The 72089-nt window shown below is 36.8% G+C and overlaps 5 long non-coding RNA genes across 5 annotated transcripts; all 5 read right to left on the bottom strand.

Moving 5' to 3' along the window:
- Positions 1-2926: 2926 nt before the first annotated feature.
- Positions 2927-4176, bottom strand: LOC146745482 (uncharacterized). The gene is made up of 2 exons (XR_014929486.1): positions 4030-4176; positions 2927-3168 (listed from the first exon to the last, which is right to left on the bottom strand). It is a non-coding gene; the product is annotated as an uncharacterized LOC146745482 (long non-coding RNA).
- A 21833-nt stretch (positions 4177-26009) lies between these two features.
- Positions 26010-27142, bottom strand: LOC146745481 (uncharacterized). Its single transcript, XR_014929485.1, has 2 exons — positions 27073-27142; positions 26010-26251 (listed from the first exon to the last, which is right to left on the bottom strand). It is a non-coding gene; the product is annotated as an uncharacterized LOC146745481 (long non-coding RNA).
- Positions 27143-37399: 10257 nt separating this feature from the next.
- On the bottom strand, positions 37400-44586 carry LOC146745480 (uncharacterized). Its single transcript, XR_014929484.1, has 2 exons — positions 44502-44586; positions 37400-37630 (listed from the first exon to the last, which is right to left on the bottom strand). It is a non-coding gene; the product is annotated as an uncharacterized LOC146745480 (long non-coding RNA).
- Positions 44587-57457: 12871 nt separating this feature from the next.
- On the bottom strand, positions 57458-58724 carry LOC102804616 (uncharacterized). Its single transcript, XR_014929483.1, has 2 exons — positions 58578-58724; positions 57458-57699 (listed from the first exon to the last, which is right to left on the bottom strand). It is a non-coding gene; the product is annotated as an uncharacterized LOC102804616 (long non-coding RNA).
- Positions 58725-61187: 2463 nt separating this feature from the next.
- Positions 61188-68708, bottom strand: LOC144341731 (uncharacterized). The gene is made up of 3 exons (XR_013418624.2): positions 68638-68708; positions 63351-63415; positions 61188-61432 (listed from the first exon to the last, which is right to left on the bottom strand). It is a non-coding gene; the product is annotated as an uncharacterized LOC144341731 (long non-coding RNA).
- Between the last annotated feature and the right edge of the window lie 3381 nt (positions 68709-72089).

The following is a 72089-nucleotide window of genomic DNA, read 5'->3' as shown; positions in this document are numbered from 1 at the left end:
CTGACAAAGATTCATAATATTAAAACATACTGATGTACATTATTACGTGTGTTGTTGTCATTGTGAGTGAAACTTGAATCAAGATTAAAGAACTATAGAAACTCGTTGTTTTTTATACAGATCATATTTATTCGAATTGTTAGAGGAAGTAGTACACGCATTTCACTTTTCAATGTAACTTCCGCCGTTTACCTTCTCTGCTTATTTTTTCTTGTCAAGTTGGATATCAAACAGCAATTTAGATGAGAATACCAACCAACAAACCAACCATAGTTAAAGCAGTTATTTCCGACGATCCCTGAAACATGGTTCCAAAGTCACTATGACGTGATTTCCGTCACGTGCAGGTCACGAGTCTTGAGTGTACGTACAGTTAACGATCTTTCTATACTGGGAAAGTTGAAATAATCGCGACATTAATATCCCCGGAGTAATGTATTATTCAAAATACGGTCACAAGGTGTAACCTTGTAAGTGTGAGTATGCAAATAATAATTCTCCCTATCTCAGCTGTCATATCCTAGCTTGCTGTCATATTGGGTCTTATCCTTAACTGACCATAGTGAATGCATTTTTATACAGACCTTGTGTAACTGTCCGAACGGTGTAAACAAAACTAACCAAACTTAACAAAGTAGTCAGAACGACTGGATTTAATATGAATTGTATTTGTCAGTTATGATATCACGAAACGTGAAACATTACATAATAAAAAATATCATAACGGAAACAGATGTCAACTTACTTCAAAATAGCATCACAAATTCAGTTGTGTTTTCTGTAGTATGCTGGGAGTACTGACCTAATGTAATAATATAGTCTGTTTATATCTACATATTCATGAGATATGTGTATTTTAGAGTAATTTGGCCGTGCCACTACACATTAGTAATAAGCACATATAAATCATATATAATAGTTGGTAAATAAAATTTGGAAAATAAGAGTTTTGAAACGTAATAACGATTGTTTCCCAAAAATGTAATGAGAAAAAACAATGTTTGAATCAGCATGAGCAGCAATTTACCTATATCGAAATTGGGAATCTTAACAGTGACCCATCTTAATGACCTCCACCATATGTGTTCACAGTGTATGTAATTGTTGTCGTCCGAAATTTACTAACCATAGTAAATCCTATTATGCACACATTGATTCTAGCTTTTTATAGGTCCGCCACATGATTAATGATTTATGTTTTGATTAAGTAACGTAAAATAACCCTAATGAAATAAATAATATTTAGATAAGCCACCAATATTGACAGGTAATGCGTTATTGATGTTCAAGACATGACATTCCATCCGAATCATTTATAAGTAATCCACTATTAATGTGTAAGCATCAGATGAGAAAAAATAGTGAAATGTTTTCAAGTTGGTGAATTCACTACAGGAAATATGGCAATTGGTAATTTTATCCTCATGCATACTCTAATTCACTATTCTACTATTTCAGTGAGTTTGCAATTCTTTTTCAACACTTCTTACATCTACTGCGTAATTACTTGTTTATCGGTGAAGCCGGATTGGATAACCTCGGTGAAAGGCTTTCCAGTCTCACTGCATAATTATTTCAGTTACCATAAATGTTGGATAACTGGTGGCCTGTCCGATACCGTATTTTTAACCCATTGTTTGCAAAATGGAATTATTTGTTTACAGAATGACGACGCACACATTCTACCGTTTGCTGAATTTACTGACATTCTATCCAAGAAATGTCATCAATATTCAAAATACTATCCATCCAACTATTACAATGCAGCTGGGTCTGAGTGAGTTACTCCTTGGAGAACGAGTGCATCAAATCTGCATTGGTAACATTACACATTGCATGTATCATAACATCACTAACAGAGACTGTAATATTGCGTAAAAGTGAATTACCAATTCTTGTTTTATTTTACCGATCACGAACAGTGCTCTAGATGAATTCACCCATACTCTCAAGGATTTCACCATGCCTTTTGACGTTGAAATCACAAGACCAGCAAAAAAAATAAGTGTGAGCCCCAATATTATAAACTGCGAGGGTCACATTGGAGACTACCGAGAGGGAATTAAAAAGGGGCAAGTGCAAGCCATAATATTGTGCAGGGTACTATATGCAACACAATGTGGGACAAAAGATGTTGAGAGGAACTGTGGGGGTAACTATGAAAACCGATGTGAATATCAATGACATGGTAAGGATTTAAATGCATGGCACTGTGGAGTACATTATAAGGGTTGCTGTATTTTACATATTGAAGGTTTGACAGTTTGAGTTACAATAATGTAGGTTCACACTGACAGCATCTGTGGGACAAAACTATGGGGACTACGTTCTGTTCCTCTGAGAGGGGAATGTTGAGGTCACTGTGGGAGAGCAGTCGATATGTGAAGCAAAGCGGAAGACAATTATGGTCACAATGAGTGATAAAATGAGGTTCAAGTGCGGGGGCCACAATGAAAAATATGGTGGTCAATATGGTGTTCAGATAAATAAACAAACATAAGGATCAACCTTAGTGCCTTAACATGAGTCAGTACGAGTAACTTTGTGGGTCAGTATGTGGTACATATTTATGGTCACAGTGAGAAATCAATTAATTTGGATTCAAGGTTTAAGTAACATCCGTCGAGTCACCAAGAGCTCAAATTGGAAACTGTGATTAATGGGTCATCTACTCATTTCTATTTCTATGATTTTTTAAATGACTGGCTAATGAACAAACGGTGATCTAAATTCAATGATACGTTAGTACTCGCCACTCGCGACTTCAGTATAGTCTCACTATAATTTTTTGATTAACAAATAGTCACAATTGATAACAATTATCATGTGAAGTAGTTTGTGTATATTACAAAATTCTAGGGGCTGTGGCTTTTGACATTGATCCCAATCAAATTCATGTTTAAAAAATTAACAAACATATTACAGATTTGTTTTACAGATTATTAATATTGATTTATTTTATCCACTGATTTCGCTATTTCCCACCACAGCACCTCTTTTCTGTGCCAGTGTCACCGTTGTTCTCCTCTTCTTGTTCCATATTGAATTGAGTTTCAGATAGGAACTCAGATGGGGACATGGCCCGGACTTCACCACAAATAGCCATATTTAAGGCAACAAGACACATCAACAGCAGTATCACAGTTTTTGCCATGACTAGAACCAGTTCTTAAAGAGAAAACAAACACAGAATAAGTTAAAATATAATACAAATTATTTAAAGGTACGTAATTGGACATGTCAAGATGAGGTGACATATTTATTATGAACACATCTATCATATCAATCACGAATAACAAAAGACGAGTCGGGACCATTTGCGAATAGTACATCCTGCAAAGTAGAATATAAAATACAATGTTTCTGTAATTGTTTTTTTTTTAATCAGGTGAATTTATGATTGTTATGGTTAGAATATTGTAAACTATTACGAGGCCTGATATATGATGTTTCAGGCCAAACATTACATGAATCAGGTGCATTGTGGGTAAATTTCAAAAGTATCATGTCACAAACAGATGAATGATAATGCCAATTTCTGTGTATATCAATCATCACCTTAAGGGACTTAAGTTCATTCCCTTGACACATTAGTTTATCACACTATGTTCATCCATAGACCTTAGAAAGAGAGGTCTATGGTTCATCTAAACAATGTTCAGTGAAGTTGATCCAATAGTTCAACATGTCAAAATTGGTTTATTATTGTAATACAATTTTTTACAAAGTGTTGTATGTATATACTTTCAAACAGTTTGTCTACCAGTGATGGGTCACATGCAACACAGTCATGCTACTGGTAGCCTTGTGGTGTATGAAACTGCTTTAAATCACACACTGTGTTGGTAACATGTTTGACTTTTCCTCTTCTGTACTTCTGTAAACCAAACCAACCAAGATTAACAAAGTAGTCAAAACGACTGACTTTAATATGAACTGTGTTTGTCAGTTATGATACCATGAAATGTAGAGAAAAGATAATAAACAGCACAATAACAAATATCATGACTGAAACAGATGTCTACTTACTTCAAAATAGCTTGACAAATTCCGTTGTGTTTTCTGTAGTATGATAACCTCACTGGGCGTACTGACTAAAATGTAACAATATAAGCCTGTCTATATCTATATATTCATGAGATACGTGTTCAGCAATTTTTGCCGTGTCACTGCCCATTATTAATTAGTATATACAAATCATATTTGATAGTTAGTAACTAAAATATAGAATAATAATCTGTATTACATTTGGCAAACATTGTTTCTCAAAAATTACTAGAAAACAATTTTATATTTCATAGCTGTTTTCTAAATTATAGACCAAATAGCTTTGTGAATTTGCCATTCTAATATTGCATTGAATTATGGGTAATATAATTTTCAAATGGTTTTGTACCAGCATTATTCAATGTGGAGACAAATAAAACAGTACCTAAAATTACTAGCTTGCGATCTACATAAAAATAAACAGTATAAGTGAAATTATACTTTTTTATTCAGTTTATAATCTGGAATAGATTGTCCCGGTTATGACTCGCACAGAGAGTCACATTATGCATTAATGTGAGGAACACGGTGCCTCATTGACAGTAGCCATCATAGTGAATCTTACTGCATCATTGAGACAGATGCTGTGATCTCAATAATGTACCCCACTAAGGCATCCGTCATTGCTGTCAGTGGGCACTCATGTAGGTGAAAACTCCCTTCATTTCAAATGACCAGACATATGTTTAAAAAAATTGCTCCCGATTTACGACAAGAATGAGTTCATTTGGTGAGCAAATCTCGCTGTAAAACACCAACCACCGGGGCAATGTTAGTGCGTCGCAATTAAACACATGTCGATGACATTATGTACCTATTTCAAAAGTCAATATGAGAGACGCTATGTGGCACAAACTTTGGTTCAGTCTATCAGTAATTTCGGAGCCACCTTGTGATACATTCATAGGGTTACGGAGATGACGACAGAGCTACTGTGATATATGTGTCACAGTGATAGCCACAATAGCAAACATCTTGTGGGTCACTATGTATATCAATGTGAGAGATGTGTTCAGTTTCACAGTGACTATAACATCTTAGTATATGCTTTTAAAAATACCATAGACAGGTGATCAAACAAACTTGTAAACTGGTAAAGTCATAAAAAGTGGGTGTAGCAAACAAACACAAACCACTTCAAAGCATTATGGTATTCTGTATTTCCGTAACTAGCTGAACGGTGTAAACCGCGCCAACCAATCAGAACGATGGGCTTTAATATTGTATTAATCACTTGTTATTAGCATATCATTAATGAAACAATGTTATAACTGAATTACTTACTTCAAAGTAGCCAGACTATTTCAGTTGTGTTTCTGTAGTATGTGTTATGGGTTCTATATCAAGACAAATCTATTGCTCTGCATAAAAATTCTCCATGATTTTTATAAGACAGCCCGACAGGTCATGTGACGTGATAAACAAAATTACAGTATAGAACTAACACATTGTGAATATATGGGAAGTGGTTTCCCTAACATCATGCTAACTGCTCTGGGTGTATTGACTTTAATGAAATATAGCCTGTTTACATTTAGATATCCATGAGATATTTGTATTTTAGTTTTGACGTGTCACTAACTGTTTGTGATAATAACCAAAATCTAATCAGTTACTAAAATATGAAAATAAGCTTTATAACATTTCGCAATCATAGTTTCACAAAAGGCACAGTTATGAAACCCACACATGCCCTCAGTGCCACTCATTGTGTACCTCGCTGATTTCTTCAAACAAAGGGTCACATTGTGCAATAATGTGAAGAAAGCTGTCTCATTGACAGTAGCCATCATAGTAAACCTCACTGTAACATTGAAACAGATGCTGTGATCATATTACATATCACTTAATAGGGCATAATAAGTAATTCACAACGTGTTTTTTTTAATAAGACATATTTACTGCAACTGATCTTAATAATTGCATTGACTACGTTACAACTCAAATGACTACATAAACGTAGATTACAGCAACGCTTTTGATTCTGTCAGCCACACAAATCACATATCACAGTTTTACGGTATATGCGGTCAACTTAAATTATGGTTCAACTCCTACTCGTCATCGGCGGTCATCAGTTCTCGTGGAAAGCTGTTACCTTTGTGTTTCTCAAGAATCATTATTATTATCCTGTATATCAATGTTATGTTAGATGTTTTTTAAACATCTTTTTACACTGACGATTCAATATTATTAAGCCCCCTTGCGTAAATGGCTTCCATATATGACAATCTGATTTAAGTCACCTCAACATCACCCTCAAGCCTATTTTAGTGAATAATATTGTTTCCTTTATATAACTAGATTTTACATTTTAATATGCAAGACTCCCTAAGAATATATTTTTTTTATAGTTTACAGGTTTCAAACAATATTTGTGACTGTAAAAAAATACTACATCTATTGCCTATGTAGTTCGCCTGGCTTATCAATATTGTAGGATGTCAATTCGACATAATAATACATAATTTCCACTTTGAGTTTTCGGTATATTTCTTACTTTTCCTTTCAAATCATGATAATTTATAGATGGTGTTTGCAATGTAAATAACTCCTATAATGTAAAACAAATTGTGAAAATTACAAAAAATATATCATTAGTTGTATATTTTATTACTTATATTATGTATTCGTATCGCTCACATGTCGCTATTTTCCACAAAAGGGAGGTGACTGTTCCAGTTATTCTCCTCTGTTTGTTGTGCATTGTAAAGTTGAATGTCAGATGGCAACTCGTGTGACATCATGGCCCGAACTTCGCTCAAACTAACCATGGCAACCAGACAAGCGAACAACAATATTCGAGATTTTACCATGTCTACAGTGAAATAGAATATGCTAAAATCAAGAGAGATATGCAAAAGTGCTGGATCGGTGAAATATGTATGGAATAATGTAAATGTAATGTAGTTTACTAGTTAGACGCCCTGGTTTCTACAGGTAAGTAGATATTAGTAGTATAATACTTATTAGAATAATATACGTAATAAATATGCACACAAAGTGGACACTGTGCCATTATATGTATATTTTATTGTTCCCTCTTTTTGTAACGTATTGAGTAAATAAAGAAAAAGGTAACGTGTAAGTAATAACGTAAGTTATCAATAGCAGTGTACCCACGAGTTGGAAAATGTGTGCGCGGTTGTATTCTTGTATGACTATAAACTAGACGGGGAATGACACAACGCATTCGAATTTCGGACACACATGTAGTACACTCTTACGTGAACATTATTTATCGTGTTCGTAGCGAATGATCGAACACCACATTACCAAATATTATTTTAGTGGAAAAATGTTCATGAAATATAGAAATAAACTGAATGTTTTATCACATACATGAAACGTCATTTGATCGAGCCTATTCTTCAAGTTATGACATCCTAACGTCGACCGTTTGTTATCGCTGGTAAGATTATTTCGTGCGTTATTTAACTGTATCTACTAACTACTAATTAGGTACAGACTGGAACTACGCATCTGGTGACAGTGATATATCATGAAGAGTAACCACACAGATCGATTATTAAGGTTTCTGGATTCAGTTTTAAAATAGGTGATGAGGGATCGGCGGACTCATTGTGAACCTTTTAAAAGGTCGAATAGCATCTGCAGTTCCTGTGTGTTCCAGATTTGTTAATGACTGCTTTATTGTTCAGTACTCTCGTATTCTACCATAATCCTGTATCTTATGTAGAGTGATTTATTTCACTTCGATTATGTGATGAATGTCAACACAGTCTGCAAAATTAACTGTTCTCTCAGAACAAATTTGACTGTCGATAAGAAGTTTCTTTAATCAAGCATTTTTAGAAGGAATGTGTTCTTTCAAAATGAACGTGCTCAATAGTGAAACTTGCACCTTAAAGTGGCCCATAAGGCTAGTTTTATGTATTTTTTAGGTGCTACTCCACCAGCAGAGATAAGCAGATGATATGTGAGTGAATGCAACGACTGGTCAGTGATCACACAAAGATTTTTCAGGTGCGCCGTGTACATTCTGTTCGTGGTTCCTGAACTGATCATCCGTCCATTGTCCATCCACGCAAAAGTTACATAACCTACAGACTCAGCAACCACGCTGTTTTTTTTTTAGAAAATTCGCAAAAAGTTGAACTTTCGAAATTCTAATACTGCGGGTAATGATATCATTTTTAATTTAAACAGATTTAAAAGGTCAAACAATTTGTCAACTCGCATTTGAAGGCAAAGTTGTACTATTCTCTCTGCCCATGCCAAAACAATCTCTCCTGCCTTCTCATAATTCCTACGTATATTTTGTTTTTCAAATTAAACTGGTTTTCTTAAGAACTAGGAAACCGGGAATAATGAAAGAGCGCATTCGTATTAAATGATCATTGTTGAGAACAAGAAATTTACTAAACAGAACGGAAACCGTCCGATTTCGAAGGTTCAGCAAATTGTTAGTACCATAGAAACTAGCCAAAAAGAAGTATCACATTTATAAAGCAAACTGTGTATATACGTTTAACAGTTCGTTTACACTTGCCGAGTCTGATGGAACACAACTGGATATCGGCAGTCCAGCGGCGTGTAATTGTATATCCACTTCATAGCGCATATTGTTTCGGTAGCGCGTGTGCTCTTCCTTATTCTATAACTGGTTGAATGTTATTTTATTGCCAGTTATTAGCTGCATATCACCAAACGTAGGGCAAATGTATTTGAGCATAACATAATAAAAAATATAACTGAAACAGATGTCTACTTACTTCACAATATCTTCACAAATTCAGTTGTGTTTTCTGTAGTATGATAACCACACTGGGTGTACTGACTGAAATGTAATAATATAGCCTGTTTATATCTACATATTCATGAGATGTGTATTTTCGTGACATAGCCGTTTTGCCGTGTCACTAACCATTTATAATAATTAGTAAAATATGAAAATACCCTTTATTCCATTTGGCAAATATTGTTTCTCAAAAAACACTGAGGAATAATTTCGTATAGTGTAATGTTTTCTAATTTATAAACAAAATAGCAGGGTATTTTTTCCATTTTATTAACTGCATTGAATTGAATGTTATTTTATTGCCAGTTATTAGCTGCATATCACCAAACGTAGGGCAAATGTATTTGAGCATAACATAATAAAAAATATAACTGAAACAGATGTCTACTTACTTCAAATAGGACAAATATAAATCAGTTCCTAAAAATACTATATTATGATGAACATGTTTGCAAAACACACACAGTACGACTGAAATTACATCTTCGTATACTGTTCAGGCGCTATGACCTCCACAATATTCAGACCCTCATCACGGTGACCTTCACCATGTAACAGTGTCTTACTATGATTCACACTATGAACCTCGATGTATGCCTCTCTGTAACCACAATAGGTGAATGAGAGGTAATAGATATGGCTCTCAGTGAGAATCATTTCTTGTCGATGAAAGCCAATACACTGTGTTCACAGTACCCATTGTGGCTGACACTGTGGTTCTTAACATGCTTATAACAGTGGTCATCTCGGTAACACTTAGGATTGTCTGTAACTCTTGCTCACATTATGACGTTTATTGTGTCCCTAAGTGAACGTCACAGGGGTATCCACTCTGAACTATTAACCACAATAAATGTCTGCATCTGGTCTTCATAGTGTATATCACTATCATTCACATTGTGGCTCTACCTGCAGACCACACAATTCCCCCATCGTGACACTCACAGTAACCAAGCTCCCAGTACACAAAGTTACTCTCACAATGTCTCTCATTCTTTTTGTTTCACAATGTGACAGTCAATGAGTTTCTCGCAGTGAACCTCAAATTGTATCACATTGAGGCACATATAGTCCAGTCATTCTAGCTAAAAAGGGGGGCCAACCCGTCGCAAATTGTAACAGAAATAATTTCTTCACAGTGCTTTTTGGAAAGGTATCTAGATGGATATACTAAAAGTCTAGGAAAATCTAGGCTTCCGAAATATACCTAATTTGCATATATTCAAAATGGCCGTTTTGCACATATTTACAACATGGAAATATAACTATTTGGAAATATCTTTAATTCTAGATAAGGTATTTTAATAATTCACGATGCTATGGCACTGTTTTGAGTCGGAGAAGGTATGAGAGTGCCAAATGTGTTGATTGGGTAGATGAAAATTAGCATAAATCCAATATGGCCGCGATAATATAATTATTTAATGTAACTTCCGGGTTCTCTTCTATGTGGCATAAGTAATAAGTTTAAGATGCTAGAATACAATTTTAAAGAGAATCGTACAGTACAGAAAAGATGTAAATTAATGGTTTCCTGGGTAGACGGACGCTTCATCTGCATAAATCCAACATGGTTGTCACATCTAAAAGAAAAACTAGAGGAATGAAACATCTTGATTGGATCTACAAATCTACTATACTATATACATAACATACCATTTAAACGTAAATTTTCAACTCTATAAACTATATTTTTGATTTAACAAACTGTATTAAATAGTTATAATTCTGTCCAAAAGTTTATTGTTTGATTAATGTAATTGCTAATCATCATCATTGAACTACATTTGTGCATCCAGATCCTCGACATTGACCACAAACTACAGAACATTCAAGGTTGTGCTTTCTGCAGGTACGTCTGAGACTGCGACAGTCTGTAGAGCAGTTGCATCTCACTATTCAGGTGCTGCCTCCTTGTCAGTTATTACAGGAATAACGATCGGTTGTGAACCGCGTCCTGAGATTTGCTTCATGGCGAGAAACCCGATTCGTGTCTTTTTCACGACTTGATTGTCCATAAAGGCGACACACCCGTACAAAAAGTTCAGCCCGACGCCTACCTGAAGCGAGGGTGAGTAGGAAGACTGTTTTTCACGTGAAAAGTTTGAGTGTTGCTGATCGGAGAGGCTCAAAGGGCAGTCTGCTTAGAGCGACCAACACAACCGATAAGTTCCAATTGGTTGCTTCCCTCGTTCAGGGTCTAGGCATCTGATTAAACAGTAAAAAGTCTCTGATTGGTAGGACAACCGGCTAGCCTCGTCCCCAGAGAATCCCAATGGTGGGTGACAAGGCTGGCTGGACAAGTCCATTTCGTTCAAAGGATGGACGAAAAGTCGGTTGTCTGGCCAACAAAGGGATGGCATGGATATCCCTTCCACTACACCAATCAGTGTACGCACATCATTTCGAGGCGTAGTTTGTGTTGGTGGGATTCCTGTTCGCCCTGGTCAGGACGTTGGCAGCCCACTCAGAAAAAATCCAACTGAGTGAGTCAACTGAGAGCCTCGATGCGTGTAAGTGGTACACTGCTGGGCTCAAAGACAGTGCGCCGTCCGGTTGTGACAGCAGATCCAGAAGTTCGGAAGCACCCCTGGTGTTTACAATGGTAGTGGAAACCAGACCTTGCTTGGCCCGTTGGGCGCCCCCGTCAAAGTACAGATGCGCTCCTGTCAAAGTTTCTCCAGTAACCGGTGAATAGTGGGAAGAGAGGAAAGGCATACACATCCATATTCGACCATCCATGTGGGTCCATGGGGCTTGAATAAGTGTCCCTGGCCCAGGCTCCTGGAGTCGGCAGGAGTGTCGTGTATGTCGAGAGCTTGTCATTCCGGGGTGTGGTGAATAGGTCTAACTTTGAACTGTCCCACCACCAAAACAGTCTGGAGGTTACCCATTGGGGTATCCGCCACTCCGCGTTCTGGAGACGGAGCCCCCACGAGAGGGCGTCCGCTTGACTGTTTCTTGCCTCTGGAAGGTGGTGTGCGGCTATCTCCACATTGTATTCCATGTACCAAATGAGAATTCGCTCTGCTAGGACTGACAACGATGGGAATCTGGTCCCCCCTCTTTGTAGCTATAGGAGACAACCACTGTGTTGTCCGTGAGAAGCAAGACTCTGTGGTCTCAAACTAAGCGCACTTCTTTCAGTTCGGACCAGTTGATATGGCAGTCCTGAATCTAACGCAGGGGCCATATTTTCCATTGGGCTTGTTCGTCCAATAAGTGCACTCTCCAACATGTGAGGGAGGCATCCGTTTCCAGATTCATAGCCGTGGCGAGTTGGTCCAAGGGGTCCCCCTGCCTGAGGTTGGCAATTGCCGACCACCAGGTCAAGGCATCCCTCACTTGGTCCGAGAGTGTAACTCGCCTCTCCAGTTCCTGTAAGAAAGCCAAGTGTTGCAACAAAAGTGGACTGTAACGGGCGGCTGCTTAACGCGGCCTGGGGGAACTACCCTGCGAACTGCTGACATCATTCTGGTGATCCGCATTAGTTCTCAGAGGGACACAGAGGGAATGCTGACTAGGCGTTAGGCTAGGTCGTTTAGGCAATGGGCCTGCAGAGACCGTACCAAGCCCACCTCCGTGTCGAACTCCCTGGCCAGGAACACCAACTGTTGTGTTGGCTGAGGGTGGGACTTGCTCGATTTACTAGAAAGCACAACTGGTCTAGAAAATCTGGTGTTAGCCTTACTGTCTGACTAACTACCTCTTGTTTGGTTGTGTACCAAACAGATATCTATCTAGGTACACGTTGATGTGTACCGATGTGATGTGTACTGGCGCAGCAGTAGCACCACCTGTTTCCACACTCTGGTGAATACGTATGGAGCCATGCAAAACCGGAGGGGGAGCACCCCGTGCTCGACTACTTGGTCAAACTGGGCGAGTCGAAGGAGTCGCTGACTCACTGGCTGTATTGGTATGTGCGGGTAAGTATCGCTCAAATCTAGCGAGGCTAACCAGTAGAAACAGAGCACGGAGAATAATATGGTGCTCGGCGTTTTCAGGAAGCTCATACTGATTTAATCTGCTTAAGTCCAGAACGGGGCACAGCCACCTGTAGTCTCAGTTTTAGTCTTTGGAACCACCAATACTTGCAAGTAGAAGCCCGAACTTAACGCCGGGCCCCCTGTCCTGTGTATAGCGCCCTTTGTAAGCAAACTATCTACCTTCTCTTGGATTGCTCCCGCTTTTCGGGGGTTCCCTGGTAGTACCCCAAACAGGGGCTGAGCCAGGGGGATGGAGATTGCAGCGGGATCATGTAACCGTGTATCGCCACCTGGAGAGTCCATGGATTGGTTACGTGCTGCCTTTGAACCGGAATACACCAGCACAGTCAGTGCGACAGAGATGTGTGGATTCGGCGGTTCCACATCGGGGTTATCTCTCCTCCGACGAGGTGAGACCCCGCGAGGCCTGTAGAAGTCAATATTTTCCGGCTACCGCCGATATATGCCCATCCCCCTTGCCACAAGCAAAAGCATCAAACCTGCTTCCGCTGCGAGCTGGGTAGGCGACCCCTGAGGAAGAGGGGGCGGTGGGCACCTCCTGGTCCCTTCTTCCTGGGGGCGCATCGCCACTCTTCCCTCCCCCGGAAGAGCCAGGACACTTGCCTCTAGGCTACTTCTGGCCAGTGAGTGCCAACTTTGGTTGTTACGTTTTCCCAGCAAAATTGGCTCGCGTCGGTCAGTGGGATCCCAAAGCACCGAGACTACTCCTTCCATCCTCAAAAAAGAAGAGGGTGGGGGAGATCCAGCCTGCGTAACTGAGGCGGTGGTGCGCCCAGTGAAAACAGTCAAAACCGCATTCCGCTGTACAGAGGCAGCCCCTGCCAGAGCCAGATGACACTGCAGGATATCCCGCTTAGCCGTGTGGTGTCTCACCAATGGCTGTGTCTGCTGGTCTAGGAGCCTGGTGTGTTCCGCCATTGATACTTCAGAGTGCTGGCGGCGCAAAACTATTCATTCCAGTAGGCTGGCCACAACTCGAAGGTTGAGGGTCGCCACTCTGCTCTCAGTGCGAGGATTGTTTCCGACTAACCGGTCGAAATATTCCATGAACGTGGCCACCCCCTTTGACCGAAGCCAAAAAAAAACGTGGTACCGGGGTCGGGGAGGAACCGAAAGATTTGAGCGGGGAGCAAGATCTGACTCCAGACTCTCCTGCCTCCGGTCTCAAACACCGCTTGATTGGGTAGCACTTGGTCCAGCGGAAAAGGTTGAGCATAACATTTACCTACCCTAAGGACTTAGGCCTCTATCCCGTGGGGGACCAAGGTCCGCCCATCAACACCGTCTGTGCGTTCTCCCCTACGTCCAGCACTCGGCGGGATCCAAAGCAATGCCGAATGCAGGATTCTGGATCCCGGAAGTGACAGTCATCAGGTCGCTAGGATCGATGTCCCCCCTCACCCCACGGCGTGGCTCATGGAGTCATTACGAGGAACAGACTCCGAGGGGCCGCCCGAGGTTGCACATTTAAATGATACTATTTTGACGGCCATATTGGATTTATGCAAATGGGATTATTGTTCAATCAAATGTTTCACAATCACATACATTCACACACACCAAACCATATCGCAGCAACTTCAATATCAAAAATAATGTCATCTAGAATTAAAGATATGTCCTAATAGTTATATTTTCCATGTTGTAAAAATGCACCAGATATATTTTGGAAGCCTAGATTTTCCTAGACTTTTAGTATGTCAATCTAGGCACCTCCCCGGAATGTATTGTGAAGAAATTATTTCTGTTGCAATTTGTGATGGGTCAAACCATAAATTGACTGGCTACACTCTGTACCTTTCAACATGTTGCTAAGTTTCCATATCGGATCTCTTTTTGTATCACACAGTGGCAATTGCAATGTGACCCTGACAGTAGCCATTCTTGTGACTATGAGTGTATCTCGTGTTGGTCCATACAAAAAGTGTATGTCATAGAGACACACAAATACTACTACTAGTCACATCATTTCATAGTGACTCTCGCAATGTTTCTCTATGTTGCACTAACTGTAAAACGCAACAATCAACCACAGTGTCAATCCCATTTACATTGTGTTTGATTGTGGCTCTCACTGTGAGTGTCAACATGACTGCCTCTATGACAGATGTGTTGAGTTTCACATCAGAAGCTACTGTGATGCAACCGATTCACTAACCCATCATTCAATTATGTTTTCCATAGTATGATAATCGCACTCTAAAATTATCTTATATTCTGTTTATATTTTCATATTCATGAGATATGTGTACAGAATTTATTAACTAGAATATAAAAAGCATGTTTAATAGTTAGTAACTAAAATATAGAATAATAATCTTTATTACATGTGGCAAAAATTGTTTCTCAAAAATCACTAGCAAACAATCTCATACTTCATAACTGTTTTATAAATGATTTGAAAGGTAACTAACCTATTTTGTCTTTCAAATATTGCATTGCATTTTGGGTAATATAAATGGTTCTGTACCAGCATTATTTATTGTGGAGACAAATAAAACATTACCTAACATTACTCGATTGCGATATACAAACAATAAAAACACAGTATGAGAGATGTTATATTTTTATATTCTGGGGAAAATTGTAGTTCCTGTCGAGCTGACCCTCAGTGTCTCTCATTAAGACACATATTAAGAACTTTAGTATGTATCTCACAGAGGTTTTCATAGTGCTCATCACAATATTACTAACTGTAGGACAATGTATCTCTCACTCTATCATTGTGACAGATAATGTGTCTTAATTTTCCCTTCTGTGGTATCCATCAAAGTATTAAAGGGCACGTATTCAAATGAAAATCTCCTTATTTCATTTTAAATGACCAGACCATTATATATTTACGACAAGACCGATTTGATTTGGTGAGCAATTGTTTGCAAACATCCAAAATTTCTATCACACCCCTCCTAACCACCTGAGTGTGCCCTTTACAGTGATCGTCATCGTGATCATCACAATGTTGTGCATGGTGACACTCATCATGTCCCTCCTTCTGGCTATGACAATGTCACAATGAGACCCACACTATGAACCTCAATCCTTGTCTCACTGTAATACTCAGAGTAATAGATGGGTCTCATGATGGGGACCTCACTGTGAATTTGTCCCTAAAGTTGTCTTTACAGTGACCTTTACGTTACCTCACACTGTTTACTCAATTTGTCAGTTATATTGATCCACATGAAGATCTCTACTGTTTATCATTTTGGTAGACACTGTGATTTTTAACATGTCCCTAACTGTAGTCTGGTAAAATCCTCATATCAATCTTTGCAGTTTATCATTGTGGCAGACACTGTTACGTTTTACCTAACTGTAGTTGGATAACTTCTACCCAATAAAGGATTTTCGTGTCAATATACCATGTATGTGCCATACCAGAACATCAACAGTGTCTCGTCCAGACAACACATCTGCAACTATTTTATCTAAATGTGCGACTAAACTGAGTGCTTCGCCAATAAAAAGTGCAAGTATTACTTGAATGGTTAATCTGGTGAATTGCTTGGCATTACCTTCACTCATAATCTTATTTCTATTACTCATGTAAATATCATCTTCGCTAAAGCATTCAAGGCGTGCAGTCACATTGCTAACATCAACGTTTTAAAGTGCTTATATATTTCATTGGACTACATGCTCTCAGGCGTGCTTTCTTTCCCAAGAGTACCTTGAAGCAAAATGTCGTTATGCTTTAAATGTAATATAACTTACAAAGCTTCTGACTGTGTTTCTATTTTCATTTTTTTTTCAAGTTACCGCCACTTCATCTGTGTGACCAATGTGTCCTGCATTCTTAGCTATGCATTTTAGTCTTACTTATGCATAATTTAACACCTTTATTGTTATTTTCCCATTGGATTATTTAGATATAGTGTTTGGTGTATTAACCGTAATAAAGAATTCATATTTACCAAGAATATACTAACTTTTTATTTTTTAGTGTGTGCAACAATGTCGGATTCAAATCAGCTGTGTCTTACAACTTTTAGATCTAATTCATAATGTATGTTTCTCGGTGTTCCCTTCAATGTATAAGTCAACACGCCAACTGTTATGTCCAAAATGTAGATTTATTTATTTTTGTTATTTATGTTTGTTATGTTTACTCGTCACAAAACATTCAGTGTGTACTTTATTATACAATATGCATATGTATGGTAATTGTTAAGTTAACCTGTTGAGCAAACATCGCCTCTAGTGGCAGGTTTGGGTAAGCCAAGGTCAGGGGTCAATGACTTCAGAATGATAGCCGACAGAGAAAGTTATGTGTAAAGCTCTGTAAATTTGTCTTCATTACTGCCATCGAGCACTTCCAATTCTGAGAAATTGAAAGCCACTAAATTGTGTTGGCTGCTGGGTCAATCTATTTCTTGCAATTTGCTGTGTTTTATATGTGCTGAGACTTTCCATGCTGCTCGATACAAGTGCCTATAGAATATGATGCAATAACATATGTAGTGGACACTACATCATATAATTGTGTATAATTGATTGGCTATTTACAGCATGTTTATTCATTCTTGTTGACATGTTACACGTGAATGCTTTCTTAATTCAGTGACTTCTGTGATTATGTCAGATTTGCTCTTCATGAATATCTACTGTAATGTAGTATATTGTATGTTGTATTTACTGTATGAATTATGTACAGCAATTTGCTGAATTACTGTTTTTGTTTGTTCGCAGTCAATAGTTACTTGTCATGTGATATTTGGATTGGAATGAATAAGTTGAATGTCATATTTGCGTATATTGATTTATTTCATCCCAACGTGAGTCATAAAGAAGGATTTTGAAAGTCAATATAAGAGCCGCTGTGTTGGACAAGTTGGGAAAACTGGGGGGGGGGTTATTTGAGATATATAAAAGATTCATTTCGGGACACATTATGAGACATTCATTAACCAATAAGAGACTCATGATGAGGGTCTCTATTTTGATTACTATGAGAGGTGCATTAATAGACACATTTCGAACCACAATTTTGTATACTGTGAGCCACATTCTGGGCTACTTGCAAGTCTCAGTCTTATAAAATGGTTAGTTTGAAAGCCACTGTAATGCCGTATTCAGTTGCACAGTGACAGCCACTATGAGTGTTGACCAGAAGGACAATAATCCACTATTATTTCCCTAATTAATACTGTGATATTCGTTCGTATTATTGATTCAGTAGTATTTAATTGTGATTCAGTACTTTTATTGTTATTGTTTTTATTCAATTATTTTTATTTTTACATGCTTAACATCTCGGAAAACTAGCACAAGTACCGATTGCAAACGCTATTTCAAGGCTTTTCTTTTTTAAATCAATCACAGCTCATAGGACTACGAACCAATCAGCACCAATCCCACAAAATTTTTTTGCTGTGGCCGATCCTACCAAGGATATAAAATGCCTGAATTGTTGTTTTAGCTCGCGAGTACATGAAACGCAGTGGCGAGTAATAAAATGAGTTTCCTAATATCGTTTTCTGTTTCCATGAAACGCGCCCTAAATTTTACACTGGTTAGGATTGAGGTAAGGGTGAAACCCTATTCTCATGTCCTCCTCACAATAACAGACATCACATGGATTACTTCGCATACTATTGTGAATGATGTGTTCAATTTCCCAATGACATCCACTGTAGCAAACATCATGTATGTCACTTTAAATGTCACTGTTGAGGCCAAATTTCCCGTTGTACGTTTGCTATATAGGGCCCTCTTTGGCGGCTTGCAAGTTTCGTTTGTTTGATCTGACCTTTTACAGTCAGCCATTGTTTTCTGGAATGAACAGGTCGCGTGTCAAGTAGAACACGTTGGTATGTACAGATTCATTATTTACCAATATTTGCTATGGCATTTTGAGAGAAAAGTTGACTGTATTGTGTATTTTATTTCTTGATTGTTTCAAACATGTGACATGCTAGCTCGGCCCATACCGTTTTCTTGGGTGATCATTTGCATATGTTTATGTGGCAAGGTATTTCATATTACTGAAAGTTTGTGCAGTAGATTGACTAGTTTCATGTATAATTTATAAACAGCCATGTAATTAGGTATGTTTTTTAAAAATAGTTACATTTACCTTAGCAAAAGCATCTCGTCAGTAATCTGTATTTTGATGATGGGAAATGTTTCATTATTTTCTTTCCTAGTACAACTAAAGTTCATGGTCATATCTGCCACCAGCATAAGCAGATGTTTGTCGCTTGCTTGGAGGTGCTTGGAAATTGTTTCATGTGTACAAACGTAATGGAAATATGCATTAAAGACAATATATCCCTGAAGTTGAACCTCCATGAATATATGTGTTTGATTGCGTCAAAGGGACCAACAATCACTATGAGTGAGCAATTGAGTTTCACAGTGACGGCCCTGAGGGTTATGTACGTACTGGCTAACACTCCTGAAATTCGTTAGCCCTGTTCTTTAGTCGCACCTGTTCATGTTTCATTTTTGTTTTTCTGCAATTCTGAACTATGGAATATTTCCAAAAAAACATAATCGAAGTTCTTCTTTACAATGTGACTGGTCAGGGGACTAGCAATGACTTATATCACTTAATGATAATTACACCTGTTTTAATTAATTTTGGAACATATTCTTCTTGCTAAATGACTATATTTACTTGTCTTTAAATAATTTCGGTTTCAGAAAGAAAGACTATACCGACATGTTCTGCTTATTGGTTTCTTTTTAATAAACTAGCTTAACGTGACATACCGGTGTATTTATTTCGGCTTTTAATTAATTATACCAATGTGTTCATGGAAAACACACTTGCGCACTCTTTCAATATAATAGTTTACTTCGACAAGGCGGGGTAATGTCTCCTATGTTATTCAATATTTATATGAACAACCGAAATTTAAACTACATTGATGCTCTAATTGTCTATTTTTGTGACATGGACAGGGAATACCAACAAACTTTGCTCTGCATCAAGGCAGATCTACTTTTGGGGAGACTGCAGACTAACTGCAGTTAGAATGTTAAATACTTTCTGGTATAACGTTTTTGATTTCAAATGCGGTATTCATTAAAACGTCGTTGCTCAAAAATTTAAATGTATTCTACAATAACTGTCATCGACTTTTGGGTTAGGCTTATAATCAAAGAACGCGTTTAGCTATTTGTATACTTTCACAAGGTTTATACAAACAATTGTAATGTTTTGCGCGTAAACTCATCGACCAATGCATTGTTGTGTACATCAGAGAAATTAAATGTTGCATGGCCTGTACAGACATTGGATTAAGGCGTTTTAAGCGGAGTTCAGTTACATATGGGCATCGTCTGAAATTGAGAACAATAATAATAATAATAATAATAATTGCTATTGGGTAACATATTGGGTCAATCCTTTGCCTGCAATTACAGCTGACACAGACTATTTGTTACTTGATGATGGTTTATTACTATGACCAGTGTTTCGTTGTATCACATGTAATACATGGGAGTGCCCAACCAACCATGCTACCGGTAACCATGAGACATTTAATTATAACCCCATCATAAAGACTACATCTCGCTGGTTGCATGTATGTTCCAACACTTGTGCATTATATACAAATTAATTGTGAAAGATATCACACTTCAAGCGTTTCAAACAAAAAGTTTCAACACGATACACGTACGTTGTATTAAAATAAAATTTGTTACTTATATCTACACAGAAACAACATTAGTATGTTTGAGTATTTGATTTACAGCATATTTGAAGGTTTTGGATGACCATTTCTTCAACAAAACATTGATATCACAATGGGTACCAATCTACTGGCTAAATATATTTCTTTACTCATAAGAGGCAGAATCAGGGGCAAAATCATACAATTTCAGCTCTAGATGTATTGATATGATGTATTTTACAAATAATTCTTCTATCAAAATTAATCTAATACAATATAATGTCTTTCTTTTTCTGCATATGGTGTAAATATTTCTCATCTTATTCCAATGTGCTAGAACTTGCAGTAGATAAGACGAATTTGAGAATCAAAATAGGCTCCCGTCTTCGAGATGCTAAGTCAAGATCTTAAAGAGAAAGTCGTTACTCAATATTCAAGCTGGCGGCAAATAACGACATGGCCGGATGATCAACTATGTAGAAGATTATTTCGTGAATCGACTACTCATATTGATATATGGAATCCCTTATTCAGTGAACCGTTTACTTATCAATTTTGCTTACGCTTGATTGGAAGTTGTTTGGTCCTCAATATCGTATGACAGTATACGTGGTTGAATTTTATACTCTGTTGGCTTCTATGTGCCAGCTAAATCAAAAGTTCTTTTGATGGGTGTCTTACATAAAACACACAAATGTAAAAAAACTTCCATTCATGTTTTACCAACTGCCATGCAATGCATAACATAATGCTACTGCCCCGAACACCAAACATGGTAGCACTTTATCCAGCATTTGTCTATCACATTGACACACGTTGCAAAAGTTAGGAATGACTGAGAGGTCAAAGACCCTTCACTAACGAGTTTCGAATTAAGCGCCATCAGTCGGTTTTCGTCTGAGAATGAGGGTCGATTTCTCGATTGCGAAAATGGCTTCATTATATGACAATCTGATTTAAGTCACCTCAACATCACCCTCCAGCCTATTTTAGTGAATAATATTGTTTCCTTTATATAACTAGATTTTACATTTTAATATGCAAGACTCCCTAAGAATATATTTTTTCTATAGTTTACAGGTTTCAAACAATATTTGTGACTGTAAAAAATAGCACATCTATTGCCTATTTAGTTCGCCTGGCTTATCAATATTGGAGGATGTCAATTCGACATAATAATACATAATTTCCACTTTGTGTTTTCGGTATATTTCTTACTTTTCCTTTCAAATCATGATAATTTATAGATGGTGTTTGCAATGTAAATAACTCCTATAACGTAAAACAAATTGTGAAAATTACAAAAAATATATCATTAGTTGTATATTTGATTACTTATATTATGTATTCGTATCGTTCACATGTCGCTAATTTCAACACATGCGAGGACAAGCTCTTTTTTTCCAGGTCACTGGTCCAGTTATTCTCCTCTGTTTGTTGTGCATTGTAAAGTTGAATGTCAGATGGCAACTCGTACGACATCACGGCCCGAACTTCGCTCAAACTAACCATGACAACCAGTCAAACGAACAACAATATTCGAGATTTTACCATGTCTAGAGTGAAAAAAACACAGAATATGCTAAAATCAAGGGAGATATGCAAAAGTGCTGGATCGGTGAAATATGTATGGAATAATGTAAATTTAATGTAGTTTACTAGTTAGACGCCCTGGTTTCTACAGGTAACTAGATACTAGTACTATAGTACTTATTAGAATAATATACGTAATAAATATGCACACCAAGTGGACACTGTGCCATTATATCTATATTTTATTGTTCCCTCTATTTGAAACGTATTGAGTAAATAAAGAAAAAGGTAACGTGTAAGTAATAACGTAAGTTATCTTTAGCAGTGTACCCACGAGTTGGAAAATGTGTGCGCGGTTGTATTCTTGTATGACTATAAACTAGACGGGGAATGACACAACGCATTCGAATTTCGGACACACCAGTAGCACACTCTTACGTAAACATTATTTATCGTGTTCGTAGCGAATAGTCGAACACCAAATTACCAAATATTATTTTAGTGGAAATAGTACGTATTTTGTGTGTAATGGTTGGGAAAATGTTCATGAAATATAGAAATAAACTAAATGTTTTATGACATACTGGAAACGTTATTTGATTGAGCCTATTCTTGAAGTTATGACATCCTAACGTCGACTGTTTGTTAACGCTTGTAATATTATTTCGTGCGTTATTTAACTGTATCTACTAACTAATTAGGTACAGAATGGAGCTTCACATTTGGTGACAGAGTCATCACACAGAGCGATTATTACAGTTTCTGGATCTTCCTGCAAACATTCAATATTGAATCCAGATAAGTGGATTTAGTTTCAAAATAGGTGATGAGGGATACCCTTTACCTCCAGGGACTCATTGTGAGCCTTTTCAAAGGTCGAAAAGCATCAGCAGTTCCTGTGTATTCCAGATTTGTTGCTCAGTACCCTCGTTTTCTACCCTAATCCTGTGTCTTATGTAGAGTGATTTATTTCACTTCGATTATGTGATGATTGTCAACACAGTCCCCAAAATTGACTGTTGTGAATTACTGATGTGTCAATTTATAGAAGTATCATCAAAACATATTCTCAGAACAAATTTTAGTGTCGATAAGAAGTTTCGCCAATCGAGCTGTTTCAGAAGAAAGGAGACTGTCCAATATACATAGCATACTGTTACGTTGGTAGCGCGTGTGCTCTTTCCTATTTTATAACTAGTTGAATATTTTTGTATTGCCAGTTATGATCTGCATATCACTAATTGTGGGGCAAATGCAATTAAGCAAATCATAATGACAAAAAATAACTGAAACAGATATCTACTCACTTCACAATAGCTTGACAAATTCACTTGTGTTTTCTGTAGTACGATGACCGCACTGGTTGTACTGACTGAAATGTAATAATATAGCCTGTTTATATCTACATATTCATTAGATGTGTGTATTTTCGTGACATAGCCGTTATGTATGACTGAATTTACATCTTCATATTCTGTTCAGGCCCTATCACCCTCACAATATCCAGGCTTTCGCCATGTAACAGTCTTTTACTATGATTCGCGTTATGACCTTCGCTGTATGCCTCTCTCTGACAATAATAGGTGAATGAGAGGTAATAGATGTGGCTCTTAGAGAGAATCAATATTTGTCTCTGAAAGTTCAATACATTGTGTCCACAGTACCCATTGTGGCTGACACAGTGGTTCTTAATATGCTTATAACAGTGATCATCTTGGTAACCCTTAGGATTGTATGTAACACTTGTTCACAATATAATGTTTATTGTGTCCCTAGGTGTATGTCACAGGGATATATACTCTGAATCAAACTATTAACCACAATAAATGTCTTCATCTGGCCATCACAGTGTATATAGTGTATATCATAGTGTATCTTTCACATTGTGGCTCTACCTGCGGACCACACAATTCCCCCATCGTGACACTCACATTAACCAAGCTCCCATCACACAAAGTTACTCTTATAATGTCTCTAATTGTTTTTGTTTCACAATTTGACAGTCACTGTGTTTCTCAAAGTGAACCTCAAGTATGTTCGTCAACTGCACTTTCCAAGCCCCTGTCAACATTAATATTCACGGTAGTGCAACTTCTCATTCCACTTTAAGTCTAAGACTAAATTTTAACCTAATTCTTTTTACCGATTTGCTTGTTCGATTTCAAAACTTATATATTAATTTTGTTTGTTTTTGTTTTTGTTTGTTTTCTTGAATATAACAACTACAACTGCCGGCATATTTTTAAGTCGGTCAGCTGTTACATTAATCAGCCGACGAGTTTTGCCCTGTGCATTAGCTTGATTTTCTATCCTATTCTTTTGCTTCCTTGTACATGCGTTCGTTCTTATAACTATGTTGAGATTTATTTGTTCTGACGAGATAAATAATATCGTAAGTCAAACCTTTCTTGGTTTTATTCTATGCATGCAACTGCTGTGTAATCGCGTCCGAATGTTTTGGTGTGCGTATGTGTATATTGTATTCATATTCCCGGGCCCTACCAAACTTCGTCTCCATCTTCGCTTCATTTTTCGTTTTAAAATTGGTAAAATTCACAGGTATTGGCAAAGCTACTTACTAATAACAATAATGAACGTTATTGTTTAAGTAATGCGTTATTGATGTTTAAGACATGACATTCCATCCAAATCATTTATAGGCAATCCATTATCAATGAGTAAACATCAGATGAGAAAAAAATAGTGAAATATTTTCAAGATATTCAGGAAAAAATGGCAATTGGTGATTTTATACTCATGCATTCTCTAATTCACTGTCCTATTATTTTAATGAGTTTGCAATCCTTTTTCAACACTTACATCTGCTGCGTAATTACTTGTTTATCGATGAATATGGACAACCTCCATATTCTCAAGGATTTCACCATACATGTTGGCGTTGGGATCACAAGACCAGCACAACATATTAAGTGTGACTCCCAATATTATAAACTGCGAGGGTCACCGAGGAGACTACCGAGAGGGACTGAAAAAGGGGACAGTGCAAGCCACAATATTGTGCAGGCTACTATATGCAACACAATGTGGGACAAAGGGTGATGAGAGAATCTGTGAGGATATCTATGAAAACCAATGTGAATCACAATGACATGGTAAGGATTCAAATGCATGCCACCATGGAGTACATTATAAGGGTTGCTGTATTTTACATATTAAAAGTTTGACAGTTTGAGTTACAATAATATAGGTTTAGAATGAGAGCATCTGTGAGCCAAAATGTTGGGGACTACGTTCTGTTCCTCTGAGAGGGGCATGTTGGCACAGTGGGACACTGTGGGAGGGAAAAGTACAATCAGTCGATATGTGAACCAAAGTGGAAGGCACTTGTGGTCACGATGATTGACACAGCAAGTGATAAAATGAAGTTCCAAAACAATCCACTTGTACTGAATCATTTGATGATGAATCTCTCGCAACACAAAATTACCATTCACAGCTGACAGCTGATCGTTGTGGGTTGAAACTCTGTGGGTATTTCAATATGATACGTAATCAGTGCGAGTGGAATAGCCACCTTCGATAGTACACGTGATTGAATTAAATAACATGTTAGTTGCCATGGGAAAAAAATGCTAAATGGAAAGTCTTAACATAGGTATCAAAAAGATACCACTTTATTCAACCAGCATCACTTCACAGGTTGTACAGTGTGAGACTATGAATCAATTAAATTGGGTTCAAGGTATAAGTAACATCCGTAGATACGCTCCCCCCCTCACCAAGAGTTCAAATTGGAAACATTGATTAATTAATGGGTCATCTACTCATTTCTATTTCTATGATTGTTTAAATGACTGGTTAAAGAATAATTGGTGACCTTATTTCAATGTTACGTTATTACTCGCCACTCTGCGAACTCAGTATAGTCTCACTATAGTTTATGATTACCAAATAGTCACAATTCTCATGTGAAGTAGTTTGTGTGTATTACAAAAATCTAGGAGCTGTCGCGTTCGAAATTGACCTCAAACAAACTCATGATTAAAAAAAAATAACAAGAAACATTACAGATTGTTTCATACGGATTATCAATATTTTTCATTTTATCCTCTGATTTCGCTATTTTCAACCACAACATCTTTTTTCTGCGCCACTGTCACCGTTATTTTCATCTGCTTGTTCGATATTGGATTGAGTTTCAGACAGCAACTCTGATGGGGACATGCCCCGGACTTCACCACAAATAGCCATATTTAAGGCAACAAGACAAATCAACAGCAGTATCACAGTTTTTGTCATGACTAGAACCAGTTCTTAAAGAGAAAACAAACACAGAATATGTTAAAATATAATACAAATTATTTAAAGGTACGTAATTGGACATGTCAAGATGGGGTGACATATTTATTATAAATACATCTATCATATCAATCACAAAAGACGAGTCGGGACAATTTGCGGAATAGTACATCCTTGCAAAGTGGAATAAAAAATGCATTGTTCCTGTAATTAATTTTTTTAATCAGGCGAATTTATGAATGTTGTGGTTAGCATATTAGAAACAATCACGAGGTCTGATATATGTTTCAGACCAAACATACATGTAGCAGGTGCATTGTGGGTACAATTTCAAAAGTATCATGTCACAAACAGACGAATGATAATGCCAATTTCTGTGTATATCAAAAACAATTATCACTCATCACCTTAAGGGACCCAGTTCATTCCCTTGAGACAGAGAGAACACAGTGTGTGGATTTAAAAATAGTTCAACTTGTCAAAATTGTCAAAAATAATATTACAATAATAAACCAAACTGCCGTATGTATATTCTTTCAAACAGTTTGTCTACCAGTGATGAGTCACAGCACAGCCATGCTACTGGAAGACTCGTAGCGTGTGAAACTACTTTAAAACATACACTTTGTTGGTAGCATGTACGACTTTTTCCTCTTCTGCACTTTTGTAAGAGGCCAAATGGTGTAAACCAAACCAACCAAGCTTAACAAATTTAAGTAGTCAGAACGACTGGTTTTAATAGCAACTGTATTTGTCAGTTATTATATCACGTAACGTGGAGCAAAGCTAATAAACATAATAAAAAATATCATAACTGAAACAGATGTCTACTAACCTTTTCACAATAGCTTGACAAATTCAGTAGTGTGTTCTGTAGTTTGATAACCACACTCGGTGTACTGACTGAAATGTTATAATATAGCCTGTTTATATCTACATTTTCGTGACGTACAGCTTTGCCGTGTCACTACACATTTATAATATCATATCAATCATATTTGATAGTTAGTAAAATATTAAATATACGCTTTATTTTATTTGGCAAATATTGTTTTTCAGAAATTACTAAGAGCAATTTTATATTGTGTAATGTAATTTATTCTAATTTATGAACAAAATAGCATTGTGAATTTTCCATTTCAATCCTGCATTGAAATGTGGGTGATATATTTTGCTAATCTCTAATGGTTATATACCAGCAATATTAAAAGTGGAGACAAATTTCAATTAGTGACTAAAATTACTAGATCGTGATCAACATGTTTGCAAAACGTGAACACAATCACTACGATGGAAATGACATATTCAGTCCAGCAGCAATGATAACCCTCACTTTCTTGCAACAATGACACTGATTATTCTGAAAATACCGTAAGTAGCACAGCCGTACAGAAGTAATAAAACAAAAATCCCTGAAAACCTGCATCCGCGACATGCTAAGATGCGCCTACGGAATGGTGGCAAGTTTAACCCAACACACTGCACTAATACAAAAAGTTACACAACTAAAAAATTGCTGTTCTTTAATTAATTTGGGAATATTTAAACAAATTAAATGCACAATTACAACGAAAATGTTGCTACCGGGAATGTGGCAACGAGTAGTCTGGCACCTACACACATACAGAACATTCCAGGGCAAAGCCGTTATTTATGCTTATACTATGTAACGTAGGAAATGTCATATTTACTCGTCAATTAAGTAGTTTCAGAAGGAAGATGTTCTTTCAAAATGAAACTTGCTCTTTATGTTTTCAAGATATTTTTGTATCAAGTAGCAAAACCCATGTAGCTATTTCTTGATATTTATATGGGCCACTCTAACAGCAGACACACACACATGTTTCAGATGCGCCGTGTACATCCTGCTCGGAGTTCCTGAACTGATCATCGGTCCATTGTTCATCTGTGCAAAAGTTACATAACATATGTAATAAACAATCACGATGGGGTTTGTAGAATATTCACAAAAAAGTTGAACTTGCTACATTCGTGGCGTATTTCATCAAAGACATTCTCCACATACTGTGTGTAATCTCTAGGTTATCCGTTTTTTTATGTAGACGGTATATTGATATAATTGTAGTTATGAACAGATGTAAAGGTCACATAATTTATTAACTTACATTGTGAGGAAAAAAAAATACTAGTCACTCTGCTCATGCGAAAACAATCTCGCTCGCTTACTCACTAATACATCTTTCAGTTTCCAAAAGTAAATGCGTATTCTTAGAACTAGAAAACGGGGAATAATGAAAAAGTGCTTTTGTAATAAACAGCAAGAAATCTACTAAACTGGTACTGTTTGGAACAAGAATTTTTTTTAGTAGATTCAGAAAAGAAACCGTCTGACATTGAAGTTTTGGAAGCTTTTAGTACCACATCAACTAGCAAAAAAGCAGTATTACAAATTTAAACCAAACCGTGTTCATACTTCAACAGTTTTCTACCTGTGCCGAGTTTCATAGAACAGAGCTGGATATTGGTATCCCCGCGGTGTGTGAATAATTGAGCGTACTGTTGTTGGTAGCGTGTGGTCTTTCCTATTCTATGACTGGTTGAATGTTATTCCCAGTTATTAGCTACATATCACCAAATGTGGGGCAAATGTAATTAAGCACAACATAATAAAAATAATATAACTTACTTCACTAAAGCGTGACAAATTCAGTTGTGTGTTATGTAGTTTGATCACCGCACTTGGTGTACTGACTGAAATGTAATAATATAGTTTGTTTATAGATACATATTCATGAGATGTGTGTATTTGTGTAACATAGCAGCTTTGCCGTGTCAATAATCATTTATAATACCATATCAATCATATTTGATAGTTAGTAAAATATGAAATATACGCTTTATTATAATTGGCAAATATTGTTTCTCAGAAATTACTAAGAGCAGTTTAATATTGTGTATTGTTTTCTAATTTATAAGCAAAATAGCATTATAAATTTTCCATTTCAATCATGCATTGAATTGTCGGTGATATATTTTTCTAATCTCTAATGGTTATATACCAGCATAATTAAATGTGGAGACAAATTTAAATTAGTGACTAAAATTACTAGATCGTGATCAACATGTTTGCAAAACGTGAACACACACAGTACGTCGGAAATGACATATTCAGTCCAGAAGCAGGGATAACCCTCACTTTCTTGCAACTATGACACACACAATAGCGAGACCCTCACCACGATCTTCACTGTGGCTTTACAGTGACTGTAACAGTGTCTTTCACTATAATTCACACTATGACCCTCGATGTATGCCACTCTGTAGCCATAATAAGTAAATAATAGGTAATAGATCTGGCCCTTAGTGAGAATCATTACTTGTCGCTGAAAGTTCAATACGCTGTGTTCACAGTATCCATTGTGGCTGGCACTGTGGTTCTTAACATGCTTATAACAGTGGTCATCTCGGTAACCCTTAGGATTGTATGTAACCCTTGCTCACACTATAACGTTTATTGTGTTCATAGGTGTATGTTACAATGCTAACTATGAATCAAATATTAAACCCCAATGAATGTTTCCTCTGGCCTTCGTATGGTATATTAATATCTTTCAATGTGTGGCTCTCTCTGCAGACCACACAATTACCTTATCGTAACCACAGTAACCAAGCTCCCAGTACACAAAGTTACCCTTGTTGTTCTCTCATTGTTTTTGTTTCATAATATGACAGTCAATGAGTTTCTCTCAGTGAACCTCAAAGTGTCTGGCAATGAGGCACACACTGTACCTTGCAACGTGTTGCTAAGTCTAGTTTCCATATTAAATCTGATTTTCCCTCTCACAGTAGCAATTGCAATGTGACTCTGGCAGTGATCAACCTTGTGACTATGAGTGTATCTTCGATGTGGTCCCACTGACTCTCAATGTCACTCTTACACTTGGGTGGTCTCTGTTAAGACATAAATATGTTATGGATGCACACAACTGATACTTTCAATGAGTGTCACCTCATTTCAGATTGACTCTATCGATGTTGATCTAACTGTAAAACACAACATGCAAGCACAGTGACAATTATATTGACATTGTATTTTATTGTGGCTCACACTGCTTACACTGTCAAAATGAAAGCCACTATGACACATGTGTTGAGTTTCACAGCGTGAACTGCTGCGACACAACTTGTACCGATTCACTAACACATCATTCAATTGAGTGTTTTTATTAAGCCAGTAGGCCATGCAATATGTGTTTATAACACATTACATGTAGAATTGCCGGAGGAACGTGCATAGAACGTGCATAGTCTGACGTCTTCTTCTCGACGTCTGCTAGCGGTGTCCCGATTTCTTCACAAAACGATGTAAAGACGCTTCTAGAAAACCTGATTGCGTCCTTCGTCTTCGGTGCATTTTTAGTTTCCACTAGTGTGTCAAGTTCTTTTTCTGAACTGAAGCTAAATCGTCCAGTCTTTCGAGGCGGACAATCGATATCAGCGACCTAACTAGCAGACAACATATTGGAAATCACACGATCAGGTGATAAGTGACGTCATCCCCGGGCACTAGTTGATGTACTAGTCTCCCTAGGGAACTAGTAATTTCCCTGGCGCTACTATGGTAATTTAGCCGATAACACGTGATCCTGTTTTGACCAATTACAGTACAGTATTAACGAATGATGTGTTATAAAGTATAATAGTCGCACTGGCACAGACTCTAATATCATTTATTCTGTTTATATTTTCATATTCATGGGATATGTGTACAGCAATTTGTGCCGAGTCACTGCCCATTTAAAACAGCATATAAATTAGACTTGCTTGCAGTCTGTTGCGATTCCGATGACAAATTCTTGAAATATAAATTGCGTAAACGAGGGGTGAACGGGAAAGTCATGTGACCGCGAAATCCCAACAGACTTGCCATCAGTGTAAGCGCCCTCACATTACCGGCCAGATTCGGGCTTGTAAATTTGCATATACGTGGGTGGAGCAGCCGAGCCACGGATCATAACAATAAACCGGATATCTCCTGATAACATTGCACGTTTTTTTCGAATTTCAATCTAAAATAAAATAGCATATGCGATTCGGATATGAGAAAGTAGGTAAAGTTTTCGGGATCTAAGTTTATCCAAGAAAGTGTGTATGGTTTCCGGGGTCTCAGTTGATATGTTAATTAGCCTGTATTCTGATTGGTCGAAACATATTAGACATGTCATTCATTACAAGCCCGAATCTGGCCGGTAATGTGAGGGCGCTTACACTGATGGCAAGTCTGTTGGGATTTCGAGGTCACATGACTTTCGCGTTCACCCCTCGTTTACCTAATTTATATTTATTTTTTATTTTTTTTTCATCGAATCGGAATCGCAACAGACTGCAAGCAAGTCTACATATAAATCATATTTGATAGTTAGTAATTAAAATATGGAAAATAATCTTTATTAGATTTGGCAAACATTCTATCTGTATTGTATTGGACTGTACTGTTTTCTAATTTATAGCTTTTTGAATTTTCCATTTCAATATCGAATTGTTGCTAATATAAATTTCTAGTCTACAGCGGTTTTGTACGAGCATTATTTAATGTGAAAACAAATAAAACAATACCCAAAATTACTGTGGTAAAATGTGACCTGTGTTTTCTTGACGGTATTCATTTTGACTGTAACTGTGTCATTGTGACTCACCCTGTGACACTCACGTTGACCTTGATAATGACTGTGATCCTCAATTCATGACTTTCTGTTATCGTCATAGGGAATGAGATGTTGACCCTCAAATTACATTTATATTGACTCTCTTGGTGCCTCACAATGTGATCCTCAATGAGTTCTCCATATTAATCTTTACTATGTGTTATTGTGACAGATTATGTGACCTTTCAACTGTAATATGATAATATCCTCTTCCAAAGATGTAAGGATTCATTTCAGAATAAATCAATTCCTGCCCAAGCAACATATCTGTATCGATTTTATTCATATCTGTATATATCTGTAGGATGTGCTTCATTTACCATAAGTTTATCTAGCGGCCAATTATTCACTTTGTTTCAAACAAGCCAATATTGTTGCAGTTTTTGAATTGCTGACAAAGATTCATAATTTGAAAACATACTGATATACAGAATACATTTTTCGGTATGTTGTTGTCACTGTGAGCGAAATTTGAATCAAGATTAAAAAAATATAGCAACTCGTTTTTATACAGATCTTATTTATTCCAATTATCTGCTGATTTAACTTTTTTCAACGACAATTAGGGGGAGTTACACGCATTTCTCTTTTCAATGTAACTTCCGCCGTTTACCTTCTCTGCTTGTTGTTTCTTGCCTTGTTGTTTCTTGCCAATATCAGACAGCAATTGAGATGAGAATATATATATTTTTTTTATTCCATCAAATAACAAAGAAAAACGAATACACAACAGAAAATTGGAAAAAAATACAACATATAACAATTAATTGAGTCCATAAACTATTACATAATTCAATTTATCTTTTGTCTCAATTTGTTGTGGCCTTCCAGATTAGAAATGGCGATGTCAGTCTGGTGGTTACACTTGAATATTGGGATCATTGAACAAAATCGTGGTTTGATTTTTTTAAGTTTAGAGTGATAAATGTGAAGTTTACAGAGCAAGATCAAATTACCTATCAGTGCCGAGTGTTTATCAATACCTAATAATATATCTATATAGTCAGTTTTGTCTTTAATCCATTTAACAAAAAGTGTCCAAAAAACTGTTCTATTGTTTCCAGACTCGTCTGGCAGAATGTGCACAAAGCCGATTATGTTTTTCCCATTTTAATTAAACTATAGTTTGTAATGATTTTATATTGAAAGGCTTGCAATTTGGTTTCTTTGGTTATTTTGAACGGTCTAGCAAATATTAAATGCCATTCATTATCTGGCTCCCTTAAAATTGTTTCCCATTTATACATGATTTTACTTGGCATTTGTTTAATTCCATTCACTAGATGGTTATAGACGTTTTTTGAAGGTTTTCCAGTGCAAATAAACTTGTCTAAATATGGATTTTTAACAAGTTCAACATTTTTTCCTTCTTTTTCTATTTCCGTTTTCCATTTCTTTGGAATTGACAATAAAGTCGATTGGTATGTAATAAAATCACTTTTCAAGTTATATTGTTGTTGGAACTCTCTGTATGACATAAATGTTCCATCTGGCTTAACTAAATCATTAACGTAGTTTATTCCTTCGTTGTGCCACTTTGAAATAAATATAGTTTTGTTACCTTTTTGAATTTCCCAGTTAAACCACAATGTTTGAACCAGACAGTCCTTTGCTGTCTTAATTTGTCTAGTACTATCTGTCACCCTGCTCCATATGTTCGTTATTTCCCGCCAAAATTCATTACTAACCTGATCGCATATTGTACGTAGCCCATGTGCTCTTATAATTCCAAACAAATTTCCCCCCACAGAAAGCAAAAATTATGTTAAACATTTGTTTGGGTTGAGAGAGACCTTTTTATCCAGGACATCTTCTGACCTTTAATTACGCTCGTTATGTGTGGCATTTTCACTCCTCCAGAGTATATATTATTTACCAGAATTTTTCTACTAACCCCATCCACCTTACTATTCCATACAAAATTATATAACAATTGTTCTAATTCTTTTATTATTTTTTGTGAAGGTGAAGGCAGGGTTGAGAATAAATGATTACATTTTGGCAATATTAGGCTTTTGATGACAGTTATTTTTCCAATTATCGTCAGGTTTCTTTGTTTCCAAATGTTCAGCAGCCGTTTACTTTCCTTAATTTTATCTCGAAAGTTGATTTCAATAAGATTGGTTAAGCTTGCGTTTAATGTGATACCTAGAATTTTAAAATTACCTTCAGTCCACATTAAGTTACGATTGGTATTAATTCTTTCTTTTCCGTTTAGTTTAGACCCAAACCAAATCGCGTGTGTTTTTTCATAATTTGTTTGAAGGCCTGATAGCACTTTAAAGTCATCGAGTACTTTAAAGACTGCTTATAACGCTTTTTTTCGTCCCATCAATGATGATGAATGTAACGTCGGCATATTGTCCGAGTAAAAATTGTGAGCCTGAAATTACTACACCCCTGATTTGTGGATTCAATTTTATAGCTTGAGCTAAAAATTCAACACAAATAATGAACAGATATGGGGACAATGGATCTCCTTCTCTAACACCACTTTGTAAATCAATTTTATTAGAGACATGGCAATTCTTGGGGTCTTTAAGTAAGGAACTATTAAACTTCCAGAAACCGCGCCCTTTTTGTACCAGGGTAAAATTGCAGTAGATTTTAACTAGTGAATGATCGGTTCTGTAGCCAGGTTCAACGTTGGAATTGTTGATTATAGTCTGAATGTCAGGGGATACTAAAAATAATCTAAACGACTCTGTTTTGTAGTTCCGTTTGTTCTCCAAGTATATCGTTTTTTGGTAGGATGCTGTACCCGCCAAATATCCACTAATTGATAATTCTGGATAATATTTTCCACCTCTTTAGCTGCCTTTGGATTATTTTTATGTTTATACAATTTTGTGTCAAGTTCGGTGTTTTGAACTAAATTCCAGTCTCCCACTGCAATTATACTCTGATTCCCGATGATATTTATTTCATTTTGTAACTCTTTATAAAACTGGGGGTTGTCCTCATTTGGGCCATAAATTGAAACGAGTGTAAAACGAAAATCACCAACTGACAAATCTATCAGGACATAATTCCCCATATCATCAGCTTTATACGCATGGATTTCGAATTCGAAATTACCGCTAAATAGAATAGTGACTCCTCTGCTATTGCTGCGACCGGAGCTAAAAAAACATTTATTACCCCATTCTGTCCGCCAGAGATCTTCCACTTCAGTAGTTGAATGGGTATCTTGAAGACAGTAAATAAATGCTTGCTGTTCTCGGAGCCATGCAAATACGTCTGTTCTTTTTTTGTACTCGCCTAAGCCTCTGACGTTCAGTGACACCAGCTGTAAGTTAGCCATAATTGTGTTATTGGATCACTACAGGACTAAAAAAAACAAAACACAAAAAGGGAGAAAAAAATACATGTTAACAAAGCAACAGAGAAAAAACTGAAAAAAAACATTTAGAAATAAACAGATAACATAACTCTTGCACTTGCATAATTTTTTGCCAGCTCATCAAAGATGAAACAAAGAGCCACCCGACTCAAAATCACTAACATGTTTGCTGTCCACGTAACTCTGTACTGTATCAATCTAACTTTGCTAACCAGTAAATGTGTGAAAACCTGGCAGACATGATTCATTATGGTAGCCAATCACATCTAAATCTATATTAGCATCTAAATGACCACTTAGTAGCATCAAACATTTCAAATCTCACCTGTACAAATACGGATTACCAAATGTCGTGGTTATGTCTAATTTTGTATTACCAATCAGTGACCGACCTGGCACTGTAATTACGAATTCACAGTGTCATACCAAGATTGCCACACCTGTTGGTTTAGCTATTGACAGTTTTTGTACTCAGATTAACATTACAAAGGACATTAATTACTTTCGTGACAGCCAATTTTCTTTTAAATTTCTATATATGCGGGGCGGGAAAAAAATAAATGAAAAACTAGAAGCACTTGCTAGGAAAGAATTATTTCCGCTGAATCTCACTTTCACCGTTTTTTTCCGCCAAAGAAAACAAATTTCTCATGCCAACATTCAATAATATTTTGTAACTTTTTCACAATGGTCATCCTTTGAATAACTGTTTGTTAATGTACAGTTTTCCGTTTCTAAACACCACAGTTTTACCACTTTCCCACGCTTGTCTCATAACGTGATTTAGCCTTTTCTTTTCTAACACATCAGCTCGTGGCAAATCGGTAGTAATATAAGTCTTGAAGTATCTGTTTCTGCGTTTTCATAATGTTTATCTTTGTCGGTCGTTTGTGAAGCTTCACTACAATGTGCCTGGGTTTTTGCGACCAAATTTTGCCCGTACGATGTGCATTTTCAACTTCATCCGCCGCAATACCAAACTTGTCTCCCAGAAACTTGACAGCCACCTCATGTGCATTTTCTTTCTCTTTCTCTTCGATTCCGACTATTCTGATATTATAACTTCGGGAGTATCTTTCTCCCATTAACTGGTCTTCACTAATAACATGTAATTGTTGTTTCATAGTTTCATACCTTGATTCCAAAACCTCAATTCTATTCTTCAACACTGATTTCTCTTCATGTAGCTCACGTGATATAGTTTCCGAATACTCCAATGAGGTTTGAAAATCATGTTTATCATCCTCTAATTCTTGTACTCGCTTTGTTAACTGAATTAGGTTCACAGTTATTTTGTCTTTGTTTTTCTCTATTCTAGTCAAAGTTTCTTTCATAAAACGGCGGAATTCTTTCTCTTCAGTTTCTTCATTGTCCGGTGTTCCAGGTGTTGAAAAATCACAACGAGCATGGCTGGACGGCGAAGGCGTTTTTTCCTCATTTGAACAAACATGAGGATCATCGTGTGTGCCCTATGGAAATTTTAAAATCTCTATTCCAGAAAATAATAAACTGCAAAGGACAAAATGAGGCAAACTGTTCCAGAAATGCCGCACAAAAAAAACAATCCTCTTGCACTGAATTATTTGATGATAAATCTCTCGCAACACAGAATTACCATTCACAGGTGATCGTTGTGGGTTGAGACTCTATGGGTCTTCAATATGATACGCAATCAGTGCGAGTGGAGCAGCCACCTTCGATAGTACACGTGGTTGAATTCAATAACCTATTAGTTGCCATGGGAATAAATGCTAAACGGAAAGTCTTAACATAAGTATCAAAAATGGTACCATTCAATCAGCATCACTTCGCAGGTTGTACAGAGTGAGACTATGCATCAATTTAAATTCAAGGTATAAGTAACTTCCGTCGAGACAACTCCCCATCCCCCCACCAAGAGTTCAAAATGGAAACTGTGATTAATGATTCTATTTCCATGATTTTTTTAAATGTCCTTAATTCAATGTTACGTTAGTACTCGCCACTCGCGACTTCAGTATAGTCTCACTATAGTTTTTGATTAACAAATAGTCACAATTGATAACAATTATCATGTGAAGTAGTTTGTGTGTATTACAAAATTCTAGGGGCTGTCGCTTTCGACATTGATCTCAATCGAATTCATGATTTAAAAATTGACAGAAAACATTACAGATTTTTAATATTTATTTATTTTATCCTCTGATTTCGCTATTTCCCGGCACAGCACCTCTTTTCTGTGCCAGTGTCACCGTTAATCTCATCTTCTTGTTCCACATTGGATTGAGTTTCAGACAGCAACTCTGATGGGGACATGGCCCGGACTTCACTACAAATAGCCATATTTAAGGCAACAAGACAAATCAACAGCAGTATCACAGTTTTTGTCATGACTAGAACCAGTTCTTAAAGAGAAAACAAACACAGAATATGTTAAAATATAATAAAATTATTTAAAGGTACGTTATTGGACATGTCAAGACGGGGTGACATATTTATTATAATACATCTATCATTTCAATCACGAATAACAAAAGACGAGTCAGGGCGATTTACGTATAGTGGAATATAAAATACAATGTTTCTGTAATTAATTTTTTTAATCAGGCGAATTTATGATTGTTATGGTTAGAATATTGTAAACAATCACGAGGCCTGATATATGATGTTTCAGGCCAAGCATACATTTAGCAGGTGCATTGTGGGTACAATTTCAAAAGTATCATGTCACAAGCAGATGAATGATAATGCCAATTTCTGTGTATATCAATCATCACCTTAAGGGACCCACTTTATTCCCTTGAGACAGTGAGAACACAGTGTGAGGATTTAAAAATAAATATACATTAGTTTATCACACTATGTTCATATAAACAATGTTAAGGTAGAGATGCAGGTTGTAGGGCACTTGGGAGTGAATTTTTTTTATTTTTTGCTTTTTATTATTCAAACAGTCTTGGCTATAGACTGTTAAAATTTTGTACAATTGTGAATAGTGGAACATACTCAAAAAAACGATTTTAAAATATAGATAACAGGTGCAAACATTCTCTTTTTTGAATGCTTAGCAAGATTTAGCAAGGCTGTACATAAATAATAAAAAAGAAACATGATGAAAAAAAGAAATGACGGGATCTCCATATTATGCACTATATTTAACTTCTAACAAAACGATAATACATTTAAATTTGGAACTGTTACAGCCATTTTAATCATGAGCATTAGCAAACTTCTTACTGAGTGAATTGTTATGCAAATTAGCAATTATCTCAGCTTCTTTTTAGTGCACATCCCAGAACTTTAAAAAAAATAGCTCCTAGACGCTTTGACCTTTTGTTTTGAAAATTTCACAAATGATTGACAATGTGTTTATCTTCAAAACGCCGTCGGGGAATTGTTTTTGGTTGAACAGTGTTACAACAATCGTACAGACAACTAGTCAGGGTGTTAATTTATGCATAAACTTGAAGTAGTGAAATTTGAGCTGCCGCCCTGCAAGATTGACAACTGGTAGACAGTTTTCAAGACGGCACTTTCTTCATAGTAAACAGATGTACCCATAAACCAATTTTTACAGGAAACAGAAGCATGGTTTAGAAGCTAATTTTTTTTAAATCACTTTTGACCAAAAAAGCACATTTTTGTGCATATTTCAAACTACAGTGTCCATAAAAATAAAATATTAACAAAATGTTAAAATTCATACAATAAGCTTTCCGAAAATATATAGTTTTGTGGACAAGGGAGGTCATCTTGGTTTCCTAATTAGCTAATTAAAATACCTGTCAGGTAAACTGCATCAGGTCAAAGCGTCTAGGAGCTAGTTCTGGGATGTGCACTAAAAAGAAGCTGAGATAATTGCTAATTTGCATAACAATTCACTCAGTAAGAAGTTTGCTAATGCTCATAATTAAATGGCTGTAACAGTTTCAAATTTAAATGTATTATCGTTTTGTTAACAGTTAAATATAGTGCATAATATGGAGATCCCGTCATTTCTTTTTTTCACCATGTTTATTTTTTATTACTTATGTACAGCCTTGCTAAATCTTGCTTAGCATTCAAAAGAGAGAATGTTTGCACCTGTTATCTATATTTTAAAATCGTTTTTTGAGTATGTTCCACTATTCACAATTCTACACAATTTTAACAGTCAAGTCTGTTTGGATAATAAAAATCAAAAAAAAAGTCACTCCCAAGTGCCCACGAACCTGCATCTCTACCTTAATAGGGCATAATCAGTAATTCTCTACGTGTTTTTTTAATAGGACAGATTTACTGCAACTGATCTTAATAATTACATTGACTACGTTACAACTCAAATGACTACATAAACGTAGATTACAGCAACGCTTTTGATTCTGTCAGCCACACAAATCACATATCACAGTTTTACGGTATATGCGGTCAACTTAAATTATGGTTCTACTCCTACTCGTCATCGGCGGTCATCAGTTCTCGTGGAAAGCTGTTACCGTTGTGTTTCTCAAGAATAATTATTATTATCCTGTATATCAATGATATGTTAGATGTTAATTTAACATCTTTTTACACTGACGATTCAATATTATTTAACAAAGCCCCCTTGCTTAAACGGCTATTATTATTCACACGCAGACCTAGGAAGCTGTCCTCCTGAATTTGGAACAGGTGTGGTATCGTTTCAAAAATTACCTTGAAGCAAAATTTGAAACGATAAAGCACAAATTTCCTCATACTTTGAATGTAATATAACTAACAATGCTTCTTAATGTGTTGTCATTTGCAATTCGTTCATGTTACCGCCACTTCATCTGTGCTTGACTTATGTATCGTACAATCTAGTCTTAGTTGTGCATAATTTAACACCTTCATTGCGACCGAAACTATTTTTATTTTCCCATTAGATTATTATAGATCTATTTTTTGGTGTATTAAGATTAAAAGCAATTCAAATCAGTTGTATCTTACTACTTTTAGATCTAATTCATAATGTATGTTTCTCGATGTTTCTTTCATTCAATAACTCAACATGCCCACTGTTATGGCCAAAATGTAGATTTATTTATTGTTGTTATTTATGTTTGTTATTGAGACTATGTTTAATCGCCACAAAATAGTGTGCATTTTATTATAAAACATATGCAAATGTAATAAATTGAAGTTTAACCTTGAGTTGAGTGTGAAGCTCTGTAAAAGTTGTCGGCATTACTGCCATCGAGCACTCGTAATCCATTCTGACTGCCCCAGCAACTAACACAATTCTGTAGCTTACAATATATGTCTATAACTACCATGAGAATACTATTTCTTGAAATTTGATGTGTTTTTATATGTTCTGAGACTTTCCATGCTGCTCGATACAAGTGCCTATATATTATGATGCCATAACATATGCAGTGAACACTACATCATATAATTGTGTATAATTGATTGGCTATTTACAGCATATTTATTCATTCTTGTTGACATGTTACACGTGAATGCTTTCTAAATTCAGTGTGTCCGTGTTTATGTCAGGTTTGCTCTTCATGAATATTTACTGTAATGTAGTTTATTGTATGCTGTATTTACTGTATGAATTATGTAAAGCAATTTGCTGAATGAAATCAATCGTAATTAGGGTTGGAATAAATTAGTTGCAAGTCATAATTGCGCACTAGATTTATTTCATCCGTTGAGAAAGGACGCATTGGCGAGAGACACTCAGCTGACCTTCTCGTAGCAGTGATCATTTTTTCATGGGTCACATCGCATGTATACCATTGAGAGAGATGTGATCAGTTTCGCAGTGATATCCACTATAATGAACATCTTGTGGATCACTTTGTATACCATTGTAAGTGATGTGCTCAGATTTCCAGTGACAGCCACTGTATCTCTCACAATGGTATACAAAGATACCCTAACTAATTGCTATACCGTTGTCACTGTGCAACTGAACACATTAGCAGTAGAGCAGTAGTACAGAAAGTGACCCACATGATGGTTGTCACAGTGGCTCTCACTTTGAAAGTAGGATTTCGAAAGTCTATATGGGAATCATTGTGTTGGACAAATTGAGAACCCTCTGGAGGGTTTCAATTGAGCTATATAAAAGATTTATTCGGGCGCCACATTGCGAGACATTCATAGGTTATTGAGATGACTACATAGATGGACAAATATAGGGTGAAAATTGTTTTCAAGTTAACTGTTTAAGCCACTATAACAACAATCCTGTGGTTCAGCTTGAATACCACTGTGAGAGATGTTTTCAGTTTCATTATAACAAACATATATATTGAAGGTCACTTTCAATGCCACTATGATTGAGGTACTGAATTTTACAATGGCAGTCAGTACGTACATAACGTAAAACTTGAGTAATCACTGAGAGTGTGGGCACTACACAATAACAAATTTGAAATTCTAGAGCCCTGTCCTCTATTCGCACCTGTCCATGTATTGTTGTTGTTTTTTCTGCTATTCTGATCCATGGGATATTTCCAAAAAGTAATTGGTAACGTGACTAGCAATGACATATATCGCTCAATGGAAATTACAATTTTCTAAATAATTTTGAAACAAATTCTTTTTGCTAAATGAGTATATTTACTTGTTTTTAAATCATTTTGGAACACTATATCGAAATGTTCTGCTTATCGGAATTACTCACAGAATAGTGATGTTTTTGTTTGCTTACCAACATTCGGCATGATTTATCACTGATTTCTTTTTAATCAATTAGCTGAACGTTACATGCCGGTGTATTTAGTTAGTGGGGGGGTAATTAGTGTAGAGGCTATTGCACCACATCAACATGATAAAATGACCAAAAAAATACACCTCGCTGTAATTCGGATTACTGGGAAATAGTAAAACCACGGAGCTTGTTTATTTTGTGAGTTTGACCATGTGTATAAGCTTGACGGAGCTTAAATTCGATTCAATACTTGGTAAAATACGCAATTTCAATTATGTATTATATCCCAATCATATAGATATCAACGAATAAATTACAAGAAAACATTAATATAGACTATTGTCAAGTATCTGAGGACATGTACTATAAACTAACTAGGGTATATTGCAGCCCGGGTAACATATATACATTTATTTATTTGTAGAATATTGTATTATAATATCAGGAGCTGTGCTAAAAACTAGCTAGGGTGTATTGCTCTCTATTTAGCATATACCAATTTTATATCATACAAAATAGTTGTGAAATATTGTCAAGTAATCTGAGAGTATTCAATGAAATCTAGCCAGGATCTATTGCATCGCAGTTAGCATATATCTGTTTTATATCTTACAAAATATTTGTAGAGTATTGTAATCTGAGGGGGTGCGATAAACATAGCTAGGATTTATTGTTACCAGTTGTACTAGGTTCTTCTGCAATGTCTTTATTTTAGTACTGGTTGCATGTCTCTCACTTTAAAAAGTGCTTGGGACTGTGAGATTCAAAAGTAATAAATAGTATAACAACGAATGTGTATCACGTTTTAGTGTCTCAAAAAGAAGGTAATTAAATCATGCGCAGACATTGCCACCAGGGGTGAAATATGGACTAGTTACTATTGCAGGGAGTGCAGTAATAATCTCATTTGGTGAGCAACATGTTACTTTGCTCATCAGTTATCCATCATCTCTGATTATCCCTCAACCAGGCCTTCATAGTGTTCGTCACAGTGTCGCTCACTGTGACATAATGCGACCGTCTATGTCTCCCTAGCAGTAGTCTTAATAGTAACTCCCACTGTCCCATCACAAATGATACTATTTAATAACTATGGTTTACCTGTTCCCCTGCAAACTTTATGGGACGTCTCTTATTTCCGAAGCTTATCGAAAACGTTCGGATCTCACTCGGTTCTGTGTGTTTGTCTAGTGACTTGCGTTATCGAATTCTCTGTATTTCCGGGTTGTTCATAATACGAAGGACTATTATCATCTTCTTCACTTCGGCCTTTAACATGACTTATTGTGGCATTCACTATGAATCCTCAGTGTTTTATCTATTGTTGCACAAGTTGTGACATTCATTGTGTTTCTCAGGATGGCATTTATTATATTTCTCACTGACAAATTGCCTTCATATTGACTTTAAAAGTGTATTACACTGTGCCCATAATGTAACCCATGTCTCATACTATGACAAATGATGCGTCTGGCCGGATCCTCACAATGATTCATGACAACATTGAGATATATTATGACAATTTGTTAATAAAATGTATTTATCTCAGACACAGACTCTCAGTACTTACTTAATCATCAGAATTAAAACCATGGCTCTTTTCAAATGACATCAACGAGAGTAATACACAAATAATTTGACAATAGCGTTGTTTCAACCTTAAGGAATATCTCTATTGTTTTTTCTGTAGAGATTTTATCTACTGGGATATGATTTGTTGCCTTCATGATAACATTGATTTAATTGGTGACTGATACATAAAAATGTAGTATAGTACAGTCGTTATATCAATCCAGATGCACAAATCATCAACTTTGGTCCAGTAAACAACTTATTCAGTTTAAATTACATTGTGGCTGTAGAATTCCCGAAACATGATATGGTAATCTATTATTTTTCAGGAATTTCATCATCAAAAGTTAAACTTGTCAAATTCGTGGCGTATTGTACCAAACACAATCTACGAGTAAACTGATGATTGTCTCAGTGTAGACGGTATATTGATATGATTCTAGTTATAAACATATTTTAACGATCACATAATTTGTCAACTTACATTGTTCACTCTGCCCATGCTAAAACACTCCCCTGTTTACTGATAATTCCTACAGTTTTCAACGATAATATTTTTTAAAGTAAGCCAGTTTTGTAAAAAGCCAAGACACGCAGAATAATGAAAGTCCATTCGTAGTAAATGGACATTGTTGAGAACAAGAAATCTACTAAACAGGTACTGTTCGTAAATGTAGTGTTTTCTTAGTGGATTCAGGAAGGACGTCCGATATCTAAGGTTTAGCAAACTGTTAGTACCATAGAAAATAGCCAAAAGTAGTATCACAATTAGAAAGCAAACTGTGTAGCGTACATTTAACAGTTTGTTTACCTGTGCCGAGTCTAATGGAACACACCTGACTATCTGTCGTCCAGCGGCGTGTAATTGTAAGACACCTTTAAAGCGCATATTGTGTTGGTAAAGTGTGTGCTCTTTCCTATTCTATAACTGGTTGAATGTTTCTGTATTGCCAGTTATTAGCTGCAGATCACCAAACGTGGGGCAAATGTAATTAAGCAAAACATAATGACAAAAATAACTGAAACAAATGTCTACTTACTTCACAATAGCTTGACAAATTCTGTTGTGTAGTATGATAACCGCACTGAGTGTACTGATAGAAATGTAACAATATAGCCTGTTTAAATCTACATATTCATGAGATGTGCATTTTCGTGACATAGCAGCTTTGCCGTGTCACTAACCATTTATAATACCATGTCAATCATATTTAATATTTAGTAAAATATGAAAATACCCTTTATTCAATTTGGCAAATATTGTTTATCAAAAATTACTGAGGAACAATTTCGTATAGTGTATTGTTTTCTAATTTATAAACAAAATTTCATTGTAAATTTTTCATTTCAATAACTGTAAATCATAATTAAGGGTTATAAACTAAGTATAGAATAATAATCTTTATTACATTTGGCAAAAAAATTTTCTCAACAATTAATAGAAAACAATCTCATATTTCATTACTGTTTTCTAATTTATAGACAAAATAGCTTTGTGAATTTTCCATTCTAATATTGCATTGAATTGTGGGTAATACAGATTCTAGGCTCCAGTGGTTTTGTACCAGCATTATTTAATGTGAACACAAATAAAAAAGTACCTGAAATTACTATTATTATTATACATTTTTTCCATCCAAGGATACATTATGGGAATGTAGAAATCCAAAATGTTAAGAATAAAAATCGAAATTTATATTATAATATATATGTGAATGTTAATGTTAATGTGAATGTCCTCCAACACACCGTGCTAATGACAAAAGTTACACAACTGGAAAATATCTGTTCTATAAATATTAGCAAGTGACCTGAGAAAAATTATATACAGTATAACAACTAAAATGTTGCCACCCGAAACGTAGCATCAAGTAGACTGGCACCTCACAATTACATAACATTTAAGACAAAAACAGGATATGTCATATTTACTGGTCAATCAGGCAGTTTCAGAAAGAAGGTACAAGATGAACGTGCTTCCGAGTGATACGTGCTCCTTACCTTTAAAAAGAGAGTTTTGTATCAAGTGGAAAGACCCAGGACTAGAATCGTGTCATTTTTGATAGGCCACTCAGGTATGTATAGTATGTGGGGGAACGACTTGATTAGGTAAGATGTCCTTACTATGTGCACCGATTGGAGTCACAGTGACATTTTTTTTCATACTGCGAAAAAACTCGTGCTTGTCTCTGTTTTCATGTAGACTGTATATTGATACGATTTTAGTTTTAAACAGATTTTAAAGGTCACATAATTTGTCCACTTACGTCGTTTACATTATGTTGTGAGATTGTACTATTTACTATGTCCATGCTAAAACAATTTCACTCGCTTACGGATAATTCCTACATTTTTTTTCTAAGTAAACTAACTGTCACGAGGTTGATTTAAATGTTTGGATAAAATATATAAATGCCTAAATGTTGGGTTCCAAATATCACTCGTGTTGCGGGGTTCTTTTCTCTAAATGTATACAGTGGTTGTGACCAGTTCAGCAATATGTTTGGGTATACGAACATACCAACACAGCATACTAGAGAAGACAAACTAATCAGTAACAAGTAAAGGAATTTAATTAATCACGGAAAACAAATGCATTACAAATAACATTGACCCCTCCCCAAACAAGGAAAATAAATATATACAGCTCGCTCGGGATTATGAGCACTAGCGCATGTGCTGGAATAATGCCCCAGAGCTCACAAACACGAGCGAGTAACTTATAATAGAATAAATGATAAATTAATAATAAATAGACGTAATGGTGTTGCTACACAACTTTAAACAAAATACGGCATTCCCGTTTCAATAGTTGTCTTATTTAATGGGTTCGTGCACGTAAAATAGAATAATCATAAAACATACAAAATGCGTTCCACAAAAATACAATAAAAATACACTTTGACAGCTAGTGCCCTAGACTAATGGAAAGTGTTGGTGTGGGTGCATGCGACTCACAGTTATGTCCGTACGGCTTGCAGTTATGTCCGTGATGGAAGTCGGCGCTCGTTGTACGAAGAACGGAGTGTAATCACTACCAGGATAGCAGAATTGGCGATGGAACGATGTTACACGTTGAGACCATTCGCTCGCAGAAACCCAGCGCAGGTTAGTCTTCAGGAAATGTTCAAACAGCCATGTGCGTCACCACAACTTTCAGGATCTGGGACCCGTGATGTCTGAAGAAGCAATCCCGATGACGTGGCATTCACACATTATATAGTCGTCGTACACCTGGGATTAACATCACAATACACTGGAATTCGACGGCGGAACAATTCGATGCAAAGGGATAATTGACATCACTCAATTACGTTCCACACATTCGCAGTAAATGACTGGAAGTCAATTCAAAAGGATTGCTGTGTAGATTAGAATGCATTTAGCATTTCTCCGGTTCAGACTGCCGCCTCGGTAACTTTACAGTTATTTCCGACGATCCCTGAAACAGGGTTCCAATGTCACTATGACGTGATTTCCATCACGTTCAGGTCACGAGTCTTGACTGTAAGTTAAAGATGTTTCTGAACCAGGGAAGTTGAAATAACCGCGACATTAATGTCCCCGTAGTAATGTATTATTTCAAACACGGCCACCAGCTTACACCTGTCGTATGAGTCTGTAAATAAGAAAAAATCTACCTATCTCAGCTGTCATATTCTACCTCGCTGTCATTTAGTGGGTCTTATCCTTAACTGACCACACTAAATGTATATAATACAGACCTTGTGACAGTAACAAACTAGAAAACGGGAAATAATGAAAGCATTTTTGTATTAAACAAACATTGCTGAGAAGAAGAAAACTACTGAACAGGTACAGTTTGGAACAAAGAGAGTGTTTTCCTAGTAGATTTAAAAAGTAAACTGTCCGATATCGAAGGTTTAGCAAACTGTTAGTACCAAGCAACTAGCCAAAAAGTAGTATTAGAATTATAAAGCAAACTGTGTATATATATTCAACAGTTTTCTACCCGTGACAAGTCTGATGGAACAGAACTGGCCATCGTAGCCCATCGGCGTGTAATTGTAAATTCACTTTAAAGCACATATGGTGTTGGTAGTCTGTGTGCTCGTTATTGCCAGTTATTAACTGCATATTACCAACCATTTATTTGATAGTTAATAAAACATGAAATGAATGATATGAATATGATTCTTTATTACATTTGCTAACTATTGTTTCTGGAATATTACTGGGGAACAATTTTATATTGCGTATTGTTTTCTAATTTATAAACAAAATAGCACTGTGAATTTTTCATTTCAATAACTGCAGTGGTATATATACCAGGCATTTTTAAATTGGATACATGTAAAAACGTAAAAACACACTGTACGACGGAAATTACATCTTCATATTCTGTTCAGGCGCTATGACCCTCACCACTGTGGCCTTCACCGTGTAAAAATGTCTTTTACTATGATTCACACTATGACTCTCGATGTATGCCTCTCTGTAACCATAATAGGGAAACAATAGGTAACAGATGTGGCTCTCAGTGAGAATCATTTTTTGTCTCCAATCCAACACACTATGTTCACAGCGTAGACTGTGGCTGACATTGTGGTCATTAACATGCTTATAACAGTGGTCATTTTGGTATCCCTTAAATTGTCTGCAACGCTTGCTCACATTATTCCCCAGTTCTTTATAGTGTATATTACTGTCTTTCACATAATGGCTCTCTCTGTAGACAACACAATTCCTTCGTCGCGACACTTGCAGTAACCAAGCTCTTAATACACCTAGCTACTCTCATAATGTATCTCATTCTTTCTGTTTCACAATGTGACAGTCAATGTATTTTTCGCAGTAAACCTCAAATTGCATCGCATTGAGACACGCGTTGCTAAGTCTAGTTTCCATATTGAATCATATTGTCTCTCACAGTGGCAATTGCAATGCGACCCTGACAGTGGCCATTCTTGTGACTCTGAGTATAGCTCGTTTTGGTTCCACTAACTCTCAATGACTCTCTTTGGTGTCTTTACAAAGACCACCCAAGTGTATGTCATGGTGGCACACGGATACTATTACTAGTCACATCATTTCTTAGTGACTCTTACAATGTTTCTCTACGATGCACTAACTGTAAAACACAAATATCAACCACGCATGCCATGCTATTTCATGAAAGGGAAATAGATAGGTCTCATGATGTAGACCTCAGTGTGGCTCATTATATGTTCCTTAAATTGTCTATAGAGTGACTCTCACGTAACCTTAATTTGTCAGTTATATTGGCCCATATGTAGATCTTTACTGTTTATCTCTGTGGTAGAAACTGTGAGTTTCAGCATGTCCCTAACTATAGTCTGTTAAATTCCTTTACTCAAGATGAAGATTTCCATGTATTTACCATACCATAACATCAACAGTATATAGTCCCGACAACACACCAGCAACTATTTTATCCAAATGTGTGGTGACTGAACTTAGTGCTCCTCTCAGCATAATCTTTTTAGTCTCAGTTTATGTAATGGCCAATTTGCAACCTTTTCTAACAAACTGTTCTAAAAGTAATATTATCTCATATTACGCTTCACTTAAAGGACATACTAATAAATTCATGGAATCATGGGAAGAAACGGTGTGCATTGCCGTGTGGTGACTGTCATAAAGGTGAATGACAGGTCATACTTGATATCAACTCTGGAAGGACAAATGGAATCTGTCAGGTGTACTTCTGATTTACATTACAAAGGATGTTTATGATCTTGCCTACGTTCTGATTGGTTTCTGTGGAAACCCAGGTGGTGTACCTGCATGAGGGCCATTTATGCATATAAATAGGGTAGACTGTGAACAGTTGGGGTCCACCTTTCAATTGAATACCATGTGTGTTGCTGTTGCGATATTGTGAGACAAGTGAAACAGGCTTCAATCATCATTCTCTGAGACTTGTATGAACTTCTCTACGATCTCCTGCCATCATCGGTGCCCTCCAGAATACCCACGTTCCTCTGCAAGGACTACAAGGAAGACTCGTGTATTTCTTCGTCATTTAGTTGCAGAGGCCATTGACTGTCATCCATTTATGCGTCTTGGAAATGTAAGTTATCACCAATGCACACTTCCTAGGCAATCCCCTGCTTTAGTGAATTTATTCATTGTATTTTTCTGTGCTTTATTTCTTGTAATTATTTCGAAAGGTATCAAAGCCAGGATCTTTAACTTGATATTTTGATGTCTGTGTATTTCATTTCCAGTAATATTCTCTTGTCTAACCCATTCTAGCAGTGAAAGAATCCCCTGTCCAGTGTGGGTTTTCTGGGTGCACCTCTCAATAGCAATAAGCTGGCAGGCTACAAGCAACATTGCCAATTGGCTGGTCCAATAATAATAATTACAAATATAAAATATTAAAACAATACAAATATTATTATACATTTTACAGTTCAATGTAGTAGTATTACATATATTGATCTTATTAACTGGATAAGATACATCCACTAGACCAGTCTTTAAGAAATATTAACCTTATGCCTATTCTTCATTTTTCTTTTTTGTCGTGGTATTTGTGCATTGGAAGGAGCTCCTTCTCCTATATTTACATTATTAGCCTGTATTGTACTTGTCTTAGTAACATGCAATGACAACACATTTCTTGAAAAAACTGGTGAAGTAGGGTTATCATTTCTACTAATACATCCTCTCTGTTCAGTGAAGTACTCCTCCAAAGGTTCTTGACTAACTATTTCACTAAGGAGATAATCAACACTTTTAAGTTCTAGTAGTTTCTTTCCTAACTTCACAACAGTTTTTTGAGAATGTTTAATTGCACCCAAAAAAGACAGAAGCTGGTAATGAAAATATTGTTTTCAATTTTTTAGCATCTACAGCAGAAGTATTCCACTGAATCAGGTGTTTCCCAACTGTTTACAAATCCAAAAAAAATCTTTCTCAAACCACTCAAACAATACCGATAATGTGTTAGTGATATTAATATCAGACAGTTGCTATCAAGTATTCAGTGATTAAGCTGACATTAGCCAAATCAGAATAAAACTTCAAATATTTTTCATTGTAAACTAGACAAAATTATAATGTTGTACACCTGTGATTAGTGACAGCCAATGACAAATATAGTATGTTTTGTTTTGGAGGGAATTACTGACAACTTTTTCAATCTAGCTTAAAGACTGAATATGAAAATATTATATTAGGTTATGGATGGTACTTGCGTTATTACTTTCCACGATTAAGTAAATCAACATATTCATGATACCAATATATAAACACCTTCATTTAGCATTTTCCTAAACATGTCTTTCCTCTCAGAATTTAGTTCTAATAACATGATTACTGGGAAATGTTTTCTTCTCTTTATTTACTATTTATTTCAGACAAATAAGTCCATATCCACACAAAAATAATAATAGTAAATATATACTAGAATGAGTATTAAATATAAACAGGAAACGATAGTTCGCTTGCTATTACGTAATTGCACATAACATCTCAGTACAGCATTTCATTCCAACGCTGCAACAAGGCTGACTTCCATCTCAAGTCACTGTACCATAAACTAGTCAATATACTGTTGTTGGACGAGTCAGCACGCTCTCTAAATTTGTATACAATATTGCTGTAAGTTTCATAAAATGATTTGACACGGTTAGCAACAAACATGGATCGGGCACTGTGGTCATATGGATAGTCAAAAAGTCTACGGAATAGGTTGTTATAAGAAACCTTCAAAGAATTAAGGGTCGCTTCGTTAAACAAACACCACAACTGTGAACAATACATATTATAACAATACGTTTTGAACAAAATGCATTTAACATCATAGCTGCACTTAACGAATTTTCTAAGAAGTAGGTTTGCTCTCACACAAAACAAGCGACGTTGGTGGTCAATGTCTGCATTATCCTTCATGTCGCACGTGACCCTATGACCCAGATACGTAATCTGCGAGACAAATTCTAAGTTCTGGCCCATCAGTCCAACCTGAGGTAGAATGTTCAGTTTAAGCTTGGATGGAAAGTACATACACGCCGTTTTCAACACGTTATAGAGCATATCATGATCAGTAGCAAATAATTCACAAATTTTCAGCAGTTTTCGTATTCCTTTTATAGATGGCGCTATTAGACACATGTCATCCGCATAACTGATATTATTAATCACTTTGTTGCCAACAAGAGAGCCACATGGAAGTTTACTTCACATTTAGGTCATCTATATACACGGAAGGGAAGGTGACAAAACACCACCTTGTCTAACTCCATTGGATACACTGAATGAGCGGGTAATAGAACTTCCCCATCTTACGCAGTACATTTGATTTTCATACAAGTTGAGAAGAAACCGAATAATGTAACCCGGCACCGGTTCTATGAGCTTATTAAGCAAGGTCCAATGATTGACCCTGTCAAATGCCTTAGATGCATCGAGAAAGCAAACAAATACATGACTTCCACGGGAATTGTAATGCTTAATAATTTTTTTCAGAGTAAAAATAAACAAGTCAATCGAGTGTTTCTTTTTAAAACCGAATTGATTGTCTGAAACATCAAGATAATTCTGACATCTGTTTAGAAGAATGTGTTCAAAGACTTCGGATAACACTGTAGTTATGGCAATGGGTCGATAATTATCTTTGCTGGTCTATATTTCCACATTTATTCTTAGCTATTGGGAGCAGTTCAACATCAATCAACCTTCTTGGAACAGTTCCGTGTATAAGCATTGCACACAGACACATTGACAGATGCAATGAGATCGCTGGGCTAGCGAGTTTAAGGTGCTCAGCACATAGACCGTCTGCTCCACATGATTTCTCCAGCTCGAGACACTGCACAACCGTAGCGACTTCTTTTACGGACACAATTGGAACATCTAACGTATTAACTGAAACATATTGCTGCACTTTAACTTTATAATATCATCATTAACAGAATTTAAAATCGTTTGCCCACATGTTCGCAATATTATATTCACCGGAGCAACCGTCAATAGTACATGGTATGGCGCGTTATATGCCATTGTCGCCTTTTTCCAAAATATCCGCCGATCTTCGTTCATCAACGAGCCAGATTATCAGACTCGAATTGATCTTATTATTTCTGCAGTAGCGCAACGCAAGTTTGAATTGTGACCTCGATTTGCGCATCATCTGGTACACAAAACCATATCTAGGTTTACAAGAGTCACACCAAGAATAGAAATAATTGCGAGCTGTGTCATGTGCCTCCATAACTACTTCATTCCAACCAGGTACAGCCAAAAAACGTCTGGTTGATTTTCTAATAAATGTTTCTTCACCAGCACTTCCTAAGGAATAAAAAAATTGTCGCAGTGAACCTCAAAGTGTATCGCATTGAGGCACACACTGTACCTTTCAACATGTTGCTAAGTCTAGTTTCCATATTGAATCTCATTTTCTTTCTCACAGTGGCAATTGCAATTTGACCCTGACAGTGATCATCCTTGTGACTATGAGTGTATTTTCGATGTGGTCCCACTGACTCTCAATGACACTCTTAAGATACCAATATGTCATGGTTGCACACAACCATGAGTGTCAAATCATTTTAGATTGGCTATTGCAATGTTTATCGATGTTGTTCTAACTGTAAAACGCAACCAAGGTGACAAGTATACCATCGACATTGTGTTTTATTGTGGCTCACATTGTGAGTGTCAACATATATTCCTCTATGACAGATGTTTGAGTTTCACATCGGAAGCTACTATGCTTGTACCGATTCAAACACCAATACCAAACGATACCAAACACATTTGTTTTCTATAGTCTGATAATCGCACTAGGAGCATCGACTCTAATATTATCATATATTCTGTTTATATTTACATATTCATGAGATATGTGTACAGCAGTTTTTGCCGTGTCACTGCCCATTTATAACAATATATAAATCATATTTGATAGTCAGTAACTAAAATATAGAATAATAATGTGTATCACATTTGGCAAACAGTGTTTCTCAAAAATTACTGTATTGCATACCTGTTTTCTAATTCATAGACGAAATAGCTTTTTGAATTTTCCATTTCAATATAGCATTGAATTGTAGGTAATATAATGTTCTAGTCTCCAGTTGTTTTGTACCAGCATTATTTAATGTGAAGACAAATAAAACATTACCTAAAATTATTGTGGTAAAATGTGACCTGCTATGTTTTCCTGACATTAGTCATTTTTATTGTTACTATATCACTGTGACTCACCCTGTGGCACTCACGTTGACCTTGGTAATGACTGTGATCATCAATGTATGACTTTCTGTATTCGTCATAGGGCACTAGATGTTGACCTTAATATTAATCCTTATATGTCCCTCAAATTACATTTTTAGTGACTCTCACGATGCCTCACAATGTGATCCTCAATGTGTTCTTCATATTAATCCTTACTATGTGTTATTGTGACAGATTCTGTGACCATTCAACTGTAGTATGATACTATCCTCTTCCCAAGATGTAAGGATTTCATAATTTTAAATACATTGTCAATGTCAATAAATCAAGTGATTAATTAGAACTTTGATAGAACAACATATTCCTGCCCAGGCAACATATCTGTATCGATTATATCCAAATTTGCGACAGTACGATGTGCTTCTTTCACTATAAGTTTCTCTAGCGGCCAATTAGCCACTTTTTTCAAACAAGCCAATATTGTTGCAGTTTTTGAATTGCTGACAAAGATTCATAATATTAAAACATACTGATATACATTATTACGTGTGTTGTTGTCATTGTGAGTGAAATTTGAATCAAGATTAAAGAAATATAAAAACTCGTTGTTTTTTATACAGATCATATTTATTCGAATTGTACACGCATTTCACTTTTCAATGTAACTTCTGCCGTTTACCTTTTCTGCTTATTGTTTCTTGTCAAGTTGGATATCAAACAGCAATTTAGATGAGAATATGGCCCGGCCTACACAAACCAACCAGTTAAAGCAGTTATTTCCGACGATCCCTGAAACATGATTCCAAAGTCACTATGGCGTGATTTCCGTCACGTGCAGGTCACGAGTCTTGAGTGTACGTACAGTTAACGATCTTTCTGTACTGGGAAAGTTGAAATAATCGCGACATTAATATCCCCGGAGTAATGTATTATTCAAAATACGGTCACAAGCTTACACATTGTAAGTGTGAGTATGCAAATAATAATTTTCCCTATCTCAGCTGTCATATCCTAGCTTGCTGTCATATTGGGTCTTATCCTTAACTGACCATAGTGAATGCATTTTTATACAGACCTTGTGTAACTGTCCGAACGGTGTAAACAAAACTAACCAAACTTAACAAAGTAGTCAGAACGACTGGATTTAATATGAATTGTATTTGTCAGTTATGATATCACGAAACGTGAAAATTACATAATAAATAAATATCATAACGGAAACAGATGTCAACTTACTTCAAAATAGCATCACAAATTCAGTTGTGTTTTCTGTAGTATGCTGGGAGTACTGACCTAATGTAATAATATAGTCCGTTTATATCTATATATTCATGAGATATGTGTATTTTAGAGTAATTTGGCCGTGCCACTACACATTAGTAATAAGCACATATAAATCATATATAATAGTTGGTAAATACAATTTGTAAAATAAGAGTTTTGAAACGTAATAACGATTGTTTCCCAAAAATGTAATGAGAAAAAACAACGTTTGAATCAGCATGAGCAGCAATTTACCTATATCGAAATTGGGAATCTTAACAGTGACCCATCTTAATGACCTCCACCATATGTGTTCACAGTGTATGTAATTGTTGTCGTCCGAAATTTACTAACCATAGTAAATCCTATTATGCACACATTGATTCTAGCTTTTTATAGGTCCGCCACATGATTAATGATTTATGTTTTGATTAAGTAACGTAAAATAACCCTAATGAAATAAATAATATTTAGATAAGCCACCAATATTGACAGGTAATGCGTTATTGATGTTCAAGACATGACATTCCATCCGAATCATTTATAAGTAATCCACTATTAATGTGTAAACATCAGATGAGAAAAAATAGTGAAATGTTTTCAAGTTGGTGAATTCACTACAGGAAATATGGCAATTGGTAATTTTATCCTCATGCATACTCTAATTCACTATTCTACTATTTCAGTGAGTTTGCAATTCTTTTTCAACACTTCTTACATCTACTGCGTAATTACTTGTTTATCGGTGAAGCCGGATTGGATAACCTCGGTGAAAGGCTTTCCAGTCTCACTGCATAATTATTTCAGTTTCCCTAAATGTTGGATAACTGGTGGCATGTCCGATACCGTATTTTTAACCCATTGTTTGCAAAATGGAATTATTTGTTTACAGAATGACGACGCACACATTCTACCGTTTGCTGAATTTACTGACATTCTATCCAAGAAATGTCATCAATATTCAAAATACTATTCATCCAACTATTACAATGCAGCTGGGTCTGAGTGAGTTACTCCTTGGAGAACGAGTGCATCAAATCTGCATTGGTAACATTACACATTGCATGTATCATAACATCACTAACAGAGACTGTAATATTGCGTAAAAGTGAATTACCAATTCTTGTTTTATTTTACCGATCACGAACAGTGCTCTAGATGAATTCACCCATACTCTCAAGGATTTCACCATGCCTTTTGACGTTGAAATCACAAGACCAGCAAAAAAAATAAGTGTGAGCCCCAATATTATAAACTGCGAGGGTCACATTGGAGACTACCGAGAGGGAATTAAAAAGGGGCAAGTGCAAGCCATAATATTGTGCAGGGTACTGTATGCAACACAATGTGGGACAAAAGATGTTGAGAGGAACTGTGGGGGTAACTATGAAAACCGATGTGAATATCAATGACATGGTAAGGATTTAAATGCATGGCACTGTGGAGTACATTATAAGGGTTGCTGTATTTACATATTGAAGGTTTGACAGTTTGAGTTACAATAATGTAGGTTCACACTGACAGCATCTGTGGGACAAAACTATGGGGACTACGTTCTGTTCCTCTGAGAGGGGAATGTTGAGGTCACTGTGGGAGAGCAGTCGATATGTGAAGCAAAGCGGAAGACATTTATGGTCACAATGAGTGATAAAATGAGGTTCAAGTGCGGGGGCCACAATGAAAAATATGGTGGTCAATATGGTGTTCAGATAAATAAACAAACATAAGGATCAACCTTAGTGCCTTAACATGAGTCAGTACGAGTAACTTTGTGGGTCAGTATGTGGTACATATTTATGGTCACAGTGAGAAATACCACACAGATATAGGCACCGTGGGGTCACTTTTATTAGCAATATAAACGAACATTTGAAAATCTCTATTTTAGAAAATCATAAACTGCAAATGACATAATGAGGCAAACGGTTCCATAAAAAAAACAAAAAAACAATCTCTTTGCACTGAATCATTTGATGATAAATCTCTCGCAACACAAAATTACCAAACACAACTGATCGTTGTGGGTTGATACTCTGTGGGTCTACAGTGTGATACGTAATCAGTGCGAGTGGTGGAGCAGCCACCTTCGGTAGTACACGTGGTTGAATTCAATAACCTGTTAGCTGCCATGGGAATACATGCTAAATGGAAAGATTTAACAAAAATTGTACCACTTCATTCAACCAGCATCACTTCACAGGTTGTACAGAGTGAGACTATGAATCAATTAATTTGGATTCATGGTTTAAGTAACATCCGTCGAGTCACCAAGAGCTCAAATTGGAAACTGTGATTAATGGGTCATCTACTCATTTCTATTTCTATGATTTTTTAAATGACTGGCTAATGAACAAACGGTGATCTAAATTCAATGATACGTTAGTACTCGCCACTCGCGACTTCAGTATAGTCTCACTATAATTTTTTGATTAACAAATAGTCACAATTGATAACAATTATCATGTGAAGTAGTTTGTGTATATTACAAAATTCTAGGGGCTGTGGCTTTTGACATTGATCCCAATCAAATTCATGTTTAAAAAATTAACAAACATATTACAGATTTGTTTTACAGATTATTAATATTTATTTATTTTATCCACTGATTTCGCTATTTCCCACCACAGCACCTCTTTTCTGTGCCAGTGTCACCGTTGTTCTCCTCTTCTTGTTCCATATTGAATTGAGTTTCAGATAGGAACTCAGATGGGGACATGGCCCGGACTTCACCACAAATAGCCATATTTAAGGCAACAAGACACATCAACAGCAGTATCACAGTTTTTGCCATGACTAGAACCAGTTCTTAAAGAGAAAACAAACACAGAATAAGTTAAAATATAATACAAATTATTTAAAGGTACGTAATTGGACATGTCAAGATGAGGTGACATATTTATTATGAACACATCTATCATATCAATCACGAATAACAAAAGACGAGTCGGGACCATTTGCGAATAGTACATCCTGCAAAGTAGAATATAAAATACAATGTTTCTGTAATTGGTTTTTTTTTAATCAGGTGAATTTATGATTGTTATGGTTAGAATATTGTAAACTATTACGAGGCCTGATATATGATGTTTCAGGCCAAACATTACATGTATCAGGTGCATTGTGGGTAAATTTCAAAAGTATCATGTCACAAACAGATGAATGATAATGCCAATTTCTGTGTATATCAATCATCACCTTAAGGGACTTAAGTTCATTCCCTTGACACATTAGTTTATCACACTATGTTCATCCATAGACCTTAGAAAGAGAGGTCTATGGTTCATCTAAACAATGTTCAGTGAAGTTGATCCAATAGTTCAACATGTCAAAATTGGTTTATTATTGTAATACAATTTTTTACAAAGTGTTGTATGTATATACTTTCAAACAGTTTGTCTACCAGTGATGGGTCACATGCAACACAGTCATGCTACTGGTAGCCTTGTGGTGTATGAAACTGCTTTAAATCACACACTGTGTTGGTAACATGTTTGACTTTTCCTCTTCTGTACTTCTGTAACAGGCCAAATGGTGTAAACCAAACCAACCAAGATTAACAAAGTAGTCAAAACGACTGACTTTAATATGAACTGTGTTTGTCAGTTATGATACCATGAAATGAAGAGAAAAGATAATAATCAGCACAATAACAAATATCATGACTGAAACAGATGTCTACTTACTTCAAAATAGCTTGACAAATTCCGTTGTGTTTTCTGTAGTATGATAACCTCACTGGGCGTACTGACTAAAATGTAACAATATAAGCCTGTCTATATCTATATATTCATGAGATACGTGTTCAGCAATTTTTGCCGTGTCACTGCCCATTATTAATTAGTATATACAAATCATATTTGATAGTTAGTAACTAAAATATAGAATAATAATCTGTATTACATTTGGCAAACATTGTTTCTCAAAAATTACTAGAAAACAATTTTATATTTCATAGCTGTTTTCTAAATTATAGACCAAATAGCTTTGTGAATTTGCCATTCTAATATTGCATTGAATTATGGGTAATATAATTTTCAAATGCTTTTGTACCAGCATTATTCAATGTGGAGACAAATAAAACAGTACCTAAAATTACTAGCTTGCGATCTACATAAAAATAAACAGTATAAGTGAAATTATACTTTTTTATTCAGTTTATAATCTGGAATAGATTGTCCCGGTTATGACTCGCACAGAGAGTCACATTATGCATTAATGTGAGGAACACGGTGCCTCATTGACAGTAGCCATCATAGTGAATCTTACTGCATCATTGAGACAGATGCTGTGATCTCAATAATGTACCCCACTAAGGCATCCGTCATTGCTGTCAGTGGGCACTCATGTAGGTGAAAACTCCCTTCATTTCAAATGACCAGACATATGTTTAAAAAAATTGCTCCCGATTTACGACAAGAATGAGTTCATTTGGTGAGCAAATCTCACTGTAAAACACCAACCACCGGGGCAATGTTAGTGCGTCGCAATTAAACACATGTCGATGACATTATGTATCTATTTCAAAAGTCAATATGAGAGACGCTATGTGGCACAAACTTTGGTTCAGTCTATCAGTAATTTCGGAGCCACCTTGTGATACATTCATAGGGTTACGGAGATGACGACAGAGCTACTGTGATATATGTGTCACAGTGATAGCCACAATAGCAAACATCTTGTGGGTCACTATGTATATCAATGTGAGAGATGTGTTCAGTTTCACAGTGACTATAACATCTTAGTATATGCTTTTAAAAATACCATAGACAGGTGATCAAACAAACTTGTAAACTGGTAAAGTCATAAAAAGTGGGTGTAGCAAACAAACACAAACCACTTCAAAGCATTATGGTATTCTGTATTTCCGTAACTAGCTGAACGGTGTAAACCGCGCCAACCAATCAGAACGATGGGCTTTAATATTGTATTAATCACTTGTTATTAGCATATCATTAATGAAACAATGTTATAACTGAATTACTTACTTCAAAGTAGCCAGACTATTTCAGTTGTGTTTCTGTAGTATGTGTTATGGGTTCTATATCAAGACAAATCTATTGCTCTGCATAAAAATTCTCCATGATTTTTATAAGACAGCCCGACAGGTCATGTGACGTGATAAACAAAATTACAGTATAGAACTAACACATTGTGAATATATGGGAAGTGGTTTCCCTAACATCATGCTAACTGCTCTGGGTGTATTGACTTTAATGAAATATAGCCTGTTTACATTTAGATATCCATGAGATATTTGTATTTTAGTTTTGACGTGTCACTAACTGTTTGTGATAATAACCAAAATCTAATCAGTTACTAAAATATGAAAATAAGCTTTATAACATTTCGCAATCATAGTTTCACAAAAGGCACAGTTATGAAACCCACACATGCCCTCAGTGCCACTCATTGTGTACCTCGCTGATTTCTTCAAACAAAGGGTCACATTGTGCAATAATGTGAAGAAAGCTGTCTCATTGACAGTAGCCATCATATTAAACCTCACTGTAACATTGAAACAGATGCTGTGATCATATTACATATCACTTAATAGGGCATAATAAGTAATTCACAACGTGTTTTTTTTAATAAGACATATTTACTGCAACTGATCTTAATAATTGCATTGACTACGTTACAACTCAAATGACTACATAAACGTAGATTACAGCAACGTTTTTGATTCTGTCAGCCACACAAATCACATATCACAGTTTTACGGTATATGCGGTCAACTTAAATTATGGTTCAACTCCTACTCGTCATTGGCGGTCATCAGTTCTCGTGGAAAGCTGTTACCTTTGTGTTTCTCAAGAATCATTATTATTATCCTGTATATCAATGTTATGTTAGATGTTTTTTAAACATCTTTTTACACTGACGATTCAATATTATTAAGCCCCCTTGCGTAAATGGCTTCCATATATGACAATCTGATTTAAGTCACCTCAACATCACCCTCAAGCCTATTTTAGTGAATAATATTGTTTCCTTTATATAACTAGATTTTACATTTTAATATGCAAGACTCCCTAAGAATATATTTTTTTTATAGTTTACAGGTTTCAAACAATATTTGTGACTGTAAAAAAATACTACATCTATTGCCTATGTAGTTCGCCTGGCTTATCAATATTGTAGGATGTCAATTCGACATAATAATACATAATTTCCACTTTGAGTTTTCGGTATATTTCTTACTTTTCCTTTCAAATCATGATAATTTATAGATGGTGTTTGCAATGTAAATAACTCCTATAATGTAAAACAAATTGTGAAAATTAGAAAAAATATATCATTAGTTGTATATTTTATTACTTATATTATGTATTCGTATCGCTCACATGTCGCTATTTTCCACAAAAGGGAGGACACTTTTTTTTTTCCAGGTGACTGTTCCAGTTATTCTCCTCTGTTTGTTGTGCATTGTAAAGTTGAATGTCAGATGGCAACTCGTGTGACATCATGGCCCGAACTTCGCTCAAACTAACCATGGCAACCAGACAAACGAACAACAATATTCGAGATTTTACCATATCTACAGTGAAATAGAATATGCTAAAATCAAGAGAGATATGCAAAAGTGCTGGATCGGTGAAATATGTATGGAATAATGTAAATGTAATGTAGTTTACTAGTTAGACGCCCTGGTTTCTACAGGTAAGTAGATATTAGTAGTATAATACTTATTAGAATAATATACGTAATAAATATGCACACAAAGTGGACACTGTGCCATTATATGTATATTTTATTGTTCCCCCTTTTTGTAACGTATTGAGTAAATAAAGAAAAAGGTAACGTGTAAGTAATAACGTAAGTTATCAATAGCAGTGTACCCACGAGTTGGAAAATGTGTGCGCGGTTGGATTCTTGTATGACTATAAACTAGACGGGGAATGACACAACGCATTCGAATTTCGGACACACATGTAGTACACACTTACGTGAACATTATTTATCGTGTTCGTAGCGAATGATCGAACACCACATTACCAAATATTATTTTAGTGGAAAAATGTTCATGAAATATAGAAATAAACTGAATGTTTTATCACATACATGAAACGTCATTTGATCGAGCCTATTCTTCAAGTTATGACATCCTAACGTCGACCGTTTGTTATCGCTGGTAAGATTATTTCGTGCGTTATTTAACTGTATCTACTAACTACTAATTAGGTACAGACTGGAACTACGCATCTGGTGACAGTGATATATCATGAAGAGTAACCACACAGATCGATTATTAAGGTTTCTGGATTCAGTTTTAAAATAGGTGATGAGGGATCGGCGGACTCATTGTGAACCTTTTAAAAGGTCGAATAGCATCTGCAGTTCCTGTGTGTTCCAGATTTGTTAATGACTGCTTTATTGTTCAGTACTCTCGTATTCTACCATAATCCTGTGTCTTATGTAGAGTGATTTATTTCACTTCGATTATGTGATGAATGTCAACACAGTCTGCAAAATTAACTGTTCTCTCAGAACAAATTTGACTGTCGATAAGAAGTTTCTTTAATCAAGCATTTTTAGAAGGAATGTGTTCTTTCAAAATGAACGTGCTCAATAGTGAAACTTGCACCTTAAAGTGGCCCATAAGGCTAGTTTTATGTATTTTTTAGGTGCTACTCCACCAGCAGAGATAAGCAGATGATATGTGAGTGAATGCAACGACTGGTCAGTGATCACACACAGATTTTTCAGGTGCGCCGTGTACATTCTGTTCGTGGTTCCTGAACTGATCATCCGTCCATTGTCCATCCACGCAAAAGTTACATAACCTACAGACTCAGCAACCACGCTGTTTTTTTTTTAGAAAATTCGCAAAAAGTTGAACTTTCGAAATTCTAATACTGCGGGTAATGATATCATTTTTAATTTAAACAGATTTAAAAGGTCAAACAATTTGTCAACTCGCATTTGAAGGCAAAGTTGTACTATTCTCTCTGCCCATGCCAAAACAATCTCTCCTGCCTTCTCATAATTCCTACGTATATTTTGTTTTTCAAATTAAACTGGTTTTCTTAAGAACTAGGAAACCGGGAATAATGAAAGAGCGCATTCGTATTAAATGATCATTGTTGAGAACAAGAAATTTACTAAACAGAACGGAAACCGTCCGATTTCGAAGGTTCAGCAAATTGTTAGTACCATAGAAACTAGCCAAAAAGAAGTATCACATTTATAAAGCAAACTGTGTATATACGTTTAACAGTTCGTTTACACTTGCCGAGTCTGATGGAACACAACTGGATATCGGCAGTCAAGCGGCGTGTAATTGTATATCCACTTCATAGCGCATATTGTTTCGGTAGCGCGTGTGCTCTTCCTTATTCTATAACTGGTTGAATGTTATTTTATTGCCAGTTATTAGCTGCATATCACCAAACGTAGGGCAAATGTATTTGAGCATAACATAATAAAAAATATAACTGAAACAGATGTCTACTTACTTCACAATATCTTCACAAATTCAGTTGTGTTTTCTGTAGTATGATAACCACACTGGGTGTACTGACTGAAATGTAATAATATAGCCTGTTTATATCTACATATTCATGAGATGTGTATTTTCGTGACATAGCCGTTTTGCCGTGTCACTAACCATTTATAATACCATGTCAATCATATTTAATAATTAGTAAAATATGAACATACCCTTTATTCCATTTGGCAAATATTGTTTCTCAAAAAACACTGAGGAATAATTTCGTATAGTGTAATGTTTTCTAATTTATAAATAAAATAGCAGTGTATTTTTTCCATTTTATTAACTGCATTGAATTGAATGTTATTTTATTGCCAGTTATTAGCTGCATATCACCAAACGTAGGGCAAATGTATTTGAGCATAACATAATAAAAAATATAACTGAAACAGATGTCTACTTACTTCAAATAGGACAAATATAAATCAGTTCCTAAAAATACTATATTATGATGAACATGTTTGCAAAACACACACAGTACGACTGAAATTACATCTTCGTATACTGTTCAGGCGCTATGACCTCCACAATATTCAGACCCTCATCACGGTGACCTTCACCATGTAACAGTGTCTTACTATGATTCACACTATGAACCTCGATGTATGCCTCTCTGTAACCACAATAGGTGAATGAGAGGTAATAGATATGGCTCTCAGTGAGAATCATTTCTTGTCGATGAAAGCCAATACACTGTGTTCACAGTACCCGTTGTGGCTGACACTGTGGTTCTTAACATGCTTATAACAGTGGTCATCTCGGTAACACTTAGGATTGTCTGTAACTCTTGCTCACATTATGACGTTTATTGTGTCCCTAAGTGAACGTCACAGGGGTATCCACTCTGAACTATTAACCACAATAAATGTCTGCATCTGGTCTTCATAGTGTATATCACTATCATTCACATTGTGGCTCTACCTGCAGACCACACAATTCCCCCATCGTGACATTCACAGTAACCAAGCTCCCAGTACACAAAGTTACTCTCACAATGTCTCTCATTCTTTTTGTTTCACAATGTGACAGTCAATGAGTTTCTCGCAGTGAACCTCAAATTGTATCACATTGAGGCACATATAGTCCAGTCATTCTAGCTAAAAAGGGGGGCCAACCCGTCGCAAATTGTAACAGAAATAATTTCTTCACAGTGCTTTTTGGAAAGGTATCTAGATGGATATACTAAAAGTCTAGGAAAATCTAGGCTTCCGAAATATACCTAATTTGCATATATTCAAAATGGCCGTTTTGCACATATTTACAACATGGAAATATAACTATTTGGAAATATCTTTAATTCTAGATAAGGTATTTTAAAAATTCATGATGCTATGGCACTGTTTTGAGTCGGAGAAGGTATGAGAGTGCCAAATGTGTTGATTGGGTAGATGAAAATTAGCATAAATCCAATATGGCCGCGATAATATAATTATTTAATGTAACTTCCGGGTTCTCTTCTATGTGGCATAAGTAATAAGTTTAAGATGCTAGAATACAATTTTAAAGAGAATCGTACAGTACAGAAAAGATGTAAATTAATGGTTTCCTGGGTAGACGGACGCTTCATCTGCATAAATCCAACATGGTTGTCACATCTAAAAGAAAAACTAGAGGAATGAAACATCTTGATTGGATCTACAAATCTACTATACTATATACATAACATACCATTTAAACGTAAATTTTCAACTCTATAAAATATATTTTTGATTTAACAAACTGTATTAAATAGTTATAATTCTGTCCAAAAGTTTATTGTTTGATTAATGTAATTGCTAATCGTCATCATTGAACTACATTTGTGCATCCAGATCCTCGACATTGACCACAAACTACAGAACATTCAAGGTTGTGCTTTCTGCAGGTACGTCTGAGACTGCGACAGTCTGTAGAGCAGTTGCATCTCACTATTCAGGTGCTGCCTCCTTGTCAGTTATTACAGGAATAACGATCGGTTGTGAACCGCGTCCTGAGATTTGCTTCATGGCGAGAAACCCGATTCGTGTCTTTTTCACGACTTGATTGTCCATAAAGGCGACACACCCGTACAAAAAGTTCAGCCCGACGCCTACCTGAAGCGAGGGTGAGTAGGAAGACTGTTTTTCACGTGAAAAGTTTGAGTGTTGCTGATCGGAGAGGCTCAAAGGGCAGTCTGCTTAGAGCGACCAACACAACCGATAAGTTCCAATTGGTTGCTTCCCTCGTTCAGGGTCTAGGCTTCTGATTAAACAGTAAAAAGTCTCTGATTGGTAGGACAACCGGCTAGCCTCGTCCCCAGAGAATCCCAATGGTGGGTGACAAGGCTGGCTGGACAAGTCCATTTCGTTCAAAGGATGGACGAAAAGTCGGTTGTCTGGCCAACAAAGGGATGGCATGGATATCCCTTCCACTACACCAATCAGTGTACGCACATCATTTCGAGGCGTAGTTTGTGTTGGTGGGATTCCTGTTCGCCCTGGTCAGGACGTTGGCAGCCCACTCAGAAAAAATCCAACTGAGTGAGTCAACTGAGAGCCTCGATGCGTGTAAGTGGTACACTGATGGGCTCAAAGACAGGGCGCCGTCCGGTTGGGACAGCAGATCCGGAAGTTCGGAAGCACCCCTGGTGTTTACAATGGTAGTGGAAACCAGACCTTGCTTGGCCCGTTGGGCGCCCCCGTCAAAGTACAGATGCGCTCCTGTCAAAGTTTCTCCAGTAACCGGTGAATAGTGGGAAGAGAGGAAAGGCATACACATCCATATTCGACCATCCATGTGGGTCCATGGGGGTTGAATAAGTGTCCCTGGCCCAGGCTCCTGGAGTCGGCAGGAGTGTCGTGTATGTCGAGAGCTTGTCATTCCGGGGTGTGGTGAATAGGTCTAACTTTGAACCGTCCCACCACCAAAACAGTCTGGAGGTTACCCATTGGGGTATCCGCCACTCCGCGTTCTGGAGACGGAGCCCCCACGAGAGGGCGTCCGCTTGACTGTTTCTTGCCTCTGGAAGGTGGTGTGCGGCTATCTCCACATTGTATTCCATGTACCAAATGAGAATTCGCTCTGCTAGGACTGACAACGATGGGAATCTAGTCCCCCATCTTTGTAGCTATAGGAGACAACCACTGTGTTGTCCGTGAGAAGCAAGACTCTGTGGTCTCAAACTAAGCGCACTTCTTTCAGTTCGGGCCAGTTGATATGGCAGTCCTGAATCTAACGCAGGGGCCATATTTTCCATTGGGCTTGTTCGTCCAATAAGTGCACTCTCCAACATGTGAGGGAGGCATCCGTTTCCAGATTCATAGCCGTGGCGAGTTGGTCCAAGGGGTCCCCCTGCCTGAGGTTGGCAATTGCCGACCACCAGGTCAAGGCATCCCTCACTTGGTCCGAGAGTGTAACTCGCCTCTCCAGTTCCTGTAAGAAAGCCAAGTGTTGCAACAAAAGTGGACTGTAACGGGCGGCTGCTTAACGCGGCCTGGGGGAACTACCCTGCGAACTGCTGACATCATTCTGGTGATCCGCATTAGTTCTCAGAGGGACACAGAGGGAATGCTGACTAGGCGTTAGGCTAGGTCGTTTAGGCAATGGGCCTGCAGAGACCGTACCAAGCCCACCTCCGTGTCGAACTCCCTGGCCAGGAACACCAACTGTTGTGTTGGCTGAGGGTGGGACTTGCTCGATTTACTAGGAAGCACAACTGGTCTAGAAAATCTGGTGTTAGCCTTACTGTCTGACTAACTACCTCTTGTTTGGTTGTGTACCAAACAGATATCTATCTAGGTACACGTTGATGTGTACCGATGTGATGTGTACTGGCGCAGCAGTAGCACCACCTGTTTCCACACTCTGGTGAATACGTATGGAGCCATGCAAAACCGGAGGGGGAGCACCCCGCGCTCGACTACTTGGTCAAACTGGGCGAGTCGAAGGAGTCGCTGACTCACTGGCTGTATTGGTATGTGCGGGTAAGTATCGCTCAAATCTAGCGAGGCTAACCAGTAGAAACAGAGCACGGAGAATAATATGGTGCTCGGCGTTTTCAGGAAGCTCATACTGATTTAATCTGCTTAAGTCCAGAACGGGGCACAGCCACCTGTAGTCACAGTTTTAGTCTTTGGAACCACCAATACTTGCAAGTAGAAGCCCGAACTTAACGCCGGGCCCCCTGTCCTGTGTATAGCGCCCTTTGTAAGCAAACTATCTACCTTCTCTTGGATTGCTCCCGCTTTTCGGGGGTTCCCTGGTAGTACCCCAAACAGGGGCTGAGCCAGGGGGATGGAGATTGCAGCGGGATCATGTAACCGTGTATCGCCACCTGGAGAGTCCATGGATTGGTTACGTGCTGCCTTTGAACCGGAATACACAAGCACAGTCAGTGCGACAGAGATGTGTGGATTCGGCGGTTCCACATCGGGGTTATCTCTCCTCCGACGAGGTGAGACCCCGCGAGGCCTGTAGAAGTCAATATTTTCCGGCTACCGCCGATATATGCCCATCCCCCTTGCCACAAGCAAAAGCATCAAACCTGCTTCCGCTGCGAGCTGGGTAGGCGACCCCTGAGGAAGAGGGGGCGGTGGGCACCTCCTGGTCCCTTCTTCCTGGGGGCGCATCGCCACTCTTCCCTCCCCCGGAAGAGCCAGGACACTTGCCTCTAGGCTACTTCTGGCCAGTAAGTGCCAACTTTGGTTGTTACGTTTTCCCAGCAAAATTGGCTCGCGTCGGTCAGTGGGATCCCAAAGCACCGAGACTACTCCTTCCATCCTCAAAAAAGAAGAGGGTGGGGGAGATCCAGCCTGTGTAACTGAGGCGGTGGTGCGCCCAGTGAAAACAGTCAAAACCGCATTCCGCTGTACAGAGGCAGCCCCTGCCAGAGCCAGATGACACTGCAGGATATCCCGCTTAGCCGTGTGGTGTCTCACCAATGGCTGTGTCTGCTGGTCTAGGAGCCTGGTGTGTTCCGCCATTGATACTTCAGAGTGCTGGCGGCGCAAAACTATTCATTCCAGTAGGCTGGCCACAACTCGAAGGTTGAGGGTCGCCACTCTGCTCTCAGTGCGAGGATTGTTTCCGACTAACCGGTCGAAATATTCCATGAACGTGGCCACCCCCTTTGACCGAAGCCAAAAAAAAAACGTGGTACCGGGGTCGGGGAGGAACCGAAAGATTTGAGCGGGGAGCAAGATCTGACTCCAGACTCTCCTGCCTCCGGTCTCAAACACCGCTCGATTGGGTAGCACTTGGTCCAGCGGAAAAGGTTGAGCATAACATTTACCTACCCTAAGGACTTAGGCCTCTATCCCGTGGGGGACCAAGGTCCGCCCATCAACACCGTCTGTGCGTTCTCCCCTACGTCCAGCACTCGGCGGGATCCAAAGCAATGCCGAATGCAGGATTCTGGATCCCGGAAGTGACAGTCATCAGGTCGCTAGGATCGATGTCCCCCCTCACCCCACGGCGTGGCTCATGGAGTCATTACGAGGAACAGACTCCGAGGGGCCGCCCGAGGTTGCACATTTAAATGATACTATTTTGACGGCCATATTGGATTTATGCAAATGGGATTATTGTTCAATCAAATGTTTCACAATCACATACATTCACACACACCAAACCATATCGCAGCAACTTCAATATCAAAAATAATGTCATCTAGAATTAAAGATATGTCCTAATAGTTATATTTTCCATGTTGTAAAAATGCACCAGATATATTTTGGAAGCCTAGATTTTCCTAGACTTTTAGTATGTCAATCTAGGCACCTCCCCGGAATGTATTGTGAAGAAATTATTTCTGTTGCAATTTGTGATGGGTCAAACCATAAATTGACTGGCTACACTCTGTACCTTTCAACATGTTGCTAAGTCTAGTTTCCATATCGGATCTCTTTTTGTATCACACAGTGGCAATTGCAATGTGACCCTGACAGTAGCCATTCTTGTGGCTATGAGTGTATCTCGTGTTGGTCCATACAAAAAGTGTATGTCATAGAGGCACACAAATACTACTACTAGTCACATCATTTCATAGTGACTCTCGCAATGTTTCTCTATGATGCACTAACTGTAAAACGCAACAATCAACCACAGTGTCAATCCCATTTACATTGTGTTTGATTGTGGCTCTCACTGTGAGTGTCAACATGACTGCCTCTATGACAGATGTGTGGAGTTTCACATCAGAAGCTACTGTGACGCAACCGATTCACTAACCCATCATTCAATTATGTTTTCCATAGTATGATAATCGCACTCTAAAATTATCTTATATTCTGTTTATATTTTCATATTCATGAGATATGTGTACAGAATTTTTTAACTAGAATATAAAAAGCATGTTTAATAGTTAGTAACTAAAATATAGAATAATAATCTTTATTACATGTGGCAAAAATTGTTTCTCAAAAATCACTAGCAAACAATCTCATACTTCATAACTGTTTTATAAATGATTTGAAAGGTAACTAACCTATTTTGTCTTTCAAATATTGCATTGCATTGTGGGTAATATAAATGGTTCTGTACCAGCATTATTTATTGTGGAGACAAATAAAACATTACCTAACATTACTCGATTGCGATATACAAAAAATAAAAACACAGTATGAGAGATGTTATATTTTTATATTCTGGGGAAAATTGTAGTTCCTGTCGAGCTGACCCTCAGTGTCTCTCATTAAGACACATATTAAGAACTTTAGTATGTATCTCACAGAGGTTTTCATAGTGCTCATCACAATATTACTAACTGTAGGACAATGTATCACTCACTCTATCATTGTGACAGATAATGTGTCTTAATTTTCCCTTCTGTGGTATCCATCAAAGTATTAAAGGGCACGTATTCAAATGAAAATCTCCTTATTTCATTTTAAATGACCAGACCATTATATATTTACGACAAGACCGATTTGATTTGGTGAGCAATTGTTTGCAAACATCCAAAATTTCTATCACACCCCTCCTAACCATCTGAGTGTGCCCTTTACAGTGATCGTCATCGTGATCATCACACTGTTGTGCATGGTGACACTCATCATGTCCCTCCTTCTGGCTATGACAATGTCACAATGAGACCCACACTATGAACCTCAATCCTTGTCTCACTGTAATACTCAGAGTAATAGATGGGTCTCATGATGGGGACCTCACTGTGAATTTGTCCCTAAAGTTGTCTTTACAGTGACCTTTACGTTACCTCACACTGTTTACTCAATTTGTCAGTTATATTGATCCACATGAAGATCTCTACTGTTTATCATTTTGGTAGACACTGTGATTTTTAACATGTCCCTAACTGTAGTCTGGTAAAATCCTCATATCAATCTTTGCAGTTTATCATTGTGGCAGACACTGTTACGTTTTACCTAACTGTAGTTGGATAATAACTTCTACCCAATAAAGGATTTTCGTGTCAATATACCATGTATGTGCCATACCAGAACATCAACAGTGTCTCGTCCAGATAAAACATCTGCAACTATTTTATCTAAATGTGCGACTAAACTGAGTGCTTCGCCAATAAAAAGTGCAAGTATTACTTGAATGGTTAATCTGGTGAATTGCTTGGCATTACCTTCACTCATAATCTTATTTCTATTACTCATGTAAATATCATTTTCGCTAAAGCATTCAAGGCGTGCAGTCACATTGCTAACATCAACGTTTTAAAGTGCTTATATATTTCATTGGACTACATGCTCTCAGGCGTGCTTTCTTTCCCAAGAGTACCTTGAAGCAAAATGTCTTTATGCTTTAAATGTAATATAACTTACAAAGCTTCTGACTGTGTTTCTATTTTCATTTTTTTTTTCAAGTTACCGCCACTTCATCTGTGTGACCAATGTGTCCTGCATTCTTTGCTATGCATTTTAGTCTTACTTATGCATAATTTAACACCTTTATTGTTATTTTCCCATTGGATTATTTAGATATAGTGTTTGGTGTATTAACCGTAATAAAGAATTCATATTTACCAAGAATATACTAACTTTTTATTTTTTAGTGTGTGCAACAATGTCGGATTCAAATCAGTTGTGTCTTACAACTTTTAGATCTAATTCATAATGTATGTTTCTCGGTGTTCCCTTCAATGTATAAGTCAACACGCCAACTGTTATGTCCAAAATGTAGATTTATTTATTTTTGTTATTTATGTTTGTTATGTTTACTCGTCACAAAACATTCAGTGTGTACTTTATTATACAATATGCATATGTATGGTAATTGTTAAGTTAACCTGTTGAGCAAACATCGCCTCTAGTGGCAGGTTTGGGTAAGCCAAGGTCAGGGGTCAATGACTTCAGAATGATAGCCGACAGAGAAAGTTATGTGTAAAGCTCTGTAAATTTGTCTTCATTACTGCCATCGAGCACTTCCAATTCTGAGAAATTGAAAGCCACTAAATTGTGTTGGCTGCTGGGTCAATCTATTTCTTGCAATTTGCTGTGTTTTATATGTGCTGAGACTTTCCATGCTGCTCGATACAAGTGCCTATAGAATATGATGCAATAACATATGTAGTGGACACTACATCATATAATTGTGTATAATTGATTGGCTATTTACAGCATGTTTATTCATTCTTGTTGACATGTTACACGTGAATGCTTTCTTAATTCAGTGACTTCTGTGATTATGTCAGATTTGCTCTTCATGAATATCTACTGTAATGTAGTATATTGTATGTTGTATTTACTGTATGAATTATGTACAGCAATTTGCTGAATTA

The sequence above is a fragment of the Saccoglossus kowalevskii genome, chromosome 5 (genome assembly GCF_978046115.1).
Source record: "Saccoglossus kowalevskii chromosome 5, keSacKowa6.1, whole genome shotgun sequence".
NCBI lineage: Eukaryota > Metazoa > Hemichordata > Enteropneusta > Harrimaniidae > Saccoglossus > Saccoglossus kowalevskii.
The sequence above is the reverse complement of the archived record's forward strand: the minus strand, read 5'-3'. Positions and strand labels throughout refer to the sequence as shown.